The sequence below is a fragment of the Prionailurus viverrinus genome, chromosome B1, assembly GCF_022837055.1.
Source record: "Prionailurus viverrinus isolate Anna chromosome B1, UM_Priviv_1.0, whole genome shotgun sequence".
Lineage (NCBI taxonomy): Eukaryota > Metazoa > Chordata > Mammalia > Carnivora > Felidae > Prionailurus > Prionailurus viverrinus.
Window position 1 is genome coordinate 122,789,824 of NC_062564.1, and position 72,089 is coordinate 122,861,912.

General features: G+C 38.4%; 1 protein-coding gene across 2 annotated transcripts; it reads right to left on the reverse strand.

Annotated features, from left to right (window-relative positions):
- Positions 1-2,482: 2,482 nt before the first annotated feature.
- Positions 2,483-38,644, reverse strand: CB1H4orf17 (chromosome B1 C4orf17 homolog). 2 transcript variants are annotated; one of them, XM_047855770.1, is made up of 10 exons: positions 38,375-38,644; positions 31,727-31,945; positions 24,038-24,247; positions 21,414-21,478; positions 15,571-15,714; positions 14,943-14,999; positions 6,869-6,950; positions 5,303-5,489; positions 4,321-4,364; positions 2,483-2,846 (listed from the first exon to the last, which is right to left on the reverse strand). In XM_047855770.1, exons 2-10 carry the CDS (start codon positions 31,851-31,853, stop codon positions 2,644-2,646), a joined length of 1,119 nt encoding a protein of 372 aa, XP_047711726.1. In that variant the 5' UTR covers positions 31,854-31,945; positions 38,375-38,644; the 3' UTR covers positions 2,483-2,643. The 2 variants fall into 2 exon arrangements, with proteins under 2 accessions (XP_047711726.1, XP_047711727.1); XM_047855771.1 differs by lacking the exon at positions 14,943-14,999 and having other exon boundaries at positions 38,375-38,633.
- Positions 38,645-72,089: the final 33,445 nt, after the last annotated feature.

Sequence of the window (72,089 nt, forward strand, 5' to 3'; positions counted from 1 at the left end):
AATGTGGATGAAATGCTTAATTTTCTAAGAAAATTAAAATTTCCAAAACTGGTCCTCCAAAGTACAGAAAATATAAACAGACCAGTTACCATAGAAGGAATAAAATTATTAAAGGGCTACCATTGCCCAACACCTGATAGGTCCAATAGAAGAATTTCACTACGTTTTCAAGGAAAAGGAATGTGCAGTGCTATTGCAGCCTCTCTATAACAAGAAAAAGAGAAAAAGCTTTGATATTAATTTTATGAAGTGAGTGTGGTTTTGATACATATCAGTAGTGCCTAGTGGTTAAGCATACAAGTTCCAGCCACACTCTCAGTCAGTCACTAAACCTTTGTGTCAGAGATTTAACTGTCCACCAAAATTCAACTTTCCTTTCCATAGAATATAGTTGTAACTAGACTAGGATTCCTGCTTAAGAATTTTATCAGCCCTCTTTCAGCTAGACTGTTTTCCAACCATGGGATGTGACTAGAAGTGATGTTTGCCATTTCAAGGCCAACACTTTAAGCAGTTACCCTCCTTGTGCAAGGCAGAATAATGTCCTGTCACAATCCTAATCCCTGGAACCTGCAAAGTTACACGGTAAGGGGAAATTAAATTGCTAATCCTTTGACCTTAAATAAGATTATCTTGGATAAGTTGGATAACTGGCAGGCCCAGTGTAATCACAGGGTCCTTAACAGTAGAAGAAGGAGGCAGAAAATCAGTGTCAGAGAGATGTATTGTGAGAAAGACTCAAATGGCCATTGCTGGTGCTAAAGATAGAAGGGATTCAGGAGTCAAGGAATGTAGGTAACCTCTAGAAGTTGGAAAAAGCAAAGAAAGAGATTCTCCCCAGGGCGCCTAGGTGGCTCAGTTGGTTGAGCATCTGACTTCAGCTCAGATCAGGCTCTCATGGCTGGTGGGTTTGAGCCCCGCATTGGGCTCTGTGCTGACGGCTCAGAACCTGGAGCCTGCTTCAGATTCTGTCTTCCCTCTCTGCTCCTCCCCTGCTCGCATTCTGTCTCTCTCTCTGTCAAAAATAAACAAACACTAAAAAAGTTGAAAAAAAGAAACAGACTCTTCCTTAAAGCCTCCAAAAGGAATATAGCCCTGCCAACACCTTGATTTCAGCCCAGTGAGATTCATTTCTGACGTGTGCCCCCAGATTTGTAAGAGATTAAATTTGTATTGATTTAAGCCACGATGTTTGTGGTAATTTATTTAGTTAGCTAGTTAGTTTAATATGAAATTTATTGTCAAATTGGTTTCCATACAACACCCAGTGCTCATCCCAACAGGTGCCCTCCTCAATGCCCATCACCCACCCTCCCCTGCCTCCCACCCCCCATCAACCCTCAGTTTGTTCTCAGTTTTTAAGAGTCTCTTATGGTTTGGCTCCCTCCCTCTCTTTTTTTTTCTCCCCCTCACCCATGGTCTTCTGTTAAGTTTCTCATGATCCACATAAGAGTGAAAACCTACAGAGAAAGACAGATACCATATGTGGTAATTTATTAAAGCAGCCGTAGGAAATTAAAATTCTCCTCCACTCTCCTTTTCCTCTTTTGCTAGTAGGATGCATTTGGCAGTGAAACCCTGGGTGATGGTTGAGCCAAGATGGAAGGATCGTGGGCCCCTGAGTCACCAAGTAAAGCAGTCACCTAACAACACACACTTTGGACTCTTATGTGAGAAATAATCCTCTTCTGTATTTTAAAGATGACAATTATTACAACTGTTTACCCTATCCCAATGAGTACAACTCTGCACCTCAGTTTTCTTGTAAAAAGAGAGAGAGAGAGAGAGAGAGAACAGCAATAGTAGCTATCTCAAATAGTTATTGTGAAAAGTAAATGTTACTGTATCTACAGTGTTTAGAATAATTCCTGACACACAATAAATGTGATATAAATGTTGTCATTAAGATTGCACAACACATGCACACATACACAAAATTTATAGTATCTCTTGAATATCGATGCAGCATTCTAAAAGATTGGCTAAGTGGTAGATAAATCCAGCAATACACTGAAAGAATAATAGCTATGGCCCAGGAGTGGTTTATTTCAAAAATGTAAAAAAGTGAAATATTAGTAAATTTGTTAACGTCATTCACAATTAGCAATGAGTAGAAACTAGTTCCTTTCTGGCTCATAAATTAGTGAAAATTTTTATGTCTTTTTTGGGAGAAGGTCATTATTTTTTCATAATCACTGTGGAATTCATTCAGTGCTCCAACAACAATGAAACACTATAGATTGTGAAAACTAGCTCAGATGTTAAAATTCTGCTTTTGTTTTTGTTTTTCCTCTATCAAGAGTTCAGAGGATGTGTCAAATTGTAGCTGCCTAATTCTGTTATGGATGTTTTTTTCTAGCATCAGGGCCCTGAGCATATGTATTAATGCAATTAGTGTAAGACTAGAAATATGGTATATAAATTAACATACTTCTTTTACATATCATGCTAAAATTAACCACAAATAGAAATACTGTCTCCATTAATATTTATTTAGTAGCATTATACACAGGTGCTTTGAACATGTGCCACCAAATAGAGGAGTTATTGATTCTTTGATACCAAAATATTTTTAAAAAATAATTTGATGTTGTAATGGAGTGAAGATCATGTTTGTGAAAGAAATAGCGCAGTCCAGAATTTCTACCTTTGGAATGTTAAAGGATAAAATGCTCTCTGGGGAGAGAGAGTGCATCCTTGGTGTATACTTCTTGCTGACATTGGTTTTGTTGATATGCTTTCCTGAGTTTTAGGCCTGGGAGGAGACTTTGGTCTGCTGAAATATTCTGCAATGGGCATTTTCATCTTATTTCTTCTTATAAAAAATGGAGGCCTGTGTTCAGCCTCTGAAATAGAAAAAGTCTAAATAAGGCCAAAATTGAGACATAAATATAGCTTCTGCCGTGTTTTAGTAGCAAATGACATAACAACAACAACAAAAAAAAACTATATGAAGTTTAGGCCAATCAAATATACCCAATATTCATAAAAGAAACCAGTCTCATCTTTCTTACTACCTGCTCTTTTTTAATGAGTAATATTTTCTATAACATGCAGGATATGTTCTATCCTCTTAAAATCAAACATTGTTTTGGTAGGAATTAATTAGAATTAGTGATCTGTAGAGGTGATAGGTAAGAATGGGAAGAGTGGGAGGAAGGAAAAGGATTTATGGTTTTGAAAGACAAAAAAGAAAATAGATAAGCAGATTAAAACAAGTCAATTGTATTCGTAAGAGCTTCCCAAGACCTATATGGTCAAACCCAAGCCAGAATAAGGATTTGGGGAAATGCTGACTATCACCCCTGGAGACAAGTATGATTGGGGCTTCTATACAAAAGCTTTCCAAATATCTAGATAGGGTAAAATATATTTGGGGCCAACACATAAGACGTAAAGCTGAGTAATAGAAACCATCACTGTCATGATTTTGTGGTCTTAGGGTGAGGAGTTTGGTAGGAATCAGATATAATAGACCATCCTTGGCATGTCAGTATAAGGGAGTATTTTCTAACTTCTAAGTTTTATTTCTTATTGCCTGTTAACACATGGGCCCTCTTTGGTGTTAACCCTAACAAAAGCCGCTGGGGTTTAGAGTGACCTCAAAGAACTCTGATTACCATATCATTCTTGGTATAAGGGAAACTTGTAGATATAACAGGACAGACTTTTGTTTGAGACTTATAGACATCCTCCTCCTGGTCTTTGCTCTATAGTCATTGTTGCTACACTTGTTTTAAGTTAGGAGCTGCCAAACCCACAGGGATGTTTCAGTTGGGCTATTCTGAACCGAAGTAGGACATTCTACAACTCTTGATTCTTGTTGGTCCAAACTGTAGGGTGTGGCTGGGACAGAGAACTACTCCTCTCTATTGTTTTTCAGCTGTCTTATAAAGCATCTGCTTGTGGCTGATTGCTATTTTACTGTTTTCTACGGTTGACTTGGTTTCTAGTTAAAATCACTTAGCTTCACAGTTAACCTATGAAGAAGCAAAACCCTGAGATCACTGTCCTTTTGTTAGGTCAGTGCAGGGCCTCTCCTGGATTGGCCAGACCAAACCTATGTATCCTGCTGTCTTGTTTCTTAGAGTGTCTGTCCCTGATGAGGCACTTTGCCTTTCAAAACAAAGTTAAGTTTATGTCAAATTTATCTCAATGAGAAATTCAGCACACACTGTCCCTTAAGAGTAATTGGAAATCATTATGGTATTACACTGCTTTTAAAACCATAGGTCCCTGTCCTTGTCTGTGTCCCTAAATAGTTAGGTAGATACTTATTGGTTTCTCTATACCAACTGAGTATCACAAACTGTACTTAACCTTTTGGTACTTCCTTATTTCCTTCAGATCCTTGACTTGACACTCTAAATCAAATGGAGAAATAGAAAATGAAATTCACAGATACAAACAAGTATTTTCTATAGACTGCACTATGATCAGTAAGCTAAGTATATATGTATCTTAAATATTTTATCCCAATTCTTTGTTTTTCAATGTAGACAGTATTAAAGGTACTTTCCAATGAGAAATTCTTCTGACTTTGAGTCATATCTAAACAGTACATCATATATTATTCACTAAGGTAGAAAGACTGATCCTATTTCCCAGTTTCCAACTTTATGGAAACTTTAAAGTGGAGACAACTTGCAATACAGAACTTTCCTCTGTCTCAAACGTTTTTAAAGTGACTTGGGTTTTGAATATTTATTTTTTCTCAGTTTAAGTTTTACCCAACTTTTAACTTTAAAGTAACAAGACTTTCTCTCCCGACTTAAATAACATCTTACCACATTCTTTCACCATGGTATTACACATAAATATGTATTTTCTTCTGTCATTGAAATTATAAGGTTTAAGAAAAATTTCTACTAAAATAATTTACAGTTGCTGCAGTAGTTATTTTTCCCTCTAGCAGCCTCCAGGAGTGTGCCAGAGAAATTAATTGAAGCAATTTATTTTAATCTAGCATTGTTCTACACACACACACACAAAGTGATACTTGTGTGATATGCATTCAACAAAATATACAATAATAATACAATTTCTGTTTTCTTTATTGCTTCCATTTTTAGGGCAAATAAAAAAAACTACATTTTCTTAGATGTCTGGGTGGCTAAAATAGGATTTAGAATAATTCTCATATTACATTTATGAAAATGAAAGAAAATAAATACACATGGTGGCCCCCTGCTGAATAAAGAGGAGACTTAAAACATCAGAATGTTTAGTGTTTTGAAAGGTAACAAAAAGAAAGCTGAAAATCTTTCTGTACCATATCTACTTAGCCATTATATCTAATTACCTGGTTGGTTGCTGTCTTTCCCTCGATTTGGTCAGTACTTTAGATTTTGCAGGTGAATTTGGGGGCGATTTAACTTTGGGTGGCTTCCTACTCTCTGTTGCTAGTTCTGCTGAGATGTTTCTTCGTTGAGTCAACAAATTTATCTCAGCCATTTCAGCATGAATCAAAGCTGAGATCCACTCTTTTTCTGATTTAAAGAACAGGGGTGGGCATAAAGGTTATAATTATCATGTTGACTAGAAACGCAGGATTGGTTCTTTTATCCAGCACTCTAGTGTGAAAGGCTGGTATGGTAATCCGTTTTCCAAGTAGGCATTTATTCATGAGTCAAGGTTTCTGCAGAAAAATTGGTTCACATCAACCTGATTTCTATTGACCTGTGATACTATAGAGTGCCCCAAGCTGTTAGCTCACTGAGGCACTTGTCCCTGAATGGCAGTGGAATTCTTTTTAAATATTGAGTACAAAACCCAGCCTTTCAGGCTGCTGCCAAATAAAAGAAAGCATATCTACACAAAATAATAAGTACAATATAATCTCATTAATTACAGACTAATAGTTAAGTAGTAAATAGTTATAAGATGTCTATAAAGATATTTACCAAAGTAGTCACTGAAATGATGTCTGTGATGATTTTATTCATTATTATTCTTCCTTTCTCATATTTTTTTTCTGGTTCATTTGGGTTTTTCCCCTCAACAATAAGTACTTAATTACTTGTGTATATTTTTAAGTTACATTCTTAAAAAGAAAAAATAATCATCAAAGACTCCTTGCCCCCAAATACTTCTTAATTGTTTGCCAAGTAGTCTTGAGTTCCTGGGTAAAGTACTATTGCCAAAATTCTCCCCATTTAAGAATATTAGTCTATCTCTAACACATCCATATTTCCTAACTTTTATTGGTGCAGATTCTCAAAAAGTAGCCCCCAGACCAGCATTATCAGCAGCTAGGAACTTGTTAGAAATGCAAATTCTCAGGCCCTGCCCACCTCAGAAGTTTTGCCTCAATCTGATGACGAGCTAGGTTTGAGGGAAGCCACTCTATGCTATTTATGGCTGGCCCACATGGGACTGGTATATGTTTTCATGGAACAGGCCACACAGGCCCAAAAGGAGGCTGAGAGATGACTGAGTTGATGGTTTGGGTGGGGAACTGGCAGAGCTGTTAGAATCTAGAACTTGGAAGGCTGTGCAATAGCCACCCATACCAGAGAAAGGAAACAGGCTCTGTGTTCACGGTTCACGGTAGGCCAGAAAATATACTCAGGGAGACACCTCGGTGTATGGACTTAGGAGAAGAAGCACAAGCCAGCCCTGGACACACGTGTTTCACACCACCCAAAGCAGTTTAGTGTGGGGCATACCAAATTTGGGGTCACTGAGTGACCAGTTGCATACAGTCAGTTATAGAGGACTACAGAGACTCTGATACCGAAGTACTAGGGAAATAATATTGCAACATTATCTTTGCAAATCCAAGGTAGAAAACTTCATATATTGGCGCATTCACACTTTCTGACAATAAACTAAGCCCAGTGTTTGCAAATGCTTATTTTAATCTCACCTTTTGTGCTGGCATGAACCAGCCACTGTAGAACTTCCGCCAGGGAATCAGTACGTAAAACGTTACAGAGCTTTGCCAGAATCTGACAGAGAATATTAGAATTACAGAGTGAGCAAATAAATGGTGTGTTACAAGATTTCCTTTACTGTCTCCACAATCTTATCGCCCAAATGTCACTCTGTACCCACTGCTCAATTAAATCAATTGGGATTTTAGCCTGGGAACCAGATTTCAAAGAGAAAACAAACAAAAAATCAATACAAGTAATAGTTTGGGTTAGGTAATACCCAAACTATTTGTTTTGTCTGCTCAGTATCCACATCTTCCGGAGGGGTAATTCACTTTCCTTCTTTTTGGGGAATGGATCCTTTCCCACTGCACCATGGGGTTCTAATTGGGATTTTCCAGTCACACAACTGTATCCCTGCTGTACCGTGGTGGGTGAATCTAGCTGGAGTCATTTTTCCTCAGTTCCCTAAACACAGTGGCTGGTCCAATGGGCTAGGAATATAATTCACTTTTGGCAGTCAGTATCCTTCCTTGACGTGTGTGTGTGTGTGTGTGTGTGTGTGTGTGTGTGTGTGTGTTTTAAATTCAGAGCTAGGGTCTGATATGTGGAAGATAGAAGAGATAAATATATGAAATAATTCTAATAAAAATGGACTATAATAAGCATTAAAGTACAAAACTTTAAGCACAACTAATGATGTTTCCAGTTTGATTCTAAATTGTGTCTGTTCTTAGAATTTAGACATATCTGAAATTCAGTCCTATGTATCCAGCTGCCTACCAAATGTATCCACCTAGATATACTATAGATACTTTGAACCCAAATTATCTAAAACTAAACCCATCTTCTTCTTTCTAAAACCTGCTCCACACTTGGTTCCTCCTGGTTCCCTTACCTCGATGGACAGCTCTGGCATACACTGAATATATGTCCAAGCCAGACCCTGAGATTCATCCTGGATGACTCCCTTGCACATAAAGTATGCTGCCAGACAACAAGTTCAGTAAATTCTTTCTTCTAAATATTTCTCAAATCTCTCCATTTCTTTTTATCTCCACACCCTTGGCCCAGTCTAAACTATCATCGATTCTCGCTTGAGCTTCTGCAACATCCTTTTCCCTAGCGTGCCTGAAATCTTTCCTTTTTTAAAAATTTATTATTGAAGTATAGTTGACATACAACATGGTGTACAACATAGTGATTTGACAGTTCTATACGTTACTCGATGCTCACCAAATTAATGTAGGCACCATGCAACATTATTATAATATTGTTGGCTACAATCCCTATGCTGTACTTTTTATCTCCATGACTTATTTATTTTATAACTGGAAGTTTGTATTTCTTAATCGTCTTCACCTATTTTGCCCATCCTCTTACCCACTTACCCCCTGGCAACTACTAGTTCTCTGTATTTCAGAGTCTGTTTGGGGGCACCTGGGTGGCTCAGTCAGTTGAGCGTCCGACTTCAGCTCAGGTCATGATCTCACGGTTCCTGAGTTTGAGCCCCGAGTCGGGCTCTGTGCTGACAGCTCAGAGCCTGGAGACTGACTCAGATTCTGTGTTTCCCCCTCCCTCTGCCCCTCCCCCACTCACACTCCATCTGTCTCTCTCTCTTGAAAGTAAATAAACATTAAATCATTTTTAACCAAAAAAGAGTCTGTTTTGTTCATTTGTTTTGTTATTCATATTCCATATGTAAGTGAAATCATATGGTATTTTCTTTCTTTGTCTGATTTATTCACTTAGCATAATACCCTCTGGGTCCATCCATGTTGTCACAAATGGCACAATCTCACACTTTTTTATGATGAAACAACAGTCCATTGTATATATGTATATGTATGTACATATAAGATATGGTGTGTATGTATGTATATATGTATCTTCTTCATCCATTTATCTATCAATGGACACTGGAGTGGCTTCCATATCTTTGCTATGGTGAATAATGCTGCAATGAACATAGGGGGGCGTACATCTTTTTGAATTACTCTTTTCATTTTCTTTGGGTAGTGGAATTACTGGATCATATGGTATTTCCAATTTTTAATTTTTTGAGGAAACTCCATACTGTTCTTCACAGTAGCTGCACCAATTTGCATTCCCACTAACAGTGTACAGGCATTCTCTTTTCTCCACATCCTCACCAACACTTGTTATTATTGCCTTTTTGATACCAGCCATTCTGACAGGTGTGGTTTTGATTTGCGTTTCACTGATGATGAGTGATACTGAGCACATTTCCATGTGTCTATTGGCCATCTTTGGAGAAATGTCAATTCAGATCCTCTGACATTTTTTTAAATGTTTATTTATTTTTGAGAAAGAGAGAGAGAGAGAGAGAGAGAGTAGGGGAGGGGCAGAGAGAGAGGGAGACAGAATCTGAAGCAGGCTCCAGGCTCTGAGCTGTCAGCACAGAGCCCGATGGGGGAGCTCGAACTCATGAATGTGAGATCATGACCTGAGCTGAAGTCGGATGCTTAAGCAACTGAGCCACCCAGGCACCTCCCTCTGCACATTGTTTTAATAATATATTTTTACCAAATATGTGCCTGACACATTTACATAATACTTTTTCTCCAACATTTTTAAGCCATGTGCTCTTTGGTTTTTTGTTCATTTGTTTTTAATGTTTATTTATTTCTGAGAGAGAGGGAAAGAGAAAGTGGGGGAAGGACAGACACACACACACACACACACAAACAGAGAGAGAGAGAGAGAATATCACAAGCAGGCTTCACATGGAGCCTGACATGGGGCTCGATCTCACAACTGTGAGATCTTGACCTGAGCCAAAATCAAGAGTTGGACGATTAACAGGTGCCCCTCCTCTGTCAGTTTTGTAATTGCATTGTTTGGCTTTTTGATGTTGAGTTGTATATAACCCTTTATTGGATATATCATTTGCAAATATATTTTCCCATTCATTAGGTTGCCTTTTTGTTTTGTGGATGGTTTCCATTGCTGTGCAAAAGCTTTTTATTTTGGTGTAGCCCCAGTAGTTTATTTTTGCTTTTGTCGTTTGTTTTTGTCCTCCTTCCATGAGGAGACATATCCATAAATATATTGCTAAAGCCAATGTCCAAGAGATTACGGCCTATGCTTCCTTTTAGGAGTTTTATTATTTCAGGTCTCACATTTTGGTTTTTAATCCATTTTGAGTATATGTTTGTCTGTGGTGTAAGAAAGTGGCCCCGTTTCTCTGTTTTTCATGTTGTTATCCAGTTTTCCCAATACAATTTGTTGACTGTCTTATCCCCATTGTATATTCTTGCCTCCTTGGTCATGGCTTAACGGGCCATATAAGCATGGGTTTATTTCTGGGCTCTCTATCCTGTACCATTGATCTATGTATCTAATTCTGTGCCAGAACCATACTGTTTTGATTACCATAGCTATGTGATATGTCTTGAAATCTGGGATTGTGTTATACCTCCAGATTAGTTATTTCCCAACATTGCTTTGACTATGCAGGGTCTTTTGTGGTTCCATAAAATTCTAGTATTATTTGTTCTAGTTCTGTGAAGAATGTTTTTGGTATTTTGATAAGGATTGCAATGAATCTGTAGATTGCTTTAGGTACTATCGACATTTTTAGCAATATTAATTCTTCCAATCCATGAGCATAGAATATCTTTCTATTGTTTTTGTCAATTTCTTTCATCAGTGTCTTATAGTTTCAGAGTATAGCTCTTTCACCTCCTTGGTTAAATTTATCCCTAGGTATTTTATTATTTTTGGTGCAATTATAAATGGGATTGATTTCTTAATTTCTTTTTCTGATACCTTGTATTAGAAGGTGATTTTTATATGTTAATTTTGTATGCTGTGACTCTACTGAATTCATTGATTAGTTCTAATAGTTTTTTGGTGGAGTGTTTAAGGGTATATAGTATCATGCCATCTGCAACTAGTGGAACTTTTACTTTTTCCTTACCAATCTGGATGTGTTTTATTTCACTTCTTGCTGATTGCTGCCACTAGGACTTCCAGCACTATGTTGAGTAAAAGTGGTGAGAGTGGCCATCCTTGTCTTGTTCTTGATCTTAGAGGAAAAGTTTCAGTTTTTCACCATTGAGTATTTTGTTAGCTGTGGGTTTTTCATATGTGGCCTTTATTACATTGGGGTATGTTCCCCAATGTAGTTTTGTTGAGAGTTTTTAATCACAGATTGATGCTGTATTTTGTCAAAACCTTTTTCTGAATCTATTGAGATGATCATATGGTTTTTATCCTTACTCTTGTTAATGTAATATATTGCATTGATTTGCAAATATTGAACAACCTTTGCATCTATAGACTAAATCCCACTTGATCATAGTGAATGGTCCTTTTGATGTGTTGTTGAATTTGGTTTGCTAATATTTTGTTGAGGAATTTTACATATGTGTTCATCAAAGATATTGCCTGTAATTTTGTTTTTGTTTTTGTTTTGTTTTGTTTTGTTTTGTTTTGTTTTTGTAGTGCCTTTGTCTGATTTTGGCATCAGGGTAATGCTGGCCTCATAAAATGAATTTGGAAATTTTCCTCCCTATTTTATTTTTTGGAATAGTTTAAGAAGAAAAGGTATTAACTCTTCTTTAAATGTTTGGTAGAATTAATCTGTGAAGCCATCTGGTCTTGGACTTTCATTTGTGGGGAGATTTTTTTATTACGGATTCAATTTTGTTAGTAGTAATCAGTCTGTTCAAATTTTCTATTTTGCTTCCTGGTTCAGTTTCGAAAGATTGTATGTTTCTAGGAATTTATCCATTTCTTCTACATTATCAAATTTGTTGGCATATAAATTTTCACAGTATTCTCATATAATTTTTTGTATTTCTGTGGTGTCAGTTGTTATTTCTTCTCTTTCATTTCTGATTTCACTTATTTGAATCCTTTCTCGTTTTTTCTTGATGAGTCTGGCTAAAGGTTTATCAACTAAAATATTTCTTGAAGTATTATTAATTCAACAGATATTTGTGTTTGTTATTGATCTAGATGCTGGAGATACAGAATTGAAATTAAAGGGCAGAAAAATCCACTGCCCTATATTGAACTTTGTTATATTATTAAGATTTTTGTCCTCAATAATGCAATATACTAGAGGAGAGTATAAATTTGCTCCTAATTTCACAATAAATCAATGGCCATGGCAAAAAAAGAAAAAAAGCCCTATGGTATTCCCTAGGCCACTCTGCCTCTAATGGGTTTTTCATCAACATGGTGATCGCACATTGCTCCCAGCTTCTTCTAATTTATAGATCTCTCAGTGATCAACTTTGAGAGAATATAATTCTCCTTTCAGTGAGAGGAAGTAGAATATGTACTTTATGGAATCCTCCTGATTTCTTTTCATTGAGTTTTTTTTTGATGGTACCTAATATATTGGTGGGTGAATTTGGTCTGCTAAATCCTGATTTTAGGATTTGAGGTTATAGATCTAGAGTAGCCCCTACTGAGGGCTAGAGTACCCTACTCTCTTTTCAGGTGTGACTTTCTGGGGTTTCAGTTGAGTTCCTGGTGTGTTCAGTAAGGTCTCTCCACTCTGCCAGACCAGAACACCAGCGTCTCTAAGCAATGTCCTACTTCCCACTAGCTCTCTTCTTCCAGGTCTCAGAATATCATCCTGTGCATATGTAACTTATACTGAACTAAAGACTTGTGGAACCCTATACAGATTTCTGGAGCTCATTCTCTCCACAGATTCCTCCTTTTTAGTATCTTATTTGTAAATTCCAGCCACTTCAGAATGCCCAAGCTCTAAACTCTTTTTTCTCTACCTAGTGAAGCTGTTACTTCTGTTATTGTTCTGTTTAGGCTTCCCCCTCTCTGTGCCATGATTAGGAGTAAGCCCAGGCTGAAATCTAGGTTGAAAGTGGAGATCTTCTCAATGGTTTCCCTTCTTTCTATCAACCATCATAAATCTACACTGTCTGTTGCCTAATGCTTGAAAATAGTTTGTTCATGTATTTTTCCCGGTTATATAGTTGTTTACAGCAGGAAGCTAAGTCTTGGAATTAACCTAACATTTTGGAAGCACAGTACCTCCCTTGCAATTTTGCCTCCCCCTTCCAAATTAATTCTGCATATTGTATCTAGAGTGACTTTTCTAAAGTCCAATCTGACCTTTTAATTCTTATACTTACAAAGTAATTTCAGTATAACTCAGTGTTTAAAATTTTACTCTACCTTCCCATAGTACTTCAGATGAATCTGAACATTTCAATATGGCTTATAATATCTTTTATTTCTGGTCTCTGCATAAGTCTCCAACCTCATCTCTTGCAGCTTTCTCCCTGCACTCTGCATCAGCCATATTGTTTTTAATTCCTTGAATAAACAGCGCTCTCACCTCTTAGCCTTTAGATATGAAGGTCTCTCGTCTGAGAATGATCTCTTCCATACTTCTATTCATCTTCTAATTATGTCTTAAACATTCTTTACGTTTCTTTCCCCTTGAAGACTCTCTCAGCTCCAAAATCTCCTCCTATATGTTCTTAACAACACCTGCACAATCTCTCTCATAACCTATGTGAGTGAAGGAATGAGCTATATCCCCAAACTCTAGTATTTTGTCATTGATATTAGATATTTGTAAAGTAAATGAATGTGTTTGGCAGTCTTTTTGTGCCAATAGTAAAGAGACTTATTTCTATAAATTCGAGATTTTGAGGAGGAAATCTAAAAACGAGATATGAACAGACACAGAGTTCTGTTTTTCTTTTCCCATAAAGTAATAATTGTAAAACTGTACAGTCTTTCATACACACGCTTGCACAAACATTTCTTGACTTTACGGCCATTCAGAGTTACCAGCTTGGATAGTAGGAAATTGGAAGATATTTCATTTTTTTTTTTTTTTTGAAAGCATGGAAGGTTGGAATACCACCAAGATGAGATTTATTTTTAGGACTCATTTATACAAGCCAAAAAACTTTGGTAAGACCTATTTTCTCACTTTACTCCCTCTCTTTTCATTTATTTAACAAATAGCCACCAACTGTTAGATAAAATGCCATGCTGTGTGTGCCAGTTAATAGTTTTCAAGCAAAGTGATGAGTGCTGAGGAATCAGTTGTAACAAGATAGACAGGATGCCTTCTTTCAAAGAGTACGTTTTAGTAGATTTTGTATTAATGTCCAGTTAAGTCAAAATCTGTGAGGTAGAAGATGCATTTGAGAGGAAGGCTTTTTAAATAGATGCCCAAAAGCCCAGTTCTATAAGATCATGTTGCTGGTCTATTATTTGATGTGCATAAAGAAGGAAGACAGTCTTACTAAAACTGTACTCAGTTTATCATTTGGTTGAGTTGAGGACCTATATAGTTAGCTGATTTTCTATAGTTCCACTTTGATCTTGGTAGAACTTTTCTTTTTAATGTTTATATTCAACAGTCAATAAATACTTAGTAATTACTAGGTGCCCAGCACTTATCTAGGCACAGAAGATAAAGCAGTAACCAAGACAGATGAGTATGAGATCCATAAGACTTAAATTTTGGTGTGAGTGGAGCAAGGAAGCAGAGACAGTACTGAAACAGATAAATAGAAACATATCACATAGGGCATGCGTTATGCAAAAAATAACAAAGAGTAATAGTATAGAGAGTGACTAGGTAGCGACTTTGGATGGTCAGGGAAAGTATTTTTAAGTGATATTTAAACTGAGACTTTAATGAGTAGAAGGTGACCACTGAGGATCAAAGAGAAGGAAAGTCCCTAAGGGTGGAAATGAGCGAATTTTAGAGGATCTATGGTGCCAGATGGTAGTGGGTAGACAGACAGTGATTCTGAAGACTCTATGTAAATAGAAAGTCTTTAGCCAGAATCATCAGGAAATCATGTATAACCGCAACGCATGTCTTCAGATACTCTATCCTCTTCTCCCTTCCTTTTATTTTCCTTCCCAATTTTAATCATCAGCATAATTATACCCAATGCCACTGTTATGTTTTATTTTTAAAATAGTTCCTTATCAGGATTATTCAATAATAACCCTAATAACATGCTCTGCTATTTGTAATTGCTACTACAGACTTATTTATAACTGCTATCAAAGTCATCATTATGGTATTTTCACCTTTAATTTATTGTAGTGAGTCTTTTGGCGAGGCAATGTGGAGGTAACCAAGAGGATCTAAAGAAGGAAAACAGATACCAGCTGATTGGTTTATTCTTGATTATATGTCATTCTCAGAGATAATTGTGGCTGGAAAGAACCTTCCAGTAGTCTGATATGGCATATTACTATAAATATAACTAAGTTTATAACCCCAGGCAGAGTAGGTTTGAGGAAACAGTTTTCCACAGATAAGAGAGAGATGGATGTTGATTGGAGGAATCTCTGCCTTAAAATATGTACAGGAAATATATAGCTAATGGCAAGAAGTAGTGCCTTTCAAGCATTGGGAAGAATGCTAAAGAATGATAAAGAGAAACGTGGGAAGAACAGGGCTGAGCTTGTTCAGCAAATGCCAAGTTCTTCATTATGCCTAAACCAAAGGTTAGGTTTCCATAACAGTGACGGGATTCCAGGGAGAAAACTGGAAATAAAAATAGAAGTAGGCCCTGGATTTCAGGCTAAGTGGTTTTAAATCAACTCAGTTGTCAAGGGGGAGCCACTAAAGAGTTTTAAGGATGTTAGTAATGTGACTTTTTGTATGTTCATGCTGTTCCTAAGTTATGGATTTAAAAAATCTGCCTCTTACTTTGATTTCCTGATCCAGATAGTTTGGTATGCAAATGGTGTTCTCTTTGACGTCGGTCTTGGTACTCATCACCTCTGAAGAACAAGAGCCAGCAGTAGAGCATGCCTTTGGAGATGACAGTGGCTCTTTTACCTTAATTTCTTCCTAAATCAAAGGCATAATATAATCAATATGCATTTGTATCCACTCACATTTTCTATGAAAGTTGAATATAAAATGAATGAGAAATATTATAGCTAAATAAGAGGCAGACATAAAAGTAAAGAGGGGTCGGGGCGCCTGGGTGGCGCAGTCGGTTAAGCGTCGGACTTCAGCCAGGTCACGATCTCCTGGTCTGTGAGTTCGAGCCCCGCGTCAGGCTCTGGGCTGATGGCTCAGAGCCTGGAGCCTGTTTCCGATTCTGTGTCTCCCTCTCTCTCTGCCCCTCCCCCGTTCATGCTCTGTCTCTCTTTGTCCCAAAAATAAATAAACGTTGAAAAAAAAATCTAATTATCAAATATTTTCATTTAGATACAGACCACATAGTGAGATATTATTTACTTTTGGTGAAGACATTTTAAACCCTTGGTTTCAACCCTTGGTTAAACAACAAGATAATAATTTTTAAATGTTTGATGTGTAACCTTTATTTATCTAGCTGCTCCAGATAACAACAAACTGATACCACATGAGATTTTCTGTTAAGTTAGGAAGATTTCTCTTTCATGACAGGAAGAAGACACTCAAAAGATTTCATGCAGTGTCTGTGAAGACACTACATGTTGTGAACTGCTGTCTCCTTGCTCTGCTGAACAGCAACTGAGAGCTAGAGAATTAGAGGTCAACTAAATTACTTCCCTTGATTAACTGGAAGAGGAAATAGAAAGGCTATTTTCTTGTTCTGGGAAGTAAATGTACTCTGAAATTTAGAATTTTTTAAAAAGGTTAGAAGAGCTTTAAGTTCAAGAAGAGTTATAGAAGACTTAGATCTGTGTGCTTATTCTAAGAAAGGCTTTTAACCTTCAGAAGTGAGTGATATTTCAGACACAAAGACGCAACTGGCTGAATATGTCAACAACTGGGGACTGTGATGATTGGAATTGATAGAACAATATTGAACTATTGACATTTAGTGAAAGTAAAGCTATACCGTATGTAGATGCATTCTTCTGTTAAAGTTTATTATATAAAAAGACTTCTTGTTTTAGGGAATAACAATACATATTTTTTTGGTTCAACTCTCCCACTGGACACAACTAAAAAGGCAGATTAAAATAAAAAAAATTAAAGCTGTCAAGGAGTGAATAAAGTAGGAATTAATAGGCCAACATAAAGGGCAAGTGAGAAGCCTGAGTTGTGGGGAGTACAGTAGCCATTTGTGGCCTGAGGTCATTGTCAGATCCTGAAGAGTGAAAACTTTTCTTGTGACAGCTTAAAAGGTCCTGAAAGCCTGAAAGACAAGACTCAAAGCTCAGGACCCAAATAAGGGCCAACACAGGACTACACCCTGAAGGTAAAGGTGACCTAGAAGTGCAATGGTCCTTGAAGAAATACAACCTGAGATCAAGCTTTGAACTTCATTTAAGTTGGTCTAGGGTGGTAAGGCGTCTGGGTTCCTACAGAAGCAAGCACCAAGTTTTCTTTGGAAAAAAGTCCTTTTGTCATAAGCTTCAGATTCCTACAAATAACTTTCATACATAATATCCAGCAGCTAAGTCATGAGGCAAAAAGAAATTATAATGCAAATTAGAAAAAATTTTAAATTAATGCTGATAGCAAAAATTACAAAAGCAGTGAAAGCAGTCCTCAGAGAGGAATTTATAGCTAAAATATATATATCAGAAAGACCAAAGGTGTCAGATAAAGAACAATAAAATAAAGTACATGTATGGAAAGAAGGAAAAGGTAACATAAATTAACAAAATGGAAAAGACAGATACAACATAGAGGATCTACAAAACCCCCCAAATTAATTCTTTGATATACTAATAAAATTGATAAACTTCTGTTGGAAAACGAAGACGTAGATTAACAAAACTGAAAGGTAAAAGGGTACATCTTACAGATGTTGCATATATTTAAAATATAAGGTTATTATGTATACCATTATCAATAAATCTGAATGTTTCAATGCAATGAATAATTTCATAACCAAAATCACTTCAAGAAGAAATAGAAAACCTGAATAGTTCTATAATGAAATAGATTTCAAATCAAAGAATGTTATGAGGATTGAAATTAGTAATGTTATAATGATAAAAGGGTCATTTGATCAAAAGGACATAACAAACCCAGATAGTTATACTTCTAATAAGAGAGCTTCAATATACAGGATTAAAAACTGATATAAGTACTGTGTGCTAACCAATTGTGCCACTGGGACTCCAAAAAAACTGATATGCATTAAAAGAGAAATATAGAAATCCACAACTATAGTCAGGGATTTCAACACCTCTTTCTTAATAAGTGATAGAGAAAAGCAGACAGCTAAATCAGTAAGGCTGTAGAAGACCTGAATGAGAGTATCAACCAACATAACTGATACGTATATTACAGTCTACCCAACAACAGCAGAGTGAGCATTCTTTTCATGGGTACGTGGAAAATTGAGCAAGATTGACCATATTCTTGACCATATAACAAGTTTCAATAAATTTAAAAAGTTTCAAAGTATACAAAGTATACTCTCTCACCACAATGGAATTAAATTAGAAATCAATCACATAAAGATATCTGTGACATCTCCAAATATTTGGAAATTAAATAACATAATTTTAAGTAACCAATAGGGAAGACATTAAAAAGGAAATTAGAAAGTATTTTAAACAGATTGAAAATGAAAACTCAACATCGTAAAATTTGGGGTATACAGCCAAAGCACTGTTTATTAAAAAAAATATATTAATACATGCTCATATTAGAAAGGAAAAATGTCTGAAATCAATGACCTAAGCTTTCATCTTATATAAAGACACAAATGAAAAATCAATAAAATAAACAAAAAAATCAAAATAAGTATCATCAACAAAATGAAAAGCTTATTCTCTTTAAAAATTTTTTAAAAATGTTTTATTTTATTTTTGAGAGAGAGAAAGAGCATGAGTGAGGGAGGGGAGAAAGAGGGAGACACAGAATCTGAAACAGGCTCCAGGCTCTGAGCTGTCAGCACAGAGCCCGATGCGAGGCTCGAACTCACAAACTGTGAGATCATAACCCGAGCTGAAGTCAGACGCCTAACTGACTGAGCCACCTAGGTGTCCCAAAAGTTTCTTCTTTTTTTTCATAATTTTTTTTTTGTAAAAAGCTTCTTTAAGAAAATAACTTTCTTTTTGTAAAAAAGATTCTTTAAGAAAATCAATAAAACTAACAAACCTAGCTAGACACATCAAGAAAAAAAGAAAACACAAATTCCCAGTGTCAGGAATGAGACACAAAACATCTCTACTGATCATAGAATCATTAAAAGGATATGTTATGAATGACCTCATATCAGTAAATTCAACAACTTAGATGAAACGGACGAATTCTATGAACAATATAAACCACCAAAACTCACTAAAGAAACAGATAACCTGAATGGTCTAAATCTGTGAAAATAAGAAACTGAATTTGTAGTTAAAAATCTTGACTCAAAGAAAACTCCAGGCCCAGATGGCTTCACTGATGAATTCTACAAAACTTCTAAGGAAGAAATAACACCAATTCTACATAAAATCTCCCAGAATTTTAAAGAGAAGTTCCCAACTTATTCTAGGAAGCCAGTATACGCTCTATCAAAACCAGAAAAGACATTACAAGTAAACTACAAAATTGTATTCCTTATGAACATAGCCACAAGAATGTTAAACAATGTTTTATGAAATTAAATATATAAAAAGGTAACACATCATGACCAACTGAGTTTTTTTTCCCCCCAGAAATGCCAGGGTAGTTTAACATTTGGAAGTTAACCAAAACAATTCACCATATTAACAGATTAAAAAAGAAAAATATGATCATCTCAAATAGATGCAGAGAAAGCATCTGACAAAATCCAATTCCTATTTCTTTTTTTTTTTTTTTAATTTTTTTTTTTTCAACGTTTATTTATTTTTGGGACAGAGAGAGACAGAGCATGAATGGGGGAGGGGCAGAGAGAGAGGGAGACACAGAGTCGGAAACAGGCTCCAGGCTCTGAGCCATCAGCCCAGAGCCCGACGCGGGGCTCGAACTCACGGACCGCGAGATCGTGACCTGGCTGAAGTCGGACGCTTAACCGACTGCGCCACCCAGGCGCCCCCAATTCCTATTTCTGATAAAAGCTTCAGGACACTAGAAATGGAAAAGAACTTCCTCAGCCATATAAAGGGCATCTATAAATAAAGTAAACTGACATCATATTCAATGGTGAAATATAAGCTTTTCTCCTATGATTAGGTGCAAGACATGGTTATCTGCTTTCATCACTTCTACTCAACATTGGGCTAGAGGTTAGTCTTTGCAATAAGACACAACAGAGAGATAAACATCATGTGGATTTGAAACTATGATAGAAAAATTTTAAATTTGGGTTTCATCAAACTTCTAAATTTTGATTCTTCAAAAGTCACTGTTACAAAAAAAAGTAACCATCAGACTAGAAGAAACATTTACAAAATGTATATGTGACAAAAGAATTTTTACCTAAAATATATAAAGAACCTTTAAAACTTCATAATAAAAAGTCCAGCAATCCAATTTACAATGTGGGCAAAGATTTGAACACACATTTCTCATAAAAATGCCATATAGGGATGGTAAGTAAGAACATGAAAAGATATCAAGCTCACTAGTCATCAGGGAAATGCAAATTAAAACTACAATGAGATACCATTGGCTAATGAGATACCATTAGCCACTAGATTGGCTAAAATTATAAAATACTAACTATACTAAGTGTTGGCAGGATGTGGAGGAAAAGAAACATACACTGCTGGCAGGAATGTAAAATCGTAAAACCACTTTGGAAAAACACATTGGCAATTTCTTAAAAATTTTAACCTACACCTGCTATAAGACCCAATCATTCCACTTCTATGTATTTACCCAAGAGAAAAGAAAATATATATCCATACAAAGACGAGTACACAAATATTCATACCAGCTTCAGCAAAAATTGGAAACAAACTAAATGTCCATCAACGGGTGAACACGTATACAAATTGTGGGATACCCATACAATTGAATATTTCTCAGCAATAAAAAGGAATGAATTACTGATGAACATAACAATATGGATGAATCTTAAAATATTGATGCTGAGTTAAAGAAACCATTTTTTTGTTTTTATTTAAATTCCAGTTAGTTAACATACGGTGTAACATTAGTTTCAGGTGTACAATATAGTGATTCAACACTTCCATAATCACCTGGCACTCATCACAACATATGCACTCCTTAATCCCCATCTCCTTTTTAACCAACCCCCACCCATCAGTTTGTTCTTTAGAGTTAAGGGTCTGAAGAAGAAACCATATTTAAAAAAATAACTCATTATATGATTTCATTACATAAAAGCCTAAAACATTGCATGCTAATTTTGAGCAACAGCAGATAAATATTTGCATGTGGGAGGGCCAGGGCTGGGGTTTTGAGAAAACTTGTGGGAGTGGTTAGTATGTTCATTCTCTTGATTTCAGTGGTGGCTTCCCAGATGTGGATATATATTTGTCAAAATTCATCAAATTGTATACTCTAAATATGTGTATTTTATATTGTGTTAATTACACCTAAATAAAGCTTAAAGATACTATGAAATGTGCCTTTTCAGAAAGTTATGTGAAGAGAAGGAGAGGAAATGACAGAAGTCAAATTAAATAGGTAACTGTAAGTAGTTGTTTCTTTACCTTTTTAATTGCTAAGGGATTCTCACTGGAAGTTTTGAAGCACTCCCTGATTTTTCTGCAGGGCTCTGAAATGATGACACAGAAATATATATTTAGATCAAACAGAAAAAAATTCTACCACATAACATATACATCAGTTGCTGAAATAAGTGAGAGTATATCTGGATTTTAATTAAAGTCAACTCAGGGATCTGTTGAAAAACTTGCAGGTAGAGTTATACCAGAATAACATAATAAAAGCATATTAAGGGGCGCCTGGGTGGCTCAGTCGGTTGAGTGTCCGACTTCGGCTCAGATCATGATCTCACGGTTTATGAGTTCAGGCCCCACATCAGGCTCTGTGATGACAGCTCAGAACCTGAAGCCTGCTTTGGATTCTGTGTCTCCCTCTCTCTCTGCCCCTTCCCCATATGTGCTCTGTCTCTCTCTGCCTCTCAAAAATAAAAAAAAAACTAATAAAAAAATTTTTTAAAGCATATTGATATTTACAAAACTAATTCAATGCCCAGGAAGATGATATAAAGAAAGACTAGAAGAATTTTCTTGATCTGGGTAAACTAATTTTTAAAAGTGCACATTTCATATAAAACATGTTTTTCTCTGTTTCCTGTCCATATAGCTGTCACTTTTCCTAATTAAAGAGATTATAGGTGCGCTGTTTGCCCTGTGGCCACAAGCAGAGGATGTGTATTGAGCTATAATTACGTTTTTAATTATATTTCTTATTTCAACAGTCGCTCAACCTTACACATTTCATAGCATCATCCAACTAAATCACTTTAAACCATTTAAATATTTGCTTAATTTCATTTTGCATTAATTTAAATAAAGCTATATTCTCTGTAAATAATGCTATCGTTTTTACTGAAGCCATAGTCAACAGAAACAATTTCTTAAAAGATGCAAAGATTTTGTGCATATTCCCAACAGTAACTGAATTCGTTAGTTCTAGCTAAAGAGAGAAAACCATTGTAAAGTTACCTCTCCAGAAGAGAACAGGAAGTAGGAAGAACAAAGTTATGGGTGGTGGTCTATTAAGGTAGTGTTCACTTCAGGGAAACAGAAACCACTCTATTTTAAGCAAATAAGACAGGGAATGCGGTATTTGCAACATCACTGGAAGGGCTGGAGCAGTGAACTCTGGCGTTGACCCTCACAAATCACTTCAAGAACGTCTTGCACCTGGCCCGCCAGGGGGCACAGCCTTTATGGGGGGGGGGGGGGAGGGGAGTCAGGATGCCACTGACACTTGAGTTGCTGTCACATCACTGAGGCTAAAGATAAGGCACTGGAACATGCTGCAATCTGAAAGCCACCGTATCTGCTGACTTGGCATCTGACACCCATAAATCCAGAATCTGAACACTGGGATATTGTAGCAGGAAAACCCCATGTCTCCAGTCATGCTTGAGAGCAGACAGCAACCAAAACGATGACCTTAGCCCCACATCTGAAATATACATCTGATCAGGTGGCAACACTTAACTCCCATTAGGGGGCTCTTGCAAACCTAACTGTTAAGTTTCCGGGTTTTATGGTATAGGAAGGAACACCCAACAGTAGGTGGATTGTGTGGGCTTTATTCTCTACTGCTAGTGGAAAGGAAGGAAGAGGAACTCTTTGAAAGGATGAAATGAGTTAGCAAGCGTGAAGACCTTAGAATGGAATCACATAGGAAGTACTCTACTAATGATGCCTCTTATTGTCGCTTTTTGAAAGACAATATTATTTTACCACACTATACCAAAACAATCTCAGGTGCCCTGAAACTTTTAATAATGGCAGGTAACTGTACAGGATAAGCGAAGGAGAACTGGAAGCAATTTCCAATACCCAGAGTTCCTTCTATTTTAGCTAGCCCTTTAGATTTTGCCATGCTGTGCTTTTTAAAATATGATAGTGCAGGATGTACAACACCGTGATTTGATATATGTATATATTGCAAAATGATCACCACAGTTAAGTGTAGTTAACTATCACCTTGCAAAATTATCAATATTTTTCTTGTGCTGAAAAATTTTAAATCTACTTTCATAACTTCCAAATATACAAGACAGCATTGTGAACTATAGTCATCATGGTGTTCTGTTGATTAATCCTTTTTCATTTCAATTCAATAAACATTATTTAATTAATTAATTAAAGTTTTTTTTTTACTGAAGATCAAACACTGTACTGGGACCTGGGGAGATACCAAGGATACCAGAAACACAGAAGGGAATAACCCTGGGCCCTGACCTTCAGGAGCTGGCCATCCAGCAGGGAGAAATGTAAACATGTAATTCCATCCCTACTGCATTTCCCTGACTCACTTTTTGTCTGCAGTAGGTTCCCTATCATGTTGGGTAAACATTCATTTTCAGTATCTCTTAAGCTGCTTTTGTTGGAATTAGAGACTAGAACCACACCAAATATGTCTTGGGCTACTGAAATGAGATTAAAAGAATAAAAAAATTTTATAATGAATAACCTGTTTCACAGTGAGAAATCACTGCAGCTATGTTAGCTGCTATATTTTAAAATTTCTGCAGTTATATTAGCAATCATACAGACTATCCCCCCTACCACCTCTGGTTGTTTGCAGGAGACCTCAGGAAAGATTTCATTAGTCGCAAGGGACTCACCAGAATGAGGCCGAGGGGGCATTTTGATATGGTTTGGGGCCGGTGTGACTTCTCTGACAGGACTCTCCAGGGTCGCAGTGCTGGGTGGGTGACCGCATTTGGCAAATGGTGTCTCATCCTTCTCTAAGTGGTTGAACTGGCCAACACCCCACAATGTTCCCAGTGAGTTCTCATCATCATTCACAGTACAGATGGGAATGTTATTCAAACCTAGTTGAGTAAGGATAAAAAGACCAAAAAAAAAAAAAACCAGATTAGGTTTTTGGCAGGTTTTGTCTGAATGATCAGCAATTTCCCAATTCGATATTGTTAAGTGTATATAAGATGTCAGACTCCAAATCGTATGAATGAATGCTAGGTGGATATTCTTTGAAAGTCAGTGTAGCAGGGATACAGGAGTACTGATGCATAGGAGCACTTGTACCCCAATGTTTATAGCAGCACTCTCAACAATAGCCAAATTATGGAAAGAGCCTAAATGTCCATCAACTGATGAATGGATCAAGAAATATGGCCTTTTGTAGCAACGTGGATGGAACTGGAGAGTGTGATGCTAAGTGAAATAAGCCATACAGAGAAAGACAAATACCATATGGTTTCACTCTTATGTGGATCCTGAGAAACTTAACAGAAACCCATGGGGGAGGGGAAGGAAAAAAAAAAAAAAGAGGTTAGAATGGGAGAGAGCCAAAGCATAAGAGACTGTTAAAAACTGAGAACAAACTGAGGGTTGATGGGGGGTGGGAGGGAGGGGAGGGTGGGTAATGGGTATTGAGGAGGGCGCCTTTTGGGATGAGCACTGGGTGTTGTATGGAAACGAATTTGACAATAAATTTCATATATTAAAAAAAAAATGAAAGTCAGTGTAGCAAATTATGTTAGCAATACATGCTGCCTTGAAATGTTCTGCCATCTCGTTAGCCTTGAGAACCAGGCTCACATCTTTGATCTTAGCCGGAGAGTCAAGTGGAATAGATCTGCCTCTATCTCAGACAGACGCCTCATTTCCCAAGTTTTGATAATGACCAAGCGGGATTATGTTAGCCCTTTTCATGAACAGTACATTTAGACGTTTGAAAGCATCCAAAATGTCTCAATATAATAAGGCCTCCTAAAAGACATACACTGGCTCTTTTTTCGTACTGGCAAAAGATATAGACAGCTGTATAAGCTAGGAACAGGAGGCAGGAGGAGGTAGATTATGAGCGAGGTAAGGAAGGAAAAAGCAGTGCAAAGCAAACTTCTTCCTCATGTCCAAGGCTTCTAGGCTCTTTCACTCTCCTGTAACAGCTATTTGCTTCTGGGTCATATATCGAATTATAGACATATCTTCTTTTCCGTGTAAACACTATGTCATGACGTGTCGGACAGTTTAGGAAATGAGGGTGTACAGGATATTGCTCGATGTTAATCCGTGAATTATGAGAGATAGTAATAGGCAGCTGTCTTGTTTCCAAGAAGTTGCACAAGAAGCTTCTGTATAGTGTTTTTTGTTTTTTGGTTTTTTGGTTTTGGTTTGTTTTTTTTTTTTTTGGTTTTTGTGCCCATTTTCTTCTAAATTTCCTTCTAGTACTATCAGTCCCCCCTTCTTACCTATCTGCTCAAATGACATCATAAAGGTCTTTGCTGAAACCCCTGTCTGAAATGCACCCCTTCACACTCTGTTCCGTTAGGCCTTTTTATTTTTCTCATAGCATTTGTCCCTTGTCATATCTGTTTGCACATTGCTGGGCTGAGCTGTCCTAGAGTGTAAGCTTCATGAAAGCATGGATTTTGTGTGTTTGGTTTGCTACTCTATTCCCAGTGTCTAGAATAGTGCCTGGCACAAAGTAGGTGCTCTATGATTATTTATCAAATGAACGAATAACACAGCCAAATATAAAGCTTTTATTTAGTCTGACACTTAGAACTTTACTGATAGTAACTGGTTCCATGTAGAAATGAGAATAACATTTTTAAAGATAGCATCACATCTTACCATTTTATCTTAAACACCTGAGATAGTGATTGGCCCAGGTGTATGGTGAAAAACTGCCCACCAAATGAAATAAATAAAAGATTAACATGAAGACAAATCAAGGGGAAAATCCTTATTTTCTCTGCTATCTCCTTTAATTAAAAAATGGTGATACATAATATGAAAGAATTCAGATTCTATCTATCCAAGAGTTGGGAAAGAACTACCCAGAAATCTAAAACGTGGAAGGGCACTAAAGTGGTTTCAGAGTCAAATGGGACAATATTAAATGATTTAAAGCTAGTCAGGGAAATGTAAAACTCAACCCAGCAGTGAAGAAGATTAGGACAACATTGGTGGGAGTTACATTAACTGCTTTGAATATACAGGAGAATTAGGTTATGGAGTTTGGGGCCTAGGAATGACCAGCTCCCCCTATAGGGCATCAAATTGCTGTTACCTTTGTAATTATGAGGGACTCACCTTGTGGGAGAGTGTCACCAGAAGATTCAAATATCACATTCCTATCTAATTTTCTAATATGCAGCCCCAGTTTAATGAGAACATACTCTCATTTTACCTTTTTGTCCAAGGCAATTGTTTCCTTAGTTGATGAGTGTGCTCTAATATTGGGTTAAGTTAAATTTTAAATGTTAAAACAAACAGGTTTAGAATTGTTATTTTAAAATTTGATTTAAAAATAACAAGTAACTGCAATAATCTTTATTGTGTACAAAACTTTCCATCAAAGATGCCAAAAATATTTACTATCAGCATAGCTGGTGTTGTAAAAGTATTAGTATTCCATTTCACACCCTCCTCTCCAGGCCAAGGATGACCCAGCCTCCACAGACCAGCAGGGGAGTGGGGGTGTGGTCTGTTTTTCCTCCACATTGCTCTTCCACTCTCCCTTCCCCACTCACTGCTTCCAGCTCCTCTGGAGTTGGGGTGGAAGATGAAGGAATGGTTAAAGGGACACAAAGTCTTACTTGCCGAATGGTTTTAATTTAGTGTTGAGGCATCTATGAAAGTGGATCTGTGAGACAGAGAAGAAATGCTGGCTCTTTCTCTCATGAGGCATTTTTGTGGGTTCTTTGGAGACCCTTGGTTGAGGAAATCTCTGATACTGTTCAGTCATGGATAATGTACCTACCAGAAAATTATTAACATCTCTTCCTTCCCACCTTCACACTAGGCAAAATGTCACCAGCCTCTTTTGGCTGGAGTTGTCCTATTATAGTGGTTAGTCCTCTTGGGCTGGGTACCTGTAAGACAGTTCTTGACCAGATTCCTCCTGAGTGTCCACTCTAGCCCACAGGAAACAAGGCCCTTTGCCTAGTCTTCTGTGGGAGAGCAACTTAATCCCAGTCTTTGTGCCACTGACATAGCTAGCTTCAGGCAGCTCCAGTTGGCTCTTGCCTTTAGATTTTAGAAGAGAATCAGACACCATTCTCTGTCTTCCATAGCATAGAAGATACAGAACAAGTTCACCCCAAGAATAGTCTCCCCATATTCCACTGCAGAAACAGTACAGGGCAGACCAGGAACAGCACAGGCAAGGATCTTGCTAGCCAGTGAGATCTCAATCTCCTCTCTAGACCCTCCGTTCTCCATAAATGGTCCCCTGGAAAGCCCTGAAGGTACCGGTGAAGGCAGCTACTACTACTGTTCATCATGGAGGGGAGGGGGAGTACACAGCACCCCAAAGACTCTTGTCAAAGAAATCCTTTTCCTCTCTTTCCTTTTCATGAACTTTTACTCTTCTCTAAAAGCAAAAGAGCCTGGAGATAGGCTACCATGGTAGAGCCAGTTTTTAAATCACCTCTTAGCAAGTCATGCACAAAGGATCTTGAAATTTGGCTTTAGCCAAAGTTCTGGAAACAAGAAAAGTCTCATTTAATCCCATGACTAAATATAATGCTTTTTTTCTATGCAGTAGTGACACTCAAATTTCTTTGGCTGTTGTGTCCTTTGTTCAAGCACATTTTACTCCATGTTTGTCTCCTGCCCAGATTTCTAAGACTCCAGAACACAGCTCAAAAACCTCTGCCAAGCAAATGTAAGATTTTAATATCCTCAGGTCTATAAATTCAAGCTTTCTCTATTCTATGTGATAGAAGAGGTTGTAGAGATCACTAGTTTGTAAATTAAATGAAAAATTTTCCGTCTCTTACATTCATTTACCTTTCTATGGATGACCCCATTTACTGTTCCCTCTTTCTTTAAAATCACTTCTTTCCATTTTCAGAGACAACATTTTTCAACCCAGCATCTCTGCCCTTTCTTTTCAGTCTCTTTCTCTGGATTTTCTGTGTCTATACATCCCTGTGTTTTTCAGGGTTTTTTGGCATTTCTTTGCTTTCTTGAGCAATAACATTATAGTTTTAACCTACATGTTCCTGCTTTTCAAATCTACTTTATAGACTCATCCAGTCCTTAGGCTCCAAGTCCTTATATCCGTTTCTCTACTTGGTCATTTGCTCCTGAATGTTCCATTGGCACATTGAGTACAACATGTTTGATATGAAGCTTTTAATCTTACCTCCTATATATGTTCTTCCTCCCATATGCTCAAGACTAATAGTTGGTCCACTATCCACCCAATCAACCAAGCTAAAAAAACTGGTAGTAATTCTAGACTTGTTATTCCATTCCCAAATCCAATAAAGGTCCAACTCCTGCTAATTGTTGCTCCTTAATGTTTATCATATGTATCTCTCAATCAAATCTCCGTGAAATGCATTCTTCATACTCTTCCAGTAATTTTCCTATCTCTGTATTACACCTCAACTTCCACCATACTTCTATTATTGCACATAACACTGTATTATAATTATTTCCTTCTATTTATATCTCCTCCAAACTACACTGTGAGCAGAAACTGGCTTGTGTTGTGTTGTTAGCAGAGTGCCTATATGTATCACAAATAGAGACTCTAACTTGACATTTCTTAGACTGAACAAACTTTAAAAAAAATTTTTTTTAATGTTTACTTATTTCTGAGACAGAGAGAGATAGAGCATGAGTGGGGGAGGGACAGAGAGAAAAGGAGACACAGAATCTGAAGCAGGCTCCAGGCTCTAAGCTGTCAGCACAGAGCCCAACGTGGGGCTCAAACTCACAAACCGTGAGATCATGACCTGAGCCAAAGTCGGTCGCTCAACCGACTGAGCCACCCAGGCGTCCCTGAACAAACTTACTGATGATTTAATTTTTAAAAGATTTATCACTGATAATAACATTAGATCTCAACAGACTAGAACATTTGAATATTGGTAAAATGGACTATAAGAATTATCTTTGGCGTAAAACTAGTGAAACTAGTTGTAGTGTCCTTTTACTCAGTATGGGCTCAAAGCACTGGCTGTTAATGGCCAAAACAAAGCAGTTTGCTGCTCTTCTCTTTCTCATCCAACTCCAGTTACTAGGCTTTCTAGAATTTGCATGGATATCCTTGAAAGATTTCCAATAAAATTTTCTATTCAATTGAACATATATTTATATGTGAACATATATTACTATCAGCAAGGCTTTGTGGTAGGCATTGTAGGGTGTTTGAAGGCATAAAACTCCATCCCTTGCCTGCCAACAGTTTTATGCTGTAATTATAGGTATAAGGTGTTCAAGGCAGAATGTGAAATAACATATACAAGAATTATATATTATATATCAAGTATCTGAAAGTCAGAAAAAATATTACACTCAATTTTGTAGTATTTGCCTTCATAGAAAAAAAAAGTTCCAATTAAATGCAATGGTTTTCTCATGTGGATTTTGAAAAACTCTGTCATCAGATTTTGCCACAACAATAGATTTCAAGGTCATCTATGACTTCTATTGTAATATCTGTTTGCTTTCTCTTGGCTTTCATTTTCCTGATCTTCTCTAGGAATTTGTCTTTGACGATCATCCCCAGCCATTCTCATTGAATCTTGGTTTATCTCATAACTTTCTGATGTTTTTTTTTTTTTCTCTGTTCTGCTCACCCGAGCTTTCCTCTTGCTCTGCCCCAAAGTTCAGCCTTCACTTCTCTGCTTACTCTGCCCTGGCCCATTCTCTATCCCTTTCACTTAGATGACTAAGTCCATCTTTTAACTTATCTCCCAACCCCTCGTTAGGCCCCTGCTCCTCTTCCACTTTCTATAATACAGCTAGAATGATTTTTTAAAGAATGAAATCACTTGCTCAAGGACACACAACTAGATAGCTGAGGTAGAACATGAACTCTGTTTAAAAATCTATGAGAGGCTCTAAATTTTACCTGGGTATAATTTAAGCTCCCTTCTTTCCTTACACAAAAATTTACCTAGCACCTCCCATGTGGCAGCCACTCTTTGGGAAATTGAAATAAGTGGTGAGTAAAACAGATATGTCTTCTGTTTTCAAGGAGCTCACAAATTAGCAGAAGGTATTTGATCATAATCAAATAAAAATATTTAGTCACAAACTGCAATGACTGTGGAGGTGCATCTACCCAAAACCATGCTTTCAGGATGCGCACACTCATCTGTCCACCTGACAGATGTGTCAGCTACTGATGGCTCATGCTGAGTCCCTCCTGGGAATTGCTTCCAGCTGAAGATAGTTCTCATGCACGATGGGAACTTGACCAATGAGTGTTTGGTGGGGGTTACAAAGGCCTTACCCCCTTTCCTCAAGTTGAGATACCTCTACAAAGCCATCCATGGCTCCTTATGGGGCTGACTGAGGCCTCTACTGTATCTGTATCACAGCTCAAGTTCTGCTAAATCCCGCTTCCCTTGACTCCTATACATGTTGTTCCTGAGAGCAGCCCCAGTAAATCTCCTTCAAACAGTTCTCCATACTACAGTCTATTTCCAGAGAACCTGACTTAAGACAATTGCTGTGATAGAATACTATGAGAATATAACATAAGGAAATTTAATTTAGATTGAGGATATGGAGCCCAGATTGTCTCTTTTAAGTTACATTTCAAGAAACTTGAAAAATGAGAAACAGCAAGTAATAATGGAATTTTTGGCAAGAGGAAATAGTATGAGTGAAAATCCAGAGGTTGGAAAAGTCTTATTACGTGTTCAAGGAGCTTACGCAAGTCCAGTGTGGTTTATGTACAGTGAAGACGGGTGGGTAGGTATTGATAGGAAATGAGTCAAAAGAGGCAGAGGCCACATACATCACAGGAAACATTTTAGCCTATGTCAAGATCTAGTCATTATCTTAAGTGCATGTGAAGTCTCTGAAGGATTTTGAATAGAATATTTAAGCAGTTAAATTTACATTTTAATATGATCTTTCTTGTTGTTCTATGGAGAGTGGATTGGATGAGGGCAGGGGTGGAAGTAGAGCAGTTAGAAGGCTACAAATTGCAAAAGTAGTAGTCAGACCAAGGGATAAGAATGGCCTAGAATGGAGCTGCAACCATGGCCATGGGGAGAAGTAGCTTAATTTGCAAAATATTTAGAAAAAAAAAGTGATGAGATCAAGGGAAGTATTGCAAGAGGAGAGGAAGCAAGTTCAAGAAGGGACCAAATTTATAGTCCCTTTCCCAACCAAGGGTTAATGCCTGGCACAGAGGATGCCTGTAAGCCTCTGCTCTAACTCCAATGCTGGCATCTGGTCTTAATGTTCAAAACCTGGGCCTCCCTATTGGTTACATATTTTGAACAGTATCCCTGTGCTTACCCACCAGAATCATCAAGTAGCCCAAATGTTGAGAAAGGGAAACATTCTAGGACCTTGAGTCACCTTACCTTTGATGTGGCACACCCTTCTGGGATGAGGGGTGTGCCGGACTAGAAAACAACCTCCATTTCTAGCCATAATATGGCTGCATTTGCTCTCAAACTGAGGAGCAGACATTGGGGACTTGAGGCTCATGTTCTCGGGATGTTGGTTTGCCCCTCTCCACTGTTGCCACAAAATGTCTTGGGGTTCTACCTGGTAACCTCACTTCCAGAGGTGCTCTGACCCTGAAATCATAAAATGACAATCATTCTGATGAGGGGCTCTTGACATTTCTTACACATCAAATATTTCTTCATTGCTTGCACTGCTGAGTTGTTTCCCTTGTCAAAGCAATGTGAGGCTATTATACTTTCAGATTAAATTTTTGTACACATTGAAATGAATTCGGGTATGGGTGGAAGCAAAGAATTTTTCCCTGGAAAATTCAAAACATTTGTGAGAAGCTTAAAATACATTCTATATTTAATTACATTTAAGGTCACTTTGTTCGCTTACCAACATAAAAATAACAGGTTATCAATTTTGATATAGTAAATGAAAATGATAGCTTTAAAATACAATACACACAAATGTGCTTTACATGAATACACCTTTCATATTATGATATAATACACATATGAAGACCTTTAATATTATACTTTAAGAAAACCAGTTTGTTTGTTTGTTTTTTAAGTAGGCTTCACCCTCAGCACAGAGCTCAATGCTGAGCTTGAACTCACAACCCTGAGATCAAGAGTCCAATGCTTAACCAACTGAGCCACCCAGGGACCCCTAGAAAACCACCTTCTTAAATTTGTATCATCTTCTGAGAGGATGGTAAAACCTAAAAATAAGGGGGGGGAATCTGATAAAAGAATGATATTGTACCTACAAATGATAAACTGGAGAACATTTGACATGTTGTTGTTTGTAATTTTCAGTATTATTTAATGATTTTCTTTCAATCACTCAGGAATTATTTATTAGATAGCTAAAGTGTCATAGGCCTAAGGGATCAAAGATAATGTTATGGCTCTTAGGGAATTTACAATTACATGGGGGGAAAGTTCTGGATTACTAACATAGGAAAGAGTTAAACAAACTTTCTTAAAGATAACATATTACTAGAGCACCTGAGTGTCTCAGTCAGTTAAGCATCCAACTCTTGATTTCATCTCAGGTCATGATCTCATGGTTTGTGGGATTGAGCCCTACATTGGGCTCTGCACTGACAGCCCGGAGCCTGCTTGGGATTCTCTCTCTTCCTCTCTCTCTGCCCCTCCCCACTCATGTTCTCTCTCTCTCTCTCTCAAAATAAATAAACTTTAAAAAAATGGCATGCTATCTTGAAATATAAAGAAGGGTTTTTTTCTGGTGTTTGTTGTATATTTCCTATCTTACGTGGCTATCTTATTCATGATAGCAGGACCAGGAAATACACATTTTATTTCTAACCACGGCAGGGAGTTTTTCTGGTCAGAATAATTTTCAGCATCAAAATATGTCCATATTCTAGAAATTGTTCTCAAGATTTTGTTGTGGCAGACATTTTTAGTTCATTGACTACGTTTTAGACCAAAGAATCTGTGTTCAAGTTTTCCATAGTATACATTCAGAGTGTATGGTATATGTCATCAGTCCTGTTACCACAAATACCTAACGTTCATAAATTCTAAAATTATTCTAGGCTAAATAAAATATGTTAAAATATTTGAACTCATAAAGTACTATTATCTATCAATAAAAAATATTTTCTTATTGTTCCTTATAAATAATGAGTTAATTCCAGCCTCTTTGTGTAACCCAAACTATAGCCTTACTCATTCTTTCCGTGTGGGACCTTTTGCACAATTAAGTCAGTAAATTCATTTTTTTATCTGTATTGGAGGAAAAGGGTACAGTAGACAATTTGGAGAGTGGAACTATCAACTTGACTTTCAAGTTAAAGTGAACTGAAACTTTAAAATGAGATGTATTGTCCCAGCTTTTCCATTAACAAGCTAAGTCACCATGGATCAATTATTTTATTTCCTAGATTTTTATTTTTTCATCTGAAACCTGATGAGATTGACTGAGACATCAGCTAGAATGTTCAGCTATTCTACTGGGTGTGTCTTACCCTCATTAATCATTTCTTAGGCTAATTTGAAGGGTAATGACATACTTCAAATTCTGGTATTAAAGGTCAATAAACAATGAAGAAAACTCTTTCTCCTCTTATAAAAAAAACAGTGCCTTCAAGAAGTCTGAAATTCAGGGGCGCCTGGGTGGTGCAGTCGGTTAAGCGTCTGACTTCAGCCAGGTCACGATCTCGCGGTCCGGGAGTTCGAGCCCCGCGTCAGGCTCTGGGCTGATGGCTCAGAGCCTGGAGCCTGTTTCCGATTCTGTGTCTCCCTCTCTCTCTGCCCCTCCCCCGTTCATGCTCTGTCTCTCTCTGTCCCCAAAAAAATAAATAAACGTTGAAAAAAAAATTAAAAAAAAAAAAGAAGTCTGAAATTCATCTTGCTTTTATACTTTAAAAGATGCTATAGGGCTTTCTTTTGTATTACAGAAAATTTAATTACCTGATGTTGTGGCTTTTATTGTTTCTTTTGGAGGTTTTGAAATAATGTTAAAGGGATTCAGGCAATATGTAAATATTTTATCCACATATATCATTAAAAATTTTACAAAATCCAATGTACATTATGTACTGTTGAAAGTCTGACTTACACTTAAGTTTTCAGAAATTAGATAAATGAAAAAGTCTGGACAAAGTTGTACTTTGAATTGTTCTAGCAAGTGATCTAATAATGAAAAAATAAAGCTATCTCAAACCTGAAGAAAAGTGAAACTATATTATTCCCTGCAAAAGTTCTTAAAACAATGTCTCCCACAGACTGGGAGAAAATATTCTGAAACACATATATGATAAAGGACTTGTATCCAGAGTAACAAAGAACACTTAAAAATCAACATTAAGGAAACAAATAGCCAAAGTAATAACTAGGTGAAAAAGGTGAATAAACACCTCATCAAAGAAGATGATCAGATGGCAAATAAGCACGCATATAAAAAGATACTCAACAGCACTTATCGTTAGGGAATTGCAAATTAAAATAATGACATAGCACTACTCACTTATTAGAATGGCTAAAGTCCAAAATACTGACAATGCTGACAGGAATGAGGAGCAATGGGAACTCTCACTCATTGCCAGTGGGAACACAAAATGGTACAGCCACTTTGGAAGATAGGTTGGAAGTTTCTTTCAAAACTACACATACTCTTACCATAGACCCAGCAATTGTACTCCTAGGTGTTTACCCAAAGGATTTGAACTCATGTCCACAGGGAAACCTACACATGAATGTTTATTCATAATTGCCAAAAAATGGAAGCAACCAGGGTGTCCTTCAACAGGTGAATGGATAAATTGTAGTACCTCCATACAGTGGAATACTATTCAGTAATAAAAAGAAATGAGCTATCAAGTCATGAAAAGACATGGAAGAATGTATGTTGTTAGAATGTATGTTGTTAGAAGCCAGTTTGAAAAGCCTACACACTGAGTGATTCCCACTACATAACATTCTGGAAGAAGCAAAACTATGGAGACAGTAAAAAGATCAGTGGTTGCCAGAAGTTCTAGAGGGACAGTGGGGGAATAATGAATAGATGGAGATCAGGGGATTTTTAGCGCAGTGAAACCAGCCTGTAGTATACTGTTCTATACTGTAGTTGTGGATATATGACATCATGCATATGTTGAAAGCTACAGAACTGTACAACACAGAGTGAATGGTAATGTAAACTATGGACTTTAGTTAATAATAATGTATGGTTTTTGTTCATAAATTGTGACAAATATAACACACTAGTGAAGATGTGAATAATAGGGGAGATTGGGCAGGGGCGATATATGGAACTCCCTGTACTTTCTGCTTAATTTTTCTGCAAGCTTAAAAACTACTGTAAAAAATAAAGTCTATTGGGGCACCTGGGTGGCGCAGTCGGTTAAGCGTCCGACTTCAGCCAGGTCACAATCTCGCGGTCCGTGAGTTCGAGCCCCGCGTCAGGCTCTGGGCTGATGGCTCGGAGCCTGGAGCCTGTTTCCGATTCTGTGTCTCCCTCTCTCTCTGCCCCTCCCCCGTTCATGCTCTGTCTCTCTCTGTCCCAAAAATAAATAAACATTGAAAAAAAAATTAAAAAAAAAAGTCTATTAATGTAAAAAACCAAAAAAAGAAACTAACTCAAGCCTGAAGAAAAGCAAAACTATTTTAGTTGCTATTAATGATGGCACACATCTTTCTCTTCCACTTGTTGCCTATATTGATTTTAACACTCCTTAACTGACTGATAATACATTTTTGCATTGATTTTAGTGGATGTCTTTCCAAAGTTCATGAATTGGCTTAAAATAATATTTTTCTATTTAAATATTTCTCTTTAATATAAGCATTGATTTGGGGCTATAATTTTTTTAAGACATAAACTCTAAACAAATGAATCATTCATTCTTCTACAAAAGGTTAGATTTTTTCCCCCCAAAGGCAAGAGAAACATGAAAAGAACATGTTATTAAAATAAGGAATTAATAGAGGACCAGAAAATAATTTACTTGTTGATAAACAAACATAATCTTTGTTAGAGAATCAGAAATTTCATTTATTTTATAATGAAGTGACTAAACATTTTCCTGAACCAATATTAGAGCATCCCATCAATGCAAAATTGTTCAGTACATATCATGGATGGACTCTGTAGATGAAATCAGTTATAATAACTTCTGTAATGTGCCATGAATTATTCACAGTTTTGTGATAAATAATAGGTATTTTTAACTCCAAAACAAACAAAAAACACCACAAAGAAAACAACACACACACACACACACACACACACACACACTGTTTCCACTATTTTGGCTTAGTAGGTATTTGCTGTATAATATGGGGCAGCAGTTCTCAGCCGTCTTTCCCCACCTGATGCACATGACAGGTGATGTTCGGAGGAAAGACATCGCCATCCCATGTTCAGATTTTAAAGAATGAATTCCACAGTTGTGGTAGAGCAAAGTACTAAAAAAAAAAAAATCAATCACCCCAACTACGGTGTGTCAGTAACTGTTGCTCACAGGAACTGTATAAACAGGTTTTAACTCCAATCTTTCCAAACAGGTAGGCACATGTCATTGCAACTAAACGCCAACAGGTAGTGTTAGAAAACTTACCCTTCTTTGTATTAATTCCTTTTAAAAGCTAAACAATTTCTAAACATGAGCGTTTTAGTTATTACCAGTAAGTATATTGGGTCTCGCCTCACTATCTGTGTTGCAAAACCTCGGTGGAGCCCTCCTGACTATGTCCAAAAAGATGTGCTGAGTGAAAGTAGCCAAGTTCCATTTATAATTCTATTCTACTTGTGATGCCAGCATTCTGCTTTTGCCTTGAAGAGGAAGAGAAAAACCTGTACAGTGGTAACTGATGGAAAATCTAATTAAAATTACCTTTTGTCATTCAGGGAATCGTGCAAGCACTTCTGGGAGCAGTATTTCCTTTTCTATAGCCTCTTGAATCTACCTATATATTAGCAAGTCACTGAATTTTATTTAGACTACATGACACAAAATCTTCAAAATCTAGAGTTTCAGAAGTATGATTAATCATGTAGTTCTAAATCTGGTCATCGTTACTTTTAAAATATGTAAATCTAGGGGCACCTGGGTAGCTCAGTCAGTTAAACATTCACTTTGGCTTAGGTTATGATCTCGCGGTCTGTGGGTTGGAACCCCGCGTCCAGCCGTGTGCTGACAGCTCAGAGCCTGGAGCCTGCTTCGGATTCTGTGTCTCCATCTCTTTCTACCTCTCCTCCCCTTGTGTTCTGTCTCTCTCACTCTCAAAAATGAATAAATGCTAAAAAAAAATTTAACAAACATAAAATATGCCAATCTGTATTAAATATTAATAATCTTAGTCCAAAGTAACATTTATGGAAGATGTATGTTTAAAACAAGAGGATACGACATCTGATCAACGAACAGCTGTAAGTTACAAAGAATTCCTAGAGATGTAAAGATTGTTATTTAGGTGATGAATGCTGAACCATTTTGCAGGTCACCTCGCCTAAAAGGCATGCCACTAAGATCTTCACTGCATTCATTGCTCTGCCTACAGGAGACTTTCTCCTAAGGCTAAGGCTTCCTTACCCTTCTCTAAAGTAGTTCCCACCATCTTCCCTGCCTGGATCACTGTCTATCCCTAACTCTCCTTAGGCGATCTCCATAAGTGCATGTTATTCCCTGGCTTTTTTTTTTCATTTCTGTGTTTATTTTCCGCTTCTCTCCATAGGATATCATAATCAAGCAGGCAATGGTCTAGTCTAAGTTCTGTATTCCCAATACCTGTCACATAGTATATGTTCAGTATTTGTTAAATGAAGTTGAATGTTATCCACAGAACAAATGTCTTTATCCCACAAACTTAGCTTATTTTATTTGTATGATCTCCTCAAAGATAGGTGGTTTACTTTATTTTTTTTTAGGTGGTTTACTTTAAAAGATAATACCTCATTACCACAAAACAGATTTCTTTGGCCTTCACATAGTCTTGAAAAGAGGATGAACCTGAGATCCATTAGCTAAATCATACCTAAACTTTTTGAAAATTATTTTAATGATGAATTTAAAATGATACCTGAGGACAGTTTTTAAAGAAGGTGATCTTGTTCACAGGAACTCAAGGCTATTGATACACTCCAAGCCTCATAATGGGTCTATGCTGAGTTGTCACTGATTTCCTTAAATCTTTGCACTTGAGCTGGGAATTTTTAATTGGCAGAGACAGCCTAATGTCTAATGCATCCAGTAGAATATCACTGTCTCCCTCCAGTTTCTCCTACTGTTGCTACAAAGAGCCCAGGAGGCTCCCTGGTTGTTAGGATACACTACAAAGCTTAGCAACGTGGTAACATTCCTTAGGGAAATCAGAGTTCCAGAACCTCTTCACCCCATGTTCTCAGAGCTCCACAGCTTGACAAAACCACATGGTAGCAGTGACTTTTCTCAGTTTCAGACATATAATAGTGTTGAATCGAATGAAAGAGAAAGAGAAAAAAGAAAGAGCAATCAATATCATTTATTGATACTTTCTCCATAATTCTGCTTGAAGAATACATACTATGCAGAGGTAATCAAACTTCTCACCCAAAACTAGGGGGAGAAAATGTGGGTGATTTTAAAGATATCCCAGTCATTCTGCTTGGTAGTCAGCATGTCCATGGCAACGACTTGCTCAATAGTATTGAAAAAAAAATTGAAATGTTAATTAAAAGTCATAAAGAAACATTAAATAATACAGTTAAAGTCATAGGGTTCCCTGTGAAAAGGGAAGATGGAATCATACATAGTAATTCCATACATGCACATACACATATACACATACATACATGTGTCCTTCAGCTCTCCGGATTATATACACTAGTGCTTCCTAATATTTTTCTTTTCAGACCACGTATGGTTTTTAATTTCTAAATCAGTCTCTGAAATCAATGTAGATAGTTTCTAAAGGGCAAATACTAGTTTAAAGCAATGCAAGGATACAGTCTAATTCGGTCTGGATTTTTTTTGTTGTTTGGGCCCAAGAATTAAAGGCTAAATATCTCCTCTTGCCTATAACCCATTCAGGACTTGTACACTATCTTTCTGTATTTTATGGAAGATTCAAACAATTTTCTAATGTAATTTTGACGTTTTGAAATGTTCATGCTACATTTTGTGTCAGGAATTTGCTTTCCACAGCTAGTCATGGAGACTTATTTCTCCTTCACATGAGAGAGACCAAGAGTCCAAGTTTGGTGTGGAAGCTCCATGGTGTCATTTGGAGCCTAGACTTGTTCCACATTTTGGTCCATCTTCCTTGATATGTGGCTTCCCTCCTTGAAGCTAACTCTTATCCAAGATGGTTCCTGAAGTTCCAGTCATCCGAATGGCTACTATATTACAGACATCAAATGCACAGTGCCGGCAGAAAAGAAAAGGAAAGAGGGGTGAGTGCAGACAAGGACATGATGGCTACGTGCTCCCTCCATAAAAGCCTTTTCATGAGTCCCAGACAATAATCTAGGTGCCTTGATCACTTCTAGCTGCAAGGTGGGGATAGAAAGTGTAGCTTCTTCACAGGGCGTATTGCCACTGATTTCTCAAAGAGGGGCTCAGTTACCAAAAGAAGAGTGAGATAAGGTATATTGGGTTATAAACAGTATCTACCACAGATCCTGACATTATACCTGACCCCTGTGGAAGAGGTTTTGACACTCTACGCAGTTGCACCTTTCATTAGAGAGGGCGAAGCGTCCATCAGAGGGAGACATACCCCTGGCTATGTAACCATGGTTCTGTTGTATTTTCTTTATAGGAAGACCTATGAGACCTTCCTTGTCTCATTATTGGGAAAAATGATACGACTGGTTTGTTTGGGCATGGTTGGCAGTAATTCTGTCAGAACCGTGGGACAGAGGTTGCTCTGCTGCCCTTGCTCAGGGCACACATGTATCTTTGTTGCCTTGGAAACAAACTGCTAGTCACGACACTCAAAGACAGAAAATGGATGGAGAGATTTCTTGGAATATGTGCATATTTGAATGGTGATTAGTGATTTAAAAACACCTTCTGTAGTAGTCATAAACAGGAAATCTCCCAGGTTGTTCACTGTCCACAGATATTTTGAGTATTGTTATGGACTGAATGATGTCCCCCTAAATTCATATGTTGAAGCCCTAACCCCCAATGTGACCATATTTGGTGATAGGACCTTTAAGGAGGTAATGAAGGCTAAAGGAGGTCCTAAGGGTGAGTCCAAATCTAATAGGACAGGTGTTCTTTTAAGAAGAGGAAGAGACCCCAGAACACACACACACAACACACACACACACACACACACACTCTCTCTCTCTCTCTCTCTCCCTCTCCCTCTCCCTCTCCCTCTCCCTCTCTCTCTCTCCATACACACATGGAAGAAAGGCCATGTGAAGTCACAGCAAGGAGGGGTCTGTCTACTAGCCAGGAAGAGAGGAAGAGAGGGAGAGAGGTGGAAGAGAGACTTTACCTGAAGCCAACCTTGCCAGAACCTTGACCTTGGAATTCCAGCCTCCAGAATTATGAAAAGATGAACTTCTGTTGTGTAAGCCACCCTATCTGTGGTATTCTGTTATGGCAGCCCTAGCACATTAATACACACGTGAATATGCAGAACACTCCGTCAGGTGCATTTTCTCCATATACAAGCAGTGTGGCCACATCTTGGAGCTGTGAATGGATTAGACCTATTGATTTTTATCCTCATTTTGCATTTTCTATAAAAATCCCACTGGTGTCTGCTTAACATATAAGAAAGTAATGTAAATTATTTATGAAAGGCAAAAATGTAATTGAAAACAACACAAGAATAAAACTTATTTCATCTGATGTCTTGCCCACCCTGTACTTTGTTCTGTCAATTTTGGAAGCATATGATTCAGCCCTAAATTTGCAACAAGTATCTGCATTCATAGAAAAGAGTACTTTGTGATCGCCAGAGCATAACAAAAGTACTGATGTAAGTATAATACAAAGAATTCTAAATTAGCCTCTACATTTCCTCACCACTACTGTTCATACCCTGTATAACCCCCTTCCCTTGATTGTGGGCACATCTGTGAATACAACGGATGTCACTCTTGTGATTAGGTGACATTCTATGGCAAAGATGAAGAGGTTCTGCAGATATAATTCAAATCCCTAATCAGAATTGCTATGAGTTCATCAAAAGGAGATTGTTTGGGGGTGGATCTGACCTAAGTTTTTTAACGTTTATTTATTTTTGACAGAGAGAGAGACAGAGCGTGAGCAGGGCAGGGGCAGAGAGAGAGAGGGAGATACAGAATCTGAAGCAGGTTCCAGGCTCTGAGCTGTCAGCACAGAGTCAATGTGGGACTCAAACCCAGGAACCATGAGATCATGACCTGAGATGAAGTTGGACTCTTTACTGACTGAGCCACCTACACACCCCTGACCTAATTTTTAAAGGAGATTTAGGCCTTCCCTAAGATCAGACAAGCTTTCCTGCTAGCCTTAAAGAAGCAAGCTATCATGAGTTCTACAGCTGCAAGGAAATGAATCTGTCAACAAACCTGAGAGCTTGGGAGACGACCCCAAGCCACAGATGAGACCCCAAACTCAGCTGGTACCTGAACTGCAGTCTTATAAGACCCTGTTTTGAGGACCCAGCTAAAGCTAAGCCATGCCTACAGTCCTGGCACATGGAAACTGTGAGATAACAACTTTGCATTGTTTTAAGTTGCTAAGTTTGTAGCAATGTATTAGGCAGCAAAAGAAAAATTAATACAGTAAAATGAAACTTAGGAAGCATATTCATAGTCCATACTCAATTATAAAAACAGTATCTGTTTCATGTATCAGATTGTGATCTCTTCAAGTGAGGCAGGTTGTGGAGACGGTTCACAGGATTCCATCCTAAAATGTATCCATGACTTCTCAGGGTTGTGTTACAGTTCTGGGCTGTGTGTGTGTCCTTGGGCAGCAAGCCAAGCAGGTTGAAATGCAGCTGGTGTGCCCTAAACAGGAGTACTGATTGTTACCAGCTATGTCCCTCCCAGTTGGTTGGTATCCATGCCATAGTAGTTGTTTGATATTTTGAATATCATCTCTCATTATCAGACAATTCCTGTCTTCTTAATTTTGAGAGATTATCTACAATTGCCCAAGCAAACCAGTTCCTTGGGAGAAGTGATTATTCCCTCCACTTGAAATTTAAAATGTCTCAGATGACAGCTCATCAGGAGAGCACGGATGGTCCAGTGAGAAGGACAGGAAGTAGAGATAGGACACAAGTTAGGCTGGCACAGCACTTCACAGGGTTTTTACAGCTTTGTAATCATTCCAAGACCCATGACAAAACCTGTTACAATTCCAGGACCTTTGAGTTTCAACACACTACTGGTAACATCAGTGATGCAAGCCAGAGGCTGGGTTTTCTTAAGACCTGTCTGATAGAGGGGTGCCTGGGTGGCTCAGTCAGTTAAGTGTCTGACTTTGGCTCAGGTCATGATCTTGTGGTGGGTGAATTCAAGCCTTGCATTGGGCTCTGCGCTGACTGTGTGTAGCCTGCTTGGGATTCTCTTTCTCTCCTTCTCTTTCTCTGACTCTCCCCCACTTGCTCGCTCTCTCTCTCTCTCTCTGTCTCTCTCAAAATAAATAGATAAACTTTAAAAAGAAAGTGAAATGGAAGACCTGTCTGAAAGAAAGGAGCCTTAGCAGGAGCACATAGGATCAAACTCTTGAGAGTCAGAGATGACTGTCTAAAGAGGGATTATGCAGAAGCCTTTTCTTTTCACTGTTTTTGCCAAGATCTGCGTGTGAATCTGTGTGTGTGTGTGTGTGTGTGTGTGTGTGTGTGTGTGCACGTAGGGGGTGTGCAGGAAGAAAAGACAGGTGTCCACCATTATCATGTGACTCTTTTGACCTTCATGTATTTTGTGTGTGCCATACGCCCCACAAGGACATTTTGAAAATAGGTCACTTTTATTGCCCTTATACTAAAAGAACATCACTGGGCAGAATCTGAGTGATAAGACAGTTTACAGAGAGAGAAGATGGAGAGAACTCAGGCTTCTGCTTCCTTCTCAGCATCTGTCTCAGTGTCTCTGCCTCACTCTTAGCTTTATTCTCATGGTAACTGAGGCCTCTGTGTTGCTGCATTTTACTTTCTTACCTTTCAGCTAAAATGGTTTTGTTTTAATAAATGTCTCACCCCACAATGCTGCATATCATTCATTCTTTTCCAGAATCTCCTTTGAAAATCTATGCACCAGACATTGTGCAAGGTGCTGGGTACACAGTCATGAACAAAAAAACCTGGATGGTCTGTTTCTTCATAAAGTTCACAGTCTAGTGAAGAAGACAGGCACTGATGACGGAAATGCATAAACATATATGTACAATTTTTGTTGTTGTTGTTGCTAATGTTAGGTAGGGAGCCTTGGGTTAAAGCAGAGAGATGTCATGGGACACAGGCTCTTTCCTTTTTCCCTCTTCCTGCTCCAGCAGTCCTTGCCTGTATCTTTTGTTCTTGTGGTCCTAGGGGGCTGTTGCCCTTCCAAGCCTGGCATCTGCATTCCATAAAGAAGGAAGCAACCTGGAGTCAGCAATGATGGGGAGAAAGCAGCCATATCCCAGCCATCCTCAGCAGCTTCTGCCTATGCTCCTGGGCCACGACACTGTCACACTGCTGTCTCTGTCCCAGGGAAGGTCGATAATTGTTGCGTTTTAGCCAGACACATCACTGCCTTGAACAACTACTGGGGTTTGGTTAAAAAGGCAGGCGGTCGAGAGCATCATGTGCCGCAGCCCTGAAGGACAAGAGTGGGGTCCCGTAAGGAAGACAGGACAGCTAGGACGAGCCCCTCTGAGAAGGTGATATTTAAGTTGAGACCCTCAGCAAGGCACAAAGTTAGGAGGGAGGGCACTCCAGTAGAGAACAATCAACACTTTAACTTGAAATGCAAAATTTACTGTTGTCTCCTATGTTTTTCATTATACTGGAAATTGATTATCTATTACAAACTTAGTTCCAGATGCCATTCCAGCGAGTTTAATCTTTAGAAAAGGGATCTAGGATATTATTCTGTCATTGCGTCTCCTTGTAAAGAAAATTTTTCAAAGCTCCAGGCAGCAATACCTGCCCGATCCTAACTTGAGCATAATTCAAACAAGGAGACAGTCCCAGGTTTGGTTGCCAAAATCTACTTTCACTTGATTCAGATCAGCACGTTTGTAAGTATATGCTTTAGATGAAAAGAACTTAATCCCTCTTTTAACTTCTATACATTTATATCTCAAACAGATTCAAACACATAATAAACCTATACATCATCTCTCAGGTTGTCCATCAAATATTAACTGTCCTAAATGCATGTCCCCAGAAGAATTAAGGTTTGTCCATCAAGGTCAACTCTGGAGAAGATGGTGGAGGAGGAGTACCCTAAGCTCTCCTTGGCACATAGATACACCCAGATAACACCCACATCAGTGTAAATAACCCAGAAAACAACCCAAAGAGTGGGGAGACTTTCCACAGCTAACTGTAGAGAAGAGGCCACATTGAAGAGGGTGGGAAGGGCAGAGACATGGTCAGGAGCCAAACTGACCAGCAAGAATATTGTGGGAGGGAGGGACACCATGAGCACAAAGGAGAGAGGAGCAAACCCCACCCCAGCACCCCAGGCATGGGGGACCCACATTGGGAAGACAAATCTTCATAGAATTTGGCTTTGAAAACCACAGGGTTTGACTTCCTGAACTTTTACAATCAGTGGAGCTTAACACCTGGAATTTTAGTATTTAAAGTTCAGGAGACTCAGCCAGAGGGCAATAGGAAACTGAGTCCCTACCCTTAAATAGACAGCACAACAAACATCCCTGCCAAGAGACACCATAGAAAGAGCAGTTTGAAAAATGTCTGGGGTTTAAGGGAGGGAGATTTGTTTACTAATCTCAGAAAGTATGCTGGAGGGATAGGGATCTTTGGGAGACTTCTGCAAGAACAAAAGAGCTGGTGAGAGCAGCCCAGATACACAGACACCTGCAGGAACCAGCACAGCGCAAACATTCTCTACCTAATTTGCTAACACTGTGCCCCACGCAATCCCCACTCCCACGTTCGCCTGCAGACCCACCCCTCCAACTTGGCCTGGATAAGAGTTCTCCAAAGTGGTTACAGGTCCCTTCCCACATCGGACCAGCACAAACCTGTGCCTATCACCATGTGCGTCGCCTCTGAGTTCTCCTGTGGACCTATCACCCCAACACACCCTTGGCAGGGGTCCGTCCAGTGTGGGACCACAAATGAGGCAGTGTGCAAAGCAGCCCCAACAGGGGCCAATACCACTCCGAAGTGATTCCTGCGCTGGGGAGAGGAGAAGATAACCACATGTAATAGTCTGACTGCAGCCCCAGCAGTGAGCTGGGGGCAGACACCTGGTCTTACCCCAGGCCTCACCCACCAACAAAAGCTTCTCATGGGAAAATACAGGGAAAGTGCCCTACAGCCTGCTGTTACTGCATTTCTAGCAAACACCTGGTCTGACCCAACTCAAGCACAAGGTGGTCCCAGATTGGCCCATCAACAACACAGGGATCAAACACTGCCCACAACAAAGAAAGCAAGTGCAGATGACTGGACCGAAGGCAAATGTGATTCAGCCACAACAGTAGTGTGCACACAACACACATAGGAGACGTCCTGAAATGCCAGGTTCTGGTGAACAGAGGACACTGCACTGTAGGGCACTACAGGACCTCTTCATAAGGCCACTACTTAGCAGAGATGTAGCTGACTTTCCTAAAATATAGAAAACAGAGTTTGACAAAACGAGGAGATAGAAGATTGTCCCAAATGAAAGAAAAGGACAAAAATCACAGCAAAAAAAAACTAAATGAAATGGAGATAAGTGATATGCCTGTTAGAGATTTAAAGTAATAGTCATAAAGGTACTCACTGGACTTGAGAAAAGAGTGGAGGACCTCAGTGAGATCCTCAACAAAAAGACTGAAAACATAAAAAAAACAAAACAATCAGGGATAAGAACTCAATAATCGAAATTAAAAACACACTAGAGGGAATGAATAGTAGACTAGAGGAAGCAGAATGGATTGGTGACCTGGAGGACAGAGTAATGGAAAGCAGTCAAGCTAAACAGGAGAAAGAGAAAAACATAATAAAAAATGAAAATTGACTAAGGGCACTCAACAACACCATAAAGCACAATAACATCTGCATTATAGGGACCCCTATAAGAGAAAGGAAAGGGGGCAGAAAATTTACATGAAGAAATAATAGCTGAAAACTTCCCGAATCTGGGGAAGGTAAACAAAATCAACTCAAGGAAGTCCACACCAAGGCACATAGTACTTAAAATGGCAAAAAATAAGTAGTGATAAAGAGAGAATTTTAAAAGTAGCAAGATAAAAGAAACAACTACATATAAGGAAAACCCCCATAAAGCTACCAGGTGGCTTTTTAGCAAAAACTTTGCAGAAGAGAGTAGCATGATATATTCAAAACGCTGTAGCATGATTTATTCAAAGTGCTGAGAAATAAAAACCTGTGACCAAGAAAACTCTATACAGCAAGACTATTATTCAGAATAGAGAGGGAGATAAAGTTTCCCAGTCAAACAAAAGTTAAAGGAATTCATCACCACTAACCCAGCCCTACAAGAAACGTCAAAGGGGACTCTGAGTGGAAAGGAAAGGCCATAAGTAGGAGTAAAAAAGGAAGGAACCATAAAAGCACTAAAATCAAGTATATCTATGAAAATCAGTCAAATGACCCATAAACTAAAAGGATGTAAATATGACACTATATACCTAAAACATGGGGGGAGAGGGGAGAGGAGTAAAAAATCAGGTGCTTTTAGAATCAGTTCAAATTTAAACAACCGTCAACTTAATATACAAACCTAATGATAACCACAAATCAAAAACCAGTAATAGATATGCAAAAAATAAAGAGAAAGGTATCCAAGCATATCACTAAAGAAAGCCAGCAGGGGCGCTTGGGTGGCTCAATTGGTTAAGCATCCACTTCAGCTCAGGTCATGATCTCACAGTTTGTGAGCCCATGTTGGGCTCTGTGCTGACAGCTCAGAGCCTGAAGCCTGCTTCAGGCTCTGTGTTTCCCTCTCTCTCTCTGCTTCTCCCCCACTTGCTCTCTCTCTCTCTCTCTCTCTCTGTCAAAAACAAATTAAAAAAATAAATAAATAAATTGAAAAAAGAAAGAAGAATAAAATAGAAGAAAGGAACAGAGAAGAACTACAAAAAATAACCATAAAACAATGAACCAAATGGTAAAAAGTACATACCTATCAATAATTACTTGGAATTTAAATGGAAAAAATACTCCAATCAAAAGACACAGGGTGACAGAATGGATAAAAAAGCAAGACCCATCAATAAGCTGCCTGCAAGAGACTAATTTCAGACCTAAAGACATATGCACATTGAAAGTGGAGGAATGGAAAAGCATTCATCATGCAAATGGCAGTGAAAAGAAAGATGGGATAGCAATACCTGTATCAGACAAAATAGACTTTAAAACAAAGACTGTAACAAGAGACAACACTATATAATCACAAAGGGAACAATCCAATAAGAAGATATACCAATTATAAATATTCATGCACCCAACATAGAAGCACCCAAATACACAAAGCAACTATTAAAAAAAGATAAAGGAAGTAATAAGTAGTAATACAATAACAGTAGGGGACTTTAACACCCACTTATACAATGGACAGATCATCCAAACAGAAAATCAACAAGGAAACAGTAGCTTTGAATGACATATTGGAACAGATGGATCTAACAGATATATTCAGAACATTCCATCCTACAACAGCAGAATACACACTTTTTTCAAGTGCACATGGAAGATTCTCCAGATTACGTTACATATTAGGCCACAACACAAGTCTCAACAAATTCAGAAAGATTGAAGTCATACTGTGCATCTTTTCTGACCACAACAATATAAAACTAGAAATCAACCACAAGAAAAAAAAAATCTGAAAGAGTACAAATATATGGCAGTTAAATAGCATGCTACTAAACAATCATTAAATCAGCCAAGAAACTAAAGGGAACATCAAAAAATACACAGAAAGAAATGAAAATGAAAACACAACAGTCCCAAATCTTTGGGATCGGCAAAAGCTATTCTGAGAGGAAGTTTATACAACACAGGCCTACTTCAAGAAGCAAGAAAAATCTCAAATAAACAACCTGACCTTACACCTAAAGGAGCTGGAAAAGTAAGGGGAAAAAATCCAAAACCAGCAGAAGGAGGGAAATAATAAAGATTAGAGCAGAATTAAATGAAATAAAACCTAAAAAAAACAATAGAACAGATCAATGAAACCAGGAGCTGGTTCCTTCATAAGATCAACAAAATTGATAAAACTTTAGAAAGACTCATAAAAAAAAAAAAAAAAAAGGAGAGAGAGAGACAGAGATGGGGTGCCTGGGTGGCCCAGTCAGCTGAGGGTCTGACTTCAACTTAGGTCACGACCTCATGTTTCAAGAGTTCAAGGCTTGCTTCAGGCTCACGGCTGTCAGTGTGCAGCCCACTTTAGATCCTCTGTCCCCCTCTCTGCATCTCCCTTGCTTGTGCTCTCTCTTTCAAAAATAAATAAATGTTACAAAAAAGACAGGACTCAAATAAACAAAATCAGAAATGAAAGATGAGAAATAACAATTAACACCATAAAAATACAAAGGATTATAAAAGAATATCATAAAACATTATATGCCAACAAATTGGATAACCTAACAGAAATGGATAAATTCCTAGAAATATAAAAACTATCAAAATGGAATCAGGAAGAAATAGAAAATTTGAATAGAGGTTTTGCAAGATGGCGGCTTAGGAGGACGCTGGGCTCACCGCATGTCCTGCTGATCACTTAGATTCCATCTACACCTGCCTAAATAACCCAGAAAACCGCCGGAGGATTAGCAGAACGGAGTCACCGGAGCCAAACGCAGACGAGAGGCCCACAGAAGAGGGTAGGAAGGGCGGCGAGGCGGTGCGCGCTCCACGGACTGGCGGGAGGGAGCCGGGGCGGAGGGGTGGCTCGCCGGCCAAACAGAGCCCCCAAGTCTGGCTTGCAAAAGCGGAGGGGCCTGATGGACTGTGTTCCCACAACAAGCGCGACTTAGCGTCTGGGAGGTCATAAGTTAACAGCTCTGCTCGGAAAGCGGGAAGGCTGGAGGACAAAGGGAGGGAGAGCTGCTGAGCCACCTGACAACAGAGCTCAGTTTGGTGGGGAACAAAGGCGCTCGCCAGCGCCATCTCCCCCGCCCATCCCCCAGCCAAAATCCCAAAGAGAACCAGTTCCTGCCGGGGAACTTACTCGCTCCGCGCAAACACCCAACTCTGTGCTTCTGCGGAGCCAAACCTCCGGCAGCGGCAGCGGATCTGACTCCCTCCCGCTGCCACAGGGCCCCTCCTGAAGTGGATCACCTAAGGAGAAGCGATCTAAGCCTGCCCCTCCTGCCCCCGTGCACCTTGCCTACCCACCCCAGCTAATATGCCAGATCCCCAGCATCACAAGCCTGGCAGGGTGCGAGTAGCCCAGACGAGCCACACCACCCCACAGTGAATCCCGCCCCTAGGAGAGGGGAAGAGAAGGCACACACCAGTCTGACTGTGGCCCCAGCGGTGGGCTGGGGGCAGACATCAGGTCCGATTGCGGCCCCGCCCACCAACTCCAGTTATACACCACAGCACAGGGGAAGTGCCCTGCAGGTCCTCACCACGCCAGGGACTATCCAAAATGACCAAGCGGAAGAATTCCCCTCAGAAGAATCTCCAGGAAATAACAGCTAATGAGCTGATCAAACAGGATTTAAATAATATAACAGAAAGTGAATTTAGAATAATAGTCATAAAATTAATCGCTGGGTTTGAAAACAGTATACAGGACAGCAGAGAATCTCTTGCTACAGAGATCAAGGGACTAAGGAACAGTCACGAGGAGCTGAAAAACGCTTTAAACGAAATGCATAACAAAATGGAAACCACCACAGCTCGGCTTGAAGAGGCAGAGGAGAGAATAGGTGAACTAGAAGATAAAGTTATGGAAAAAGAGGAAGCTGAGAAAAAGAGAGATAAAAAAATCCAGGAGTATGAGGGGAAGATTAGAGAACTAAGTGATACACTAAAAAGAAATAATATACGCATAATTGCTATCCCAGAGGAGGAAGAGAGAGGGAAAGGTGCTGAAGGGGTACTTGAAGAAATCATAGCTGAGAACTTCCCTGAACTGGGGAAGGAAAAAGGCATTGAAATCCAAGAGGCACAGAGAACTCCCTTCAGACGTAACTTGAATCGATCTTCTGCACGACATATCATAGTGAAACTGGCAAAATACAAGGATAAAGAGAAAATTCTGAAAGCAGCAAGGGGTAAACGTGCCCTCACATATAAAGGGAGACCTATAAGACTCGTGACTGATCTCTCTTTTGAAACTTGGCAGGCCAGAAAGAATTGGCACGAGATTTTCAGGGTGCTAGACAGAAAAAATATGCAGCCGAGAATCCTTTATCCAGCAAGTCTGTCATTTAGAATAGAAGGAGAGATAAAGGTCTTCCCAAACAAACAAAAACTGAAGGAATTTGTCACCACTAAACCAGCCCTACAAGAGATCCTAAGGGGGACCCTGTGAGACAAAGTCCCAGAGACATCACTACAAGCATAAAACACACAGACATCACAATGACTCTAAACCCGTATCTTTCTATAATAACACTGAATGTAAATGGATTAAATGCGCCAACCAAAAGACATAGGGTATCAGAATGGATAAAAAAAACAAGACCCATCTATTTGCTGTCTACAAGAGACTCATTTTAGACCAGAGGACACCTTTAGATTGAGAGTGAGGGGATGGAGAACTATTTATCATGCGACTGGAAGCCAAAAGAAAGCTGGAGTAGCCATACTTATATCAGACAAACTAGACTTTAAATTAAAGGCTGTAACAAGAGATGAAGAAGGACATTATATAATAGTTACAGGGTCTATCCATCAGGAAGAGCTAACAATTATAAATGTCTATGCGCCGAATACCGGAGCCCCCAAATATATAAAACAATTACTCATAAACATAAGCAACCTTATTGATAAGAATGTGGTAATTGCAGGGGACTTTAACACCCCACTTACAGAAATGGATAGATCATCTAGACACACGGTCAATAAAGAAACAAGGGCCCTGAATGAGACATTGGATCAGATGGAGTTGACAGATATATTTAGAACTCTGCATCCCAAAGCAACAGAATATACTTTCTTCTCGAGTGCACATGGAACATTCTCCAAGATAGATCATATACTGGGTCACAAAACAGCCCTTCATAAGTTTACAAGAATTGAAATTATACCATGCATACTTTCAGACCACAATGCTATGAAGCTTGAAATCAACCACAGAAAAAAGTCTGGAAAACCTCCAAAAGCATGGAGGTTAAAGAACACCCTACTAACGAATGAGTGGGTCAACCAGGCAATTAGAGAAGAAATTAAAAAATATATGGAAACAAACGAAAATGAAAATACAACAATCCAAACGCTTTGGGACGCAGCAAAGGCAGTCCTGAGATGAAAATACATTGCAATCCAGGCCTAGCTCAAGAAACAAGAAAAATCCCAAATACAAAATCTAACAGCACACCTAAAGGAACTAGAAGCAGAACAGCAAAGGCAGCCTAAACCCAGCAGAAGAAGAGAAATAATAAAGATCAGAGCAGAAATAAACAATATAGAATCTAAAAACTCTGTAGAGCAGATCAACGAAACCAAGAGTTGGTTTTTTGAAAAAATAAACAAAATTGATAAACCTCTAGCCAGGTTTCTCAAAAAGAAAAGAGAGATGACCCAAATAGATAAAATCATGAATGAAAATGGAATTATTACAACCAATCCCTCAGAGATACAAACAATTATCAGGGAATACTATGAAAAATTATATGCCAACAAATTGGACAACCTGAAAGAAATGGACAAATTCCTGAACACCCACACTCTTCCAAAACTCAATCAGGAGGAAATAGAAAGCTTGAACAGACCCATAACCAGCGGAGAAATTAAATCGGTTATCAAAAATCTCCCAACAAATAAGAGTCCAGGACCAGATGGCTTCCCAGGGGAGTTCTACCAGATGTTGAAAGCAGAGATAATACCTATCCTTCTCAAGCTATTCCAAGAAATAGAAAGGGAAGGAAAACTTCCAGACTCATTCTATGAAGCCAGTATTACTTTGATTCCTAAACCAGACAGAGACCCAGTAAAAAAAGAGAACTACAGGCCAATATCCCTGATGAATATGGATGCAAAAATTCTCAATAAGATACTAGCAAATCGAATTCAACGGCATATAAAAAGAATTATTCACCATGATCAAGTGGGATTCATTCCTGGGATGCAGGGCTGGTTCAACATTCGCAAATCAATCAACGTGATACATCACATTAACAAAAAAAAAGAGAAGAACCATATGATCCTGTCAATCGATGCAGAAAAGGCCTTTGACAAAATCCAGCACCCTTTCTTAATAAAAACCCTTGAGAAAGTCGGGATAGAAGGAACATACTTAAACATCATAAAAGCCATTTATGAAAAGCCCACAGCTAACATCATCCTCAACGGGGAAAACTGAGAGCTTTTTCCCTGAGATCAGGAACACGACAGGGATGCCCACTCTCACCGCTGCTGTTTTACATAGTACTGGAAGTTCTAGCATCAGCAATCAGACAACAAAAGGAAATCAAAGGCATCAAAATTGGCAAAGATGAAGTCAAGCTTTCGCTTTTTGCAGATGACATGATATTATACATGGAAAATCCGATAGACTCCACCAAAAGTCTGCTAGAACTGATACAGGAATTCAGCAAAGTTGCAGGATACAAAATCAATGTACAGAAATCAGTTGCATTCTTATACACTAACAATGAAGCAACAGAAAGACAAATAAAGAAACTGATCCCATTCACAATTGCACCAAGAAGCATAAAATACCTAGGAATAAATCTAACCAAAGATGTAAAGGATCTGTATGCTGAAAACTATAGAAAGCTTCTGAAGGAAATTGAAGAAGATTTAAAGAAATGGAAAGACATTCCCTGCTCATGGATTGGAAAAATAAATATTGTCAAAATGTCAATACTACCCAAAGCTATCTACACATTCAATGCAATCCCAATCAAAATTGCACCAGCATTCTTCTCGAAACTAGAACAAGCAATCCTAAAATTCATATGGAACCGCAAAAGGCCCCGAATAGCCAAAGGAATTTTGAAGAAGACCAAAGCAGGAGGCATCACAATCCCAGACTTTAGCCTCTACTACAAAGCTGTCATCATCAAGACAGCATGGTATTGGCACCAAAACAGACACATAGAACAATGGAATAGAATAGAAACCCCAGAACTAGACCCACAAACGTATGGCCAACTCATCTTTGACAAAGCAGGAAAGAACATCCAATGGAAAAAAGACAGTCTCTTTAACAAATGGTGCTGGGAGAACTGGACAGCAACATGCAGAAGGTTGAAACTAGACCACTTTCTCACACCATTCACAAAAATAAACTCAAAATGGATAAAGGACCTAAATGTGAGACAGGAAACCATCAAAACCCTAGAGGAGAAAGCAGGAAAAGACCTCTCTGACCTCAGCCGTAGCAATCTCTTACTCGACACATCCCCAAAGGCAAGGGAATTAAAAGCAAAAGTGAATTACTGGGACCTTATGAAGATAAAAAGCTTCTGCACAGCAAAGGAAACAACCAACAAAACTAAAAGGCAACCAACGGAATGGGAAAAGATATTCGCAAATGACATATCGGACAAAGGGCTAGTATCCAAAATCTATAAAGAGCTCACCAAACTCCACACCCGAAAAACAAATAACCCAGTGAAGAAATGGGCAGAAAACATGAATAGACACTTCTCTAAAGAAGACATCCGGATGGCCAACAGGCACATGAAAAGATGTTCAGCATCGCTCCTTATCAGGGAAATACAAATCAAAACCACACTCAGGTATCACCTCACGCCAGTCAGAGTGGCCAAAATGAACAAATCAGGAGACTATAGATGCTGGAGAGGATGTGGAGAAACGGGAACCCTCTTGCACTGTTGGTGGGAATGCAAATTGGTGCAGGCGCTCTGGAAAGCAGTGTGGAGGTTCCTCAGAAAATTAAAAATAGACCTACCCTATGACCCAGCAATAGCACTGCTAGGAATTTATCCAAGGGATACAGGAGTACTGACGCATAGGGCCACTTGTACCCCAATGTTCATAGCAGCACTCTCAACAATAGCCAAATTATGGAAAGAGCCTAAATGTCCATCAACTGATGAATGGATAAAGAAATTGTGGTTTATATACACAATGGAATATTACTTGGCAATGAGAAAAAATGAAATATGGCCTTTTGTAGCAACGTAGATGGAACTGGAGAGTGTGATGCTAAGTGAAATAAGCCATACAGAGAAAGACAGATACCATATGGTTTCACTCTTATGTGGATCCTGAGAAACTTAACAGGAACCCATGGGGGAGGGGAAGGAAAAAAAAAAAAGAGGTTAGAATGGGAGAGAGCCAAAGCATAAGAGACTGTTAAAAACTGAGAACATCGGGACGCCTGGGTGGCGCAGTCGGTTAAGCGTCCGACTTCAGCCAGGTCATGATCTCGCGGTCCGGGAGTTCGAGCCCCGCGTCGGGCTCTGGGCTGATGGCTCAGAGACTGGAGCCTGTTTCCGATTCTGTGTCTTCCTCTCTCTCTGCTCCTCGCCCGTTCATGCTCTGTCTCTCTCTGTCCCAAAAATAAATAAACGTTGAAAAAAAATTAAAAAAAAAAAAAAAAACTGAGAACAAACTGAGGGTTGATGGGGGGGTGGGAGGGAGGAGAGGGTGGGTGATGGGTATTGAGGAGGGCACCTTTTGGGATGAGAACTGGGTGTTGTATGGAAACCAATTTGTCAATAAATTTCATAAAAAATAAAATAAAATAAAATAAAAACAGTTTTCTTTTCCATTGAATAAAACAATTTTTAAATTTAAAAAAAAAGAAAGAAAATTTGAATAGACTGACTAGTAGCAATGAAATTGAATCAGAAATCAAAAATTCCCTAACAAACAAAAAGTCTAGGACCAGAGGGCCCAAGTGAATTCTAGCAATCATTTAAAGAAGAATTAATACCTACTTTTTTCAAACTCTTCCAAAAAGTACAAGAGGAAGGAAAAACAAAACTGGAGGTATCAAAATCCCAGATTTGAAGTTACATTACAGAGCGGTAGTAACCAAAACAGTATGGTACTGACACAAAAACGGAAACATAGATCAATAGAACAGAATAGAGAGCCCAGAAATAAACCATGATTATATGGTAAATTAATCTTTGACAAAGCTGGAAAGAACAGGCAGTGGGGAAAAAGTCTCTTCAATAAATGGTGTTGCGAAAACTGGGCCACTTTCTTACAGCACACACAAAAATAAACTCAAAATGGATTAAAGACCTAAATGTGAAACTTGAAACCATGAAAATTCTAGAAGAGAACACAGGCAGTAATTTCTCTGACATTGGTCCTGGCAACATTTTTCCAGATATGTCTCCTGAGGCAAGGGAGACAAAAGCAAAACTAAACTATTGGGACTACATCAAAATAAAAAGCTTCTGCACAGCAAAAAAAACACCACTGACAAAACTAAAAGACAGCCAACTGAATGGGAGAACATATTTGCAAATGACATATCTGATAAAAGATTAGTATCCAAAATATATAAAGAACTTACCAAATTCAACACCAAGGAAACAAATAATCCAATTAAAAATTGGCAGAAGATATGAACAGACATCTTCCCAAAGAAGACATACAGATGGGCCATAGACACATGGAAAAATGCTCAACATCACTCATCATCAAGGAAATGCAAATCAAAACCACAATGAGATATCACCTCACACCTGTCACAATGGCTAAAATCAAAAACAAAAGAAACAAGTGTTGGCAAGGATGCAAAGAAAAAGGAACCCTTGTACTCTGTTGGTGGGAATGCAAACTGCTGCAACCACTGCGGAAAACAGTATGGAAGTGCCCAAAAACTTAAAAATAGAATTCCCGTATAATCCAGTAATTCCACCACTGGGTATTTGCCTAAAGAATACAAAAACACTAACTCTAAAAGATATATTCTCCCCTATGTTTATTGCAGCATTATTTACAATAGCCAAATTATGAAAGTAGCTCAGTGTTCATCAACAGATGAATGGATAAAGAAGTAGCATCTATACCATTTATATATGTATATATTGCAACAACATGCTATCATCCTAAGTGAAACAAGTCAGTCAGAGAAAGTCAAGCACCATATGATTTCACTCACATGTGGAACTTAAGAAAACAAATGAAGAAAGAAAGAAACAAAAAAGATAAACAGATTCTTAACTATAGAGAACAAGCTGGTGGTTACCAGAAGGGAGATGGGTGTGAGAATGGGTGAAATAGGAGAAGGGGATTAAAGAGTGTATTTATCATGATGAGCACTGTGTAATGTAATTGTTGAATCACTATGTTGTACAACTGAAACTAATATAACACTATATATTAGCTGTACTGGAATTAAAATTTAAAAAAAGGTTCTCCATCAAATATTAATTGTCCTAAGTGCAATATGGTATCTTACACTGGATACTTGAGTAGAATAAAAGGCCTAGAATGCATCTTCTATGGGGATTATCCCACTCTTGCTTTTTTTCCTTTATGCTTAACTGTCTACTGGATACGTCCACTTAGAAGTCTTACAGACACTTGAGAAAATGGTTTGTACTCAGCCAAATAATAATAACATAGTAGTATTATGTATCAAATGCTTGTTTTCAAATCAGAGTCAGTGGTGTGTTGAGTACTTTACATGGATTATCTCAATTTTTACAACTCTTTGAAGTAGATATTATTCTTATTAGATATTATTATTCTCATTTTATATGGGACAAAACTTAGGTTTGGAGAGGTTAAATAATGTTCTCAAGGACATGTGGTCATGGTCTAACTCAAGTCGGCCTGCCTAACACAACTGATGATTACCTCTAGAGCTATTTAAAGCCCTGTGCACTATGATTAACTTGGAAATGTAATGCAAACACTTAGAAATGCGTTCTACCATTCTAATTCTGTTCTGGGGGTTTTTAACATCTAATATCTTTAAGGAAGCCCTTTGCACCAGGCTTAAACACTTGAAATATGCCTAGTCCTCAATGAGATGTGCTCTAAATATAAAATATATATGGAATATTGAAGACTTATTAGAAAAAGATATGTATAACTTTTAGTATTCATTACACTTTTAAATGATAACATTTTGAAAAGATAAGTTTCAGTAAAATGTTGTTAATATCCATTTCACCCATTTCTTTATACTCTTTTTAATGTGGCTACCAGGAAACTTAAAATTGCATGTGTGGCTCTCATTACAGTTCTATTGGACAGCACTCTTTCACCTTGCCCCAGATGCAAAAACATTCTGCTTCTCACATGGATTCTCTTTGACAGGTATTGACCCTTAATATTTCAAAACTGAACACAAGAGTCCTCTTCACCGATACCAGACTTCAAGCTGATCTTTGGAGTATAAATAAATTATTTGATAACTGTTACAACAGATCCTTAGAATACTGTAGGCTTGATAAAGGCTTTCTAAATTTCCTAGGAAAAGAAGCTGAGCTAAGGATCAAGGAGGCATGTCTCCAAGCATTCAATTCAATACCAGCTAAATAATTAGGATTCTGCATTGCATAAAGGAGAGCTGGAAAATAACAACATACCTTTAGACTGGCTGATGTCTAGTGATTTGGAGACAGCATGGACATTGCAGGAAAAGTCCATTTTTAGTTTTCTTTATCTTTGAAAGACAATTACAAATCAGTGCTCTTGTTTTATTGGATGAATGAGGGAGCCATTCATTCATGTTCACAGCTTCTTATGTTTTTTTTTTTCATAACTAGGGGAGATGTGAAGAATACTTGCAGGATTTCCCATGGGTCAGGCTTCTTCTCTGCGCCACAAACGTAGATGACCCTGAACAAGCGGATGCAGAAGAGGCTCAGATGAAGCACTGAGGTTGGCAAAGGAGAAACGGTAGATGACTATGTTGTTGTGAGCTCTCATGCTTGCAACTCTATATCTTTACCATAGTTTTCATCTGAGAGTAAGGAAATAGTGAGTTAACTTTTAAAGGTTTCATAATTTTAATAATTCTTATTAATTTTTATTTTGGAATAATTTTATTTTACTTATTTGTTTTTTTTTATTTTTTAAATGCTTATTGTATTTTTGAGACAGAAAGAGACAGGGCATGAGCGGGGGAGGGGCAGAGAGGGAGACACACACACAGAATCTGAAGCAGGCTCCAGGCTCCGAGCTGTCAGCACAGAGCCCGACGTGAGGCTCTAACTGGTCAACCATGAGATCACGACCTGAGCCGAAGTCGGACACTCAACCTACTGAGCTACCCAGGCGCCCCTGGAATAATTTTAGATACATAGAAAAATTGCAAAGATAGCACATAATGTTCCTGTATAGCCTTCGTCCAGTTTCCCCTAATCTTCCACGACTGTGGTACATTTGTTAGAACCAAGAAACCAACATTAGTACATTACTATTAACTGAACTTCAGATTTCACTTGGATTTCAACAGTTTTCCCACTAATATACTCTTGTTCTGTTTCAATATTCAACACAAGATGTCATATTGCATTTGGCACAAGCTGAGATATGACTTGCCCAAGGTAGGGATTATGGATTTTTATGACAGCTCTGTTGAAGTATAATTGATATACAAAAAGCCTGCACATATATAATGTATATAATCTGAGGAGTCTGGACATAACACAGATACCCATTAAACCAGCATCACAATTAAAGTACCAGACGTATCCATCACCCCCAAAAGTTTCCTCATTCCATTTTTGTGGTTGTTGTTTTCATGGTATGAACATTTAATATGAGAAATACACTTTTAACAGATTTTTAAGTGCACAATATAGTAGTATTATTAACCATAGGCACCATGTTGTACAGAAGTTCTCTGGAACTTACTTGTCTTTCGTAACTGAAGTTTTATACCCACTGAGTAACAACTCCTCACTCATTCCTCCCTGCAGCTCCTGGCAACCACCCTTCTACTCTGCTTCTGTGAGTTTTATTTTTTAAGAGACCTCACAGAGTGGAACAGCAATATTTGTCCTTCTGTGACGGACTTATTTTACTTAGCATGATGTCCTCTAGTCTCATCCACAATGTCGCATATAGCAGGATATCTCTTATTAAGGTTGAATAGGGGCATCTGGGTGACTCAGTCGGTTAAGTGTCCAACTTCAGCTCAGGTCATGAGCTCACAGTTCGTCAGTTCAAGCCCCTCATAGGGCTCTATGCTGACAGCTCAGAACCTAGAGCCTGCTTTGGATTCTGTGTCTCCATCTCTCTGCCTCAATCTCTCTCTCTCTCTCTCAAAAGTAATTAAACATTTAAAAAAATTAAGGATGAATAATATTCCCTTGTATGAAAATATACAATCCCTACCTTGGACAAATGGGAAGATTCCAGAGAAGATGGGTCCTCTCATTTCACACTGTCTTGGGAGCACACTACAGAAAATTATCTCATTAGATTAGCTAGTTAAGATCTTGGAAGCTAGTTAAGATCTTGGGTGGTTCAGTGGGTTAAGCATCCAACTCTTGATTTTGGCTCAGGTCATGATCTCACAGTTCATGGGATGGAGCCCCATATTGAGCTCCATGCTGACAGTGCAGAGCCTACTTGGGATTCTCTTGCTCCCTCTCTCTCTGCCCCTCTCCCACACTCTCTCTCGAAATAAATAAATAAAACTTTAAAAAAAGGCCTTGGAAGGGATAAAAAGTCAATGTGACATAGAACAGGTATGTTTTGAACAGTTATGTGACAAAGGGGAAAGAGACTGGACAGAATGACATATAACCTGCTGACCAGGAGAGAGTGAAGGAGTTGCCTCAGGAGGGCAGTAGGCCCCAGAGTGAGTGGGTGGGTGGGCCAGGCTGGGGCAGGCTGGAGTGTGCATCTCTCTTCCACACTAGATGGGAGCCTCTGAGCACTGGGGCCTGTGTCCTCCTCATCTTCCTACTCCTCCCTGTGATTTGCACACAGCAGCTCAGCACATACTGCATGGTGGTTGGTTGAAAAGGGAACGTCCTAGAGAAAAATCTGATAATAGCATAAAGGTGGGTGAAGTCTGAGAAAGGCAGGACAGAGGAAAAGGGAGGAAAGGCCTTAACAGGAGAATGAAAGAGACAGCAAAAGGACAGGGAGGGACAGAAACAGAGGCAGAGAGGAGACAGAGAGGGGGGAGAGCCAATTAGTAACGGACAAGGAGAAACAAAGCAAGGAAAAGTGCAGATGTTTTTGCCGGGGGAGCGTGCCGCTCTTGGTTCAGACTGAGGAAGTCTGCTTTCCCAGAGCAAGTGGAGGAGAGAGAACAAAATGCATGGTGAATAGCCGCCATTTATGATCCTCAATTTGTGCCAAACTTTTCATCTCCATCATGGCATCTAATCTTTAAGATACTTTATGAAATAAGTATTACTATGTACATTGTAGAGAATAGGAAACTGACACCCAGAGAGATGAAATTATTTGCCCTGATAGCAACATGTTAAAGTGAGGCTTATCAGATTCCAAACCCAGTGTTGTTACTCCTGACTAGTGGACACTGAGCCACTGCCAGACCATGGGGTCTTGACTCTGTTCAGGCAGTAAGAATCGATAAAGCTGTGTACCTGTAGCTCTGAAAGTGCCTCCTGAGGGCGGTGCAGGGTTTTGTGTGACTCATAGCTGTCTCTGTATACTGAGAATTCCACATAGTAAAGAGCAGGGCCATTGGGCCTTGCACAGGAGCTCTGACCGCCAGCTATATGCGACTTTGGTCTTAGGCACTTTGCCACTCGATGTTGATGTTTTGTGTCTAAGTTAGTATATTAAATAATGTGTATTTATTAGACCACAACCTTCTTCCCCCAAGGTCTACTCCATAAGTTTTGAGACTGCATTGATCTTGTTAAAGCCGTGGGCAGAGGTTTCTCCCAATCCCAAATGTCTCCTGCTCTAGCTACTTTGGTGGAGACGGGGGACGGGGAAGGGCAGGGCAGGGTACAGTAGAAAATAGGGACACGGAACCTGAGCAAAAACTTTGCTGAGCAAACATCTGAGTTAAAGTCAGAACTAAGTATATCACATGCACGCATTATTTAATATACCAGCTTACGTACAAGACATCTATGACCCAGGGGCGCCTGGGTGGCTCAGTTGGTTGAGTGCCCGACTTCGGCTCAGGTCATGATCTCACAGTTCGTGAGTTCGAGTCCCGCGTCGGGCTCTGTGCTGACAGCTCAGAGCCTGGAGCCTGCTTCGAATTTTGTGTCTCCCTCTCTCTCTGCCCCTTCCCTGCTCATGCTCTGTCTCTCTCTGTCTCTCAAAAATGAATAAACACTAAAAAAAAAATTTAGGAAAAAAAAAAAGACATCTGTGACCCAGACAAATTCAGAGAGCTGGACAAGGTCACACAGACCTTGTCAGAGTTGGCATTGTAACTCAGACTTATTGAACTAACACTCATATTCACAGCTTCTGGTTCATGCAGGAAGTAAATGTTGCTCAGGTCCCTGCAGAATGATTCACGGTATCAGCCAAAATAAGTGATGGATGTGAAAATGTTCCACAGACAGTAAAGCAGTATGCAAGATTAGGTGTTACTATGACGTGCTGAATTTGATTCAAGGCTGCAGATGATACAATTCAACTAGCTACAGGCCAGAATAAGCTGTGAGAAAGAAGCATATTTAGTAATTAATAGCATGGGTTTTGTAGTCAGGTAAATGTTAATTTGAATCCTAGCTCTGCCTTGTACTAGACGTTTGGCCTTATAAAATTATATAACTTCTCTTTGCATTAGACCTTCATTGGATAAAGGATAATAAAACCTACTAGATAAGGTTTCCATGAAGACTGAAAGAAACAATGTTCAAGAAATAGAAAAAAACGATCTTACAATTTGTATGGAAAAACAAAAAACCTTAGATAGCCAAAGCACTCCTGCAGAGCAATAACAAACACAGAGGTATCCCACTACTGACTTCAAACTATACTACAAAGCTTTAGTAATAAAAATAGTATGGCGCTAGCATAAAAATAGACACATAAACCAAGGGAACAGAAGAGAGTGCCCAGAATTAAACTCCCACATATACGATCATCTAATATTTGACAAAGAAGTCAAACACACCAAATGGGGAAAGGATGGTCTCTTGAACAGATGGTGCTGGGAAACTTGGATAAATACATGTATGACAATTAAACTGGACCCCTGTCTTACATGACTCACAAAAATTAACTCAAAATGGGTCAATGACTTAAACATAAGAACTGATACCATAAAACTCCTACAAGATAATATAGGGAAGAAACTCATCAACATTGGCCTTGGCAATGATTTTCTGGATATGACACCAAAAACAAAGGCCAAAAAAGCAAAAATAGACAAATGAGACTACATCAAACTAAAACGCTTCTGCACAGTAAAGGAAACCATCAAAAAATTAAAAGAAAAAATTAAAACTTACAGAATGGGAGGTTATATTGCAAGTCATATGCCTGATAATGGATTCAGATCCAAAATACACAAAGAAACTCAATAGCAAAAAAACCCAAACACTCCAATTAAAAATGAGCAGAGGATCTGAGTGGACATTTTTCCAAAGAAGACATACATACTTACATGAAACGCTGTTCAACATCACTAATCAGGGAAATGCAAATCAAAACCATGATAAGATATAACCTCAAATCTGTAGCATGGCTATTATAAAAAATACAAGGACAAGTATTGGCCAGGATGTTGTAGAAAAGGGAACTTTGTGCATTGTTGGTAGAAAGATAAATTGGTGTAGTCACTATGGAAAGCAGTATGGAGGCTTCTCCAAAAATTAAAAATAGAACTTCTGTATGATCCAGAGTCTACTTCTGGGTATTTATGCAAAGTAAACTAAAAAATTAACTCAAAAAAGATTATATATATATATAATTATATATATTTTTTGAGTCAAATAAGATTATATATATAATTGTATATATATAACCTTTTTTGAGTTAATTTTTTATTTAATTAATATTTGTATATATAATCAAAAGTTATTAAAGATTAAAAATTTTCTTCAATTCTATGTTTAGTCTTGGAACTCATAAAATGTCAATACTGATAAAAAAAAGATATATACACACACATGTTCGTTATTTACAATAAATATTTACCACTATTTACAATAGCCAAGACATCGAAGCAACCCAATGGTCTATTAATGAATAACTATATAAAGAAAGTAAGGTATATAGATAGAATGGAATATAATTCAGCCATAAAAAAGAAGGAAATTCTGCCATTTGCAACAACATGGCTGGAATTTGAGGGCATTATGCTAAATGAAATGTCAGAGAAAGACAAATACTGTATGATCTCACTTATATGTGGAATCTTAAAAAAAAAATAACTGAACTCATAGATAACCAAGAACAGATTGGTGGTAGCCAGAGGCAGGTGGAGGGGTAGGAATCATATTATAAATACTGTTGTGCAATTTGCTTTCTGCACTTACTATCACATGTGTTAGCATGTGTTTCACTTGTTTACCGCTGCTTAAGAAACTACCCTAAAACTTTAGTGGCTAAAAGCAACAACAAGTTATTTTTTTCTCATCATCCTGTAGGTCGACTAGGAGGTTCTGCCAGTTTCACCTGGGCTCACTCATGTGGCTACATCCAGCTCAAAGCTGGGCTGAACTAGAAGATCCCTCAGGGCCTCACCCTGATTTCTAGAGCCTAGGAGTTGGTTGATGAGTGGATGTTTTGGTTCTAGACCACATGGCCTCTTGCCGTCTGGTGAGCTACAAACAGCTCCTTTACATGGCAGTTTAAAAAATAATGGTTCAATAAATTACATTGCAAATAAGCACTTACTATGGTAGTTGCAAACTCTTTTTAATGCTATTTGCTTTTCTATATTGATATCTGTCTATCCAACTAGATTATAAATTTCTTCAGGAAGGAGACTTTTTAGATTATTTCTTTGAAGATCAAGAGGCACTTAGCATACAAAGTGTCTTCCACATAGATTTATTTATTTATTTATTCATTCATGCATGCATGCATGCATTTATTCATTTACGTATTTCCTTTGGTAGGCTTCATGCCCAGCACAGAGCCCAACGTGGGGCTTGAACTCATTACCCTGAAATCAAGACCTGAGCTGAGATCAATAGTCGGACACTTAACTGACAGAGCCACCCATGCACTCCTGCACACAGATGCTTTTAAATTAATAGCTTGTTGATTGATTCATAATGTCTTCAAGAGTTAACCTTAAAATGGCTATGTGAGCTGGGCTGGCAATATAAATGTGTGAACGAACCATGTAGAACACAAAATGAGACGGAGTGGTGTGGACCACAGTAAACTCAAGAATGCAAGACTGGTCTTTAGAGAAAAAATGTAGGCAAAAAAATCATATCTGTTAGCCCCATTCAGCCTAATATGTGACAGCTAGATAAGTGTGTTTCAAAGTTCACACGCCCTCCACATCAGAATCAAGTGGGAGGGGAGTGTGTTAACAATGCAGCTTCTTTTACACAATCACTAGAATAGCTAAAATGAAAAAAGTAGATAATACCTAGTGTTGGTGAGGATGTGGAATAACTGTATCTCTCATACTCTCTGGTGGGAATATAAATTGGTATAACCACTTTGGAGAATTTTCTAGTAGTATCTACTAAATGCGAAATTTTGATTATCTCCGTGACTCAGAAATTCTACTCCAAGGTATATCTCAAAAGAAAGGCACTCAAATCTACCAAAAGATTCAAACAGCAATGTCTATAGCAGTACCAGTTTTAATAGCCCAAACTGGAAACTACCCAAATACCTAACAAAAATAAATGAATACGTAAATTGTGGTATGGTCACACAATGGAATACCATACGGCAAGGCAAATGAATGGCCTACGATTATACACAATAATATGGATGAATCTCATGGACATAATGTTGACTGAGAGAAGTCAGAATCAAAAGAATATAAATTATACAGCCTTCCATTTGCGTGAAATACAAGAACTAAACAGACAAAGCTAATGGACAAAACTAATCTAACAAGTCAGAAGTGAGCATAACAGTTATTCCTGTGAGGGAAGAGCAAGAGAAAGAAGCACAAGAAGGCTTCTACGTACTGGAACATTCTGGTTGTTGAACTGAGTGCTGGTTACAAGTGTGGGTTCAGTTTGTGAAAATTCTCTGAGCTATACCCCAATGATACAGGCACTTTTCTATCTGCAGAGTATATTTCAATTAAAGCTTTTAAAAATGTAGTTTTCTAGGTCCCACTCCTCAGACTTACTGAGTCAAAATTCCTGGGAACAGAGCCTTGAAATCTCCATTTTAAGCAGGATTTCCCCAATCCCAGGAGATTTTTATTTTTTTATTTTTTTATTTTTTAATTTTTTTTAAATTTTTTATTTTTGGGACAGAGAGAGACAGAGCATGAACGGGGGAGGGGCAGAGAGAGAGGGAGACACAGAATCGGAAACAGGCTCCAGGCTCCGAGCCATCAGCCCGGAGGCTGACGCGGGGCTCGAACTCACGGATCGCGAGATCGTGACCTGGCTGAAGTCGGGCGCTTAACCGACTGCGCCACCCAGGCGCCCCTCCAGGAGATTTTTAATGCCCACTAATGTTTGAGAGCCAACTGTCTATTAATCTTTTAAACAAAACCAGAAATGTAATTAAACTTATTTTTCCAGCATAAGTAAATGTTTCTAAAACTAAAAACATCTTAGCACCCTTATTAGTAACTAGTCTTCCTGGAAATGTAAAAATGTAACCCAATACAAAATCCCATCTTTTTGCACATTTTTGTTAAAATTTTTTGTTTAAGTTTCAAGAGCAAAGATAGTAACCTTACACTTGTGTCTGATTGTATGGCCTACAAGATTAATCTGGACCCACTGAGAACTCATGTATTGGACACAGGAAAAAAAATAGGAACGAATTGACTTGCATCATTCAGGAAAGAGATGTGTATTGATAGGATACATTTTATTTCTAAACAAGAAGAAGGGGCTGCAGTTTGTACTGAAATTAAAATAACAATATATAATCAGTGTTATTTTCTTAGATAACTTCTTTTCTTATATTTCTAACCTATGGATACTCTATTCCTAAATTATCACAAAGTTAGTTTCCATTTTGTTACCATTTTATACCTGAATCAAGTATTTTTCTATTTCCTCTAGATTTGTGTCTTTCTAATACAGAATGTTCAAATTAGGGGGTCTAAGCCTAATAAGTCTTCAAGCAAAAATATTTGTATTTTCCATTTTCCCCATAAAATTACATAAGCAATGATTAGGTACTCTCTTCTAATCACTCACTTCTTTAGTGTCTTGAGATATTCCCTTTACATTGTTTTCCTTATCATCTAGGAAAAAGGGGAGGGGTGTAATTAAGTCTAGAATGCAGAAGTCTTCATTTCCAGGCATATCTTCCTGAACCATAGCTCCAAGGACTTTTTTTTAATGTTTATTCACTTTTGAGACACAGAGAGAGAGAGGAAGACACAGAATTCAAAGCAGGCTCCATGCTCTGAGCTATCAGCTCAGAGCCCAATGTGGGGCCCAAATCCACGAACCATGAGACCATGACCTGAGCTGAAGTTGGACGCTTAACTGACTGAGCCACCCAGGTACCCCTACAAGGACTTTTTTTTTAATGTTTCCTTATTTTGAGATTGAGAGAGAGAGAGAGAGAGAGAGAGAGAGAGAGAGAGACTCTCAAGCAGGCTCCAGGCTGTTAGCACAGAGCCCCATGTGGGCTTAAACTCACCAACCTTGAGATCATGACTTGAGCCGAAATCAAGAATCAGACCCTTAATTGACCAAGCCACCCAGGTGCCCCTCCAAGGATTTTTAAACTACATTAAAACTTGAGGACACCTGTTTTGAAAATTTCTATGATTGATTTGATATGCAAGAATGCCTTCACAAATCCTTGAGTGACAAGTGCTAAGGGAAGGGAAGACTCAAAGAATAAGAGTCAATATCCATTTTAGGCCTTAGGAGGTAGGGACTATTAATTTTGTGGTTATTGTAGCAGTCTTAGGCAAAAGAAGAAAAGTTCTGTAAAAATAGGGCATGACAAGTCTATCTTTCTACCTTGAGATTCTTCTGCTTTCTCTGATGCTGGTATCACTGACCAAGGGGAGGCCCATGTGCAATTAGGGAAAACAACCAGATGTAGGATACATATCCAGTTGTGGAAACTGAAGAGTTATGTGATACTCACATCCAGGCAGCAGGCCACCCATCCCTTAGTTGAGGTGACTCATTGGAATAAATGGTCAAAGCCAGAATTTTCCTCAGGAAGAAACTTTGGTCCTGCTCCAGCATACAAATAATGGTCAACTGTGTGTGTTGGGGGGCTGGGGATGTATATGTATGTATATATGACACATAGAAATACAAATATAAAATTTTACAAATGCTGTGAAGAAATGAAAAGGGTAAGGTGATCAAGAATAATAAATGTAGGGTCTATAACTTATAAATGTCTGAAAAATTATAATCTAGGAGGTGCTTGGTAGGATTGTGTAATGGAAAAAGTAAAAGCTCTCTGGATTCAGGACACTTGGATTCAACTCCCGGATTCAAATCCCAGCTTCGTCATTCACGATGTTATGAGCTATTTTCCTAACCTCCCTGAACCTGTTTCCCCATCTGTAAAGTAAGGATACTATTTATTACATTAGGCCATTGTCTCAGATTAGATATAAAACCAATCTATTAGATACAGGATGAATCTACAAAGAGTCTTAGAAAATGGTACAGCTTTGGGGCACCTGGGTGGCTCAGTCAGTTGAGCATCTGACTTCGGCTCAGGTCATGATCTCACGGTTTGTGAGTTCAAGCCCTGCATCAGGCTCTGTACTGACAGCCTGAAGCCTGAAGCCTGCTTCAGATTCTGTGTCTCCCTCTCTCTCTCCCCCTCTCCTGCTCTTACTCTGTCTCTCTCTCTCTCTCTCTCTCTCAAAAATGAATAAACATTAAAAATACTTTTCAAAACAAAACACAAACAAAAAAAGAAAATAGTACAGTTTGACTCTGTCCATATCATAATGCACTGGCTATTGAAATGTTGTTCAGGAAGCCTTATGTACTAATTGTCTCCATTTTTATATTACAGTGGTAAAATTGTATTTCTGCTTTCAAAATCTTGATGACAAGGAACATGAAGTCTTTCAAGAAAACTATCTGGGATTTGTTCATTGTCATGGCACTATTTGCCAATTACAATTAATTTTTTTTTTCTATTCCTCTGTGTAAACCAAATCTGAATTATTCTCAACAGGATTCACAATAATTCAACCTATCACTCTTATATCGTCAGCCCCGTCCTGATTATACAAACTTTCTACTCAACTGGAGCCCATGTTTAGCCATATCCATCAATGCCATATTTACCACATGCTAAAATTCTTCCCACCCATCAGCAGCCTCAGATCCTAGTATAGCTTCTCCACACTTGGCCACCCTAGATTCCTTTTCCCTGTGTGCCCCCTCTAACTGGCATTGGCCTCTGAAAAATAGCATATTTTAATTGAGGTTACTAAATAAAGAGATTTATTGCATTCTTTCATGCTATTGATATCTATAATTGTAATGACATTACACATTTCTTCACAGCATTCAGAAAATGACTTGATAAAAATGAAAATTTGCAGATGGATGAAAAATGGAAAAAAGAAATACATCTCACAGAATAAGCATGTTCTATATAGTTTCTAATCCAATCTATGTCTTAAGAATATAGTTCTTTAAAGTTATTAAAGAAGAAATCTAAAATCAGCAGATGCAAAAATTATGCTATGCAGCCAATAAGTTTTCAGGTATACCCCATTGCAAGATAAACAATTATAAAATAATTATTCATTAATTCAACAAACACTGGACATCTATCGTACCTACTCTGCAGAGTCATTCCTATTGTAAGATGGCACACCCTTGGATTAGAAGCAAGAAGTTTTCTACAGAAGAAGATTTCTAGGGTGCCTCAGTCGGTTAAGCATCCGACTCTTGATTTCAGCTCAGGTTATGATCTCACAGCTGGGGGACTGAAGCCCATATTGGGTTCCACACTGAGTGTGGATATTCTCAGTACTACTTAAAAAGTGATCACTAGGGGCGCCTGGGTGGCTTGGTCGGTTGAGCGTCCGACTTCGGCTCAGGTCATGATCTCACAGTCCGTGAGTTTGAGCCCTGCGTCGGGCTCTGTGCTGACAGCTCAGAGCCTGGAGCCTGTTTCAGATTCTGTGTCTCCCTCTCTCTCTGCCCCTCCCCTGTTCATGCTCTGTCTCTCTCTGTCTCAAAAATAAATAAACGTTAAAAAAAAAAGTGATCACTATCACACTTTCTAGGGATCAACTTCTATCCTAAGCACTTTATATTTATTCTTCACAGAGCACTAGGAGGATGGCATTGATTTTTACATTGTTTTACAGAGGAGAAAACTGAGGCAACAAAAGTTTATGTAATTTTGTCACACAGCTAGAAAGTATCTACATCAGAATTCATTCCCAGGTATCCTGGCTCAAAGGCTTTGCTCTTGTCTAAGAAGCTGTCACATCTTCACCAATTCCCCAGTGCACAGAAAGTAGGGGGTAACATTCAACAAAACATGACCCAAGGGTGGGGAAAAACAGGAGAGTTGAAATGAGGAAAACATGAAACTGAATTTGGCATTTCCTGGCTCCTTGATGACCAGTATAATCCTTACCCTACACCCTCCTGATATGTCCCAGCACCTTATCTACATGTATCCACCCACTCCTACACACACACACACACACACACACACACACACACACACACACACACGCATGCATGCCAGAGGTCACTGTGCTGACCATCTGTCCTGTATCCTCAGTCCAGGTCCTACCCACCTTCATTGGGGCCAGACAGAAGGTGGCTTTCCTATTGATACTTCAGATTCACACATTCTCAACATTAGAATTACCTGGAAGAAGAGTCTTTCTTTGCCTCTTTCAGCCTTTAGTGGCCTTAGCTTGTATTCCTTAGCTTGTACTTCTGAGGCGATTTGTTATTGGATTTAGGACAGCTTTGCTGACAGCTTTGCAAAATTATCATGAGATACTTAAGTTAATTATACATGTAAAGACCCTTTCCCAAATAAGAATACATACACAGGTTCCCAGGGACACAGTATAAGGACACATCTTTCAAGGGGCCACCACTTAACCCAGTACAAGGTGATCCTAGGGTCACAGATCTTTTCAACAAGATACAGTAGCAAGGGAATCAGTGGTTGTGCGTGTGTGTGTGTGTGTGTGTGTGTGTGTGTGTGTGTGTGTAAATTAGAAGCAATCTTAGTGTCCGTTTCAAGTGTTTCCAATAGAAACACAGCTTTGGTGAGCACGTTCCGCAGAGAGCTAGTGGCAGAAATGATCCCATGTGTAGAAGAACTAAAAGAAATGCTGTGTTTTCAGCTTGAGAATGCTGACAGTTTTGCAAAATTCAGACTTACATGAATGAGCTATTTGTCACATTTCTGTCTCCTTATTTGAATAAAAGGGAAAGACAGTATAAATGTTTATTGAGTTCCTCGGGAAATTTAGGATGGATAACCTCACTCCAGATCATCAATCAACAAAACAGAAAAGGGGAGACGACAAGTTTATTTTTTCCAGCTTGTGGTTTTAATTACTATCAACTCCTATCACGTGATCTCTCTAAAGGTGAGATCTGGCTCTGTAAGAACCCAAAATAGAGTGCTTCAGAATTCTTCTTCTGGCTCTGAGAAGAAAGATTGCATTCATTGGGAGAAGTGCTACACATCAGATGTATAAGTATTCATAAAAAAGGATGAAAGAGAATTCTCTATCATTTGCATATTCACATTAGCTATTTCACAAATGTGGAGAGGTTAAGGTGATAGTTTGTTTCTGTTTAAAAAAAAAAAGGAAAAATTATAGGATGTGAATAGAGGAAACGAAACAGGAGCACTGGTGTGCCAATGTTAAAAAATAGCTGATTATATAATATGTAAACTTATCAGAAAGATACATCAGGGTGTTTTTGTTTGGAGGGCCAGAGGAGAATTCTAGATTGTTTTCAAAGTGAGCTTGAGAATCCAACTTCACTTATTGTCCTCTCTTCAAGAGATTGTTTTATTCCATTAACAATGGTTAAATGCCATCTTCACCACTAGGTGGCGGCAACACGCTATACTGTACACGGACTTGTCTGTGCCCAGGTCCGCCAGGGTAGGGAGGAGACTTGGAGGCAGCAACCATTCAGTTCCCTAAACTAATAAACCCCTTAGACAGTTTAAAAAAAAAAAAAAAAAAAAAATTTAATGAAAGCTTATGTATTGATCTTTCAATAAGTTCGTCTTGATAAATCAGGACATCTGCAATATTGCTTCCACTAGTGGAATTCACATTCTACATCTCCGCATGGCGATTTACCAGCAAATGATCTTCCGTTTTCTCTTCATCAGAGTTAAGCTATAAATACTTACAATATTACATCCTAGGATAAACAGAGTGGACAATTAACATAACTGTTACAAAAATGCCTTACAAACTCAAAAAGTACTACAGAAATATGGGCTACCATTGACTATTATCATTCCAGGATGAAAAATC

What these genes read in the sequence shown, in the direction of transcription:
- CB1H4orf17 (XM_047855770.1), bottom strand. Translation starts at nt 31,853, where the DNA reads ATGAGCCTCAAGTCCCCAATGTCTGCTCCTCAGTTTGAGAGCAAATGC. An exon ending in CTCACTACAATAAATTAAAG is followed by an intron (nt 6,951 to 14,942) that starts GTGAAAATACCA and finishes ATTCTCTGTCAG; the next exon opens with ATTCTGGCAAAGCTCTGTAA. An exon ending in GAAAGACAGCAACCAACCAG is followed by an intron (nt 4,365 to 5,302) that starts GTAATTAGATAT and finishes CATTTGATTTAG; the next exon opens with AGTGTCAAGTCAAGGATCTG.